This window comes from Heteronotia binoei, chromosome 12, assembly GCF_032191835.1.
Source record: "Heteronotia binoei isolate CCM8104 ecotype False Entrance Well chromosome 12, APGP_CSIRO_Hbin_v1, whole genome shotgun sequence".
NCBI classification, from domain to species: domain Eukaryota; kingdom Metazoa; phylum Chordata; class Lepidosauria; order Squamata; family Gekkonidae; genus Heteronotia; species Heteronotia binoei.
Window position 1 is genome coordinate 7756826 of NC_083234.1, and position 61308 is coordinate 7818133.

Consider the following 61308-nt stretch of genomic DNA (forward strand, 5'->3'; position numbering starts at 1 on the left):
TTTCCTATGCCGGTTAGTTATAAGCCAGCCAGAAGAGGGTTGTCTTACAGGCCCTGCGGAACTGAGCAAGGTCCCGCAGGGCCCTCACCTCCTCCGGCAGCTGGTTCCACCAGGAAGGGGCCATTACAGAGAAAGCCCTGTCCCTGGTAGATTTCAGGCGGGCTTCCTTTGGCCCGGGGACAACGAGAAGATTTTGGGTTCCCTATCTCAGTACTCTTTGGGGAACATGTGGGGAGAGACGGTCCCTCAGGTCAGCAGGTCCTAGGCCATATAGGGCTTTAAAGGTAATGACCAGCACCTTGTACCGAACTCAGTATATTATTGGCAGCCAGTGCAGAACCCGGAGCCCCAGCCGAATGTGCTCCCATCTTGGGAACCCCAATAACAGCCGGGCAGCGGCATTCTGGAGAAACGTCGACTGCGGGCTGACAAACTCTCACTAGTTTCTAAGAGAGGTTTACAAGATAATGCATGGGATGAGAAGGTAGAAAAAGAAGTCCTTTTCTCCCGTTCTCACAATACAAGAACTCGTGGGCATTCGATGAAATTGCTGAGCAGTCGGGTTAGAACGGATAAAAGGAGGCACTTCTTCACCCAAAGGGTGATTAACATGTGGAATTCACTGCCACAGGAGGTGGTGGCGGCTACAGGCATAGCCAGCTTCAAGAGGGGGTTAGATAAAAATATGGAGCAGAGGTCCATCAGTGGCTATTAGCCACAGTGTGTATATATATATATGTGTGTGTGTGTGTGTGTGTATAAATTATTGGCCACTGTGTGATACAGAGTGTTGGACTGGATGGGCCGTTGGCCTGATCCAACATGGCTTTTCTTATGTTCTTATGTGACACAGAGTGTTGGATTGGATGGGCCATTGGCCTGATCCAACATGGCTTCTCTTATGTTCTTATGTGACACAGAGTGTTGGACTGGATGGGCCATTGGCCTGATCTAACATGGCTTCTCTTATGTTCTTATGTGACACAGAGTGTTGGACTGGAGGGGCCATTGGCCTGATCCAACAGGGCTTCTCTTATGTTCTTATGTGACACAGAGTGTTGGACTGGATGGGCCATTGGCCTGATCCAACATGGCTTCTCTTATGTTCTTCTGTGACACAGAGTGTTGGACTGGATGGGCCATTGGCCTGATCCAACATGGCTTCTCTCATGTTCTTATGTGACACAGAGTGTTGGACTGGATGGGTCATTAGCCTGATCCAACAGGGCTTCTCTTATGTTCTTATGTGACACAGAGTGTTGGACTGGAGGGGCCACTGGCCTGATCCAACATGGCTTCTCTTATGTTCTTCTGTGACACAGAGTGTTGGACTGGATGGGCCATTGGCCTGATCCAACAGGGCTTCTCTTATGTTCTTATGTGACACAGAGTGTTGGACTGGATGGGCCATTGGCCTGATCCAACAGGGCTTCTCTTATGTTCTTATGTGGCACAGAGTGTTGGACTGGATGGGCCATTGGCCTGATCCAACATGGCTTCTCTTATGTTCTTCTGTGACACAGAGTGTTGGACTGGATGGGCCATTGGCCTGATCCAACATGGCTTCTCTCATGTTCTTATGTGACACAGAGTGTTGGACTGGATGGGTCATTAGCCTGATCCAACAGGGCTTCTCTTATGTTCTTATGTGACACAGAGTGTTGGACTGGAGGGGCCACTGGCCTGATCCAACATGGCTTCTCTTATGTTCTTCTGTGACACAGAGTGTTGGACTGGATGGGCCATTGGCCTGATCCAACAGGGCTTCTCTTATGTTCTTATGTGACACAGAGTGTTGGACTGGATGGGCCATTGGCCTGATCCAACATGGCTTCTCTTATGTTCTTCTGTGACACAGAGTGTTGGACTGGATGGGCCATTGGCCTGATCCAACATGGCTTCTCTCATGTTCTTATGTGACACAGAGTGTTGGACTGGATGGGTCATTAGCCTGATCCAACAGGGCTTCTCTTATGTTCTTATGTGACACAGAGTGTTGGACTGGAGGGGCCACTGGCCTGATCCAACATGGCTTCTCTTATGTAACAGAACGCTTGCTGTTCAAGCAATTGTCTCAAAAGAAATCATCCCAAGACTAAAAGTGAAGCTTTCTGAATCAGAGCATAGACAGACCCACACAAGAATCTGCAGGAATTTGGCTCACTAGTTTGTAAGAGAACTCCAGAGCCCTCTCCTAGGGTACATAACCAATACATTTGTGTGCCAGACAAATCCAGGCCTTTTCGCTCCCATCCACAGAGTTCTTTCTCAAATGCTCCAGATCCCATGAAACGGAGCCAGGCCCAGCCATGGACGAGTCCGAGCTAATTCCGCATTTGTGAGCGGTGGCCGTAGCCACGCGAGCGAGAGGGAAGCAAGCTGCATTAGAGAAAGTAGGTCAGCGTCACGCCGTCCAAAGAGCGCAGGGCTAGGAAATCAGGTTTTTAAAGGGAGGCTTTAAGCCCTGCACCCAATGGCCTGTGTGACGGTTTATCATATGATGATGGCTTGCGGGTGTATTTATTCCGGCCCCCGGGGAGAGCTCCTGGCTTTCGGCTCTCACTGCAGCTCAGCTCCCAAGGGGGTCTTTTAGCAATGCAGAGCATCGCAGAACACGGCAGGCTGAATGCCACGGGCAAAATGACCTTCCTTTCCCGAATGGAAACCTTTGCAGCCGCCCACAGGCTGAGCAGGTAATGGTGTGGGGGGAGAGGGACGGGCGGTGAGGAGTGGGGAGGAGAGGCTGTTTGGTTTCTTCAACAGCCAAGCAGCTGGTCTGGTATTGGGTGTCGGAGCATTTTAAGGGACATTTGTGTGGAGGTCTCACTCCCCGTGGCGCAGGGTGTTAAAGCTGCAGTCCTGCCATCCTAAGCTCTGCTCACGACCTGAGTTCGATCCCCGGCAGAAGCTGGGGTTTCAGGTAGCCGGCTCGAGGTTGACTCTGCCTTCCGAGGTCGGTCCAATGAGTCCCCAGCTTGCTGGGGGGAAAGCGTAGATGACTGGGGAAGACAATGGCAAACCACCCCGTCAAAAGTCTGCCGTGAAAAAGTCTGTTGTGAAAGCAACGTCACCCCAGAGTCGGAAATGACTGGTGCTTGCAGAGGGGACCTTTCCTTTGCCTCACTCCCCATACCTGACAGATTACCCACAATGCTGTGGATTCTGAGAACCCAGGGAGCTCAGATGCTGTTCACCGCACCATCTAGGGCAGGGGTGGCCAAACTTGCTTAACGTAAGAGCCACATAGAGTAAATGTCAGATGTATGAGAGGTGCAAAACATGAATGTCAGATGTTTAAGAGCAGGCAGGCAGGAAAGAAGGAAATAGAGGGAGAGGTGGAAAGAAAGCAACTTTAACTTTACGAGCTTTTTTTTTCCCAAACCATTGGCTGGCTTGACTTGGAGAAGTGCTTTAAAGAGACCAATGCCTTCTCCAAGCCAGCCAATAGAGCGATGGGGGCTTGGAGAGCCACACAATATGCGTGAAAGAACCACAATTTGGCCACCCCGGATCTAGAAGAAGATGAAGATATTGGATTTATATCCCGCCCTCCACTTCAAAGAGTCTCAGAGCGGCTCCCAATTTCCTTTCCCTTCCTCCCCCACAACAGACACCCTGTGAGGTAGACGAAGATATTGGATTTATATCCCACCCTCCACTCTGAAGAGTCTCAGAGCGGCTCACCATCTCCTTTCCCTTCCTCCCCCACAACGGACACACTGTGAGGTAGACGAAGATATTGGATTTATATCCCGCCCTCCACTCTGAAGAGTCTCAGAGCGGCTCACAATCTCCTTTCCCTTCCTCCCCCACAACAGACACCCTGTGAGGTAGATGAAGATATTGGATTTATATCCCGCCCTCCACTCCGAAGAGTCTCAGAGCGGCTCACCATCTCCTTTCCCTTCCTCCCCCACAACAGACACCCTGTGAGGTAGATGAAGATATTGGATTTATATCCCGCCCTCCACTCCGAAGAGTCTCAGAGCGGCTCACAATCTCCTTTACCTTCCTCCCCCACAACAGTCACCCTGTGAGGTGGGTGGGGCTGGAGAGGGCTCTCACAGCAGCTGCCCTTTCAAGGACAACCTCTGCCAGAGCTATGGCTGACCCAAGGCCATTCCAGCAGGTGCAAGTGGAGGAGTGGGGAATCAAACCCCGTTCTCCCAGATAAGAGAGCTCTGGCTGACCTAAGGCCATTCCAGCAGGTGCAAGTGGAGGAGTGGGGAATCAAACCCGGTTCTCCCAGATAAGAGCCCGCACACTTCACCACTACACCAAACTGGCTCTCCTGTCCCCAAAGAGAAGCCAATACAAGCCGGGGTCTGGCTGAAGAGCAAGGCTATGGAGGGCTTGCTGTTTCACAGTCTCTCCCAGGGTTGCCAGCTCTGGGTTAGGAAATTCCTGGAGATTTGAGGGCCGGAGCTTTGGGAAGGTGGGGTTTGGGAGCCTACGCCACAGAGTCTACCTTCCAAAGCAGCCACTGTCTCGAGGTGAGCAATATAAGATAACCACCAGAAGCAATAAAACTTTCATGTCAAGCGTGTAAATAGGCGTTTTTAGTGAAGCTAAACGAAAACAGAACCAAGGAACGCTGCACATTCCTGAAATTTTCCCCACAAAGTCTCTCAACAGTCACAAAGAATGTTAGCCTCTTCCAATAGGACTTAATGAAGACCTGAGTGAAGTCTTTAAATTCTCAGTGTTCCACTTGTGATGGTGCGGAGAGAATAAGGGCCCGCTTTAAAAGGACTCCTCACGGTTCCAATAGAAACCATGTAGAACCACTAGCAGCAAATTAGAGCATGTGTGGATCCAACGTTGTAAAGCATACAGCTGTGGCTCCACGTAATGTCGGGAGAAAGAGGCTGAGGAAGAACTAACTATTGAAACCGTGAGGAGTCCTTTTAAAAGCAGTTCCTTATTCTCTCTGCACAGTTAAAGTGACCACGCTCCTTTTAAATGCCTTCCCTCCATTTGAAGATAGTGGCACCATGAAAGATAGTGGCACCTTTTTGGGGGGCTCATAGAATTGGACCCTGTCCAATCTTTTTGAAGCTTGGGGGGGGGGTTGAGAAGAGGCACCAGATGCTATGCTGAAAATTTAGTGCCTCTACCTCAAAAAACAGCCACTCCAGATACTTGCAGATCAATTCCTCATTACTCCCTATGGGAATTGGTCTCCATAGGGAATAATGGAGTGCCCAGCAGACATTTCCCTCCCCCCACCGCTTTCTGATGACCTTGAAGAGGGGGGAAGGCCTCCAAATGGGGGGATGCCCTGTCCCCACCTGGGGATTGGCAACCCTACTCTATCCACTTTCTGCACCCCATGCCCAATTTTCATAAGGATACTTTCACCCACTTTTCCTCCACTCAGTAGTGAACTTAAATCAGTTTATAGTATTAAGCCCAAATACACAGAGGCCAACTGGATAGAAATCAGCTTTGCTGCTGATTCGTTACACCGTGTGCTAGTGGGAGACGTTGGTGAGCGCCAGAGACGGTTATGTGCAGTTTGATTTTCATTTTAATCTACTATTAACACTGCAGTACTGCAGTTCGAACTCTCCGCTCACTACCTGAGTTTGATCCCGGCGGAAGCTGAGATCAGGTAGCCAACTCAAGGTTGACTCAACCGTCCATCCTTCTGCATTATTGTTGTTGTTCCCTCACCGTGAGTGGCCCTGAGCCCACTCGCAGGGAGAGTAGGATATAAATCCAAAGATAAATGTAAATAAATAAATGCTTTTTAAATGCAAGTTGGCAATGGAGCTTACATCCACAAACTAACGTACGAGGAAGAGAGGAGGCAGTGCCAGTGGTGGGCATCTGCCCTTGAGGGCAACAGGCAGGTATTCATGGGTTTCCCTTGGGTAGACATTCTAAGGGCAAGACATCCCTATGCGTGCCCGTACAACTTGCCAGTGCTTAAATTCAAAATTACTGTGGGCACTCATCACTTGACTAATGCACAACTGGTTTTCACCAGCCCATAGAAGACATAATCCCTGCAGTATTACAGAATTCCTGATACAATTTTCACTAGGAAAAGAAAAATAAGAAAATATTGGATTTATAACCCACCCTATACTCTGTGGCGCAGAGTGGGAAAGCGGAAGCTGGGTTCAGGTAGCCGGCCCAAGGTTGACTCAGCCTTCCATCCTTCCGAGGTCGGTCAAAGGAGTCCCCAGCTTGCTGGGGGGAAAGTGTAGATGACTGGGGAAGGCAAGGGCAAACCACCCCATAAAAAGTCTGCCGTGAAAACGCTGTGAAAGCAACGTCACCCCAGAGTCGGAAACGACCGGTGCTTGCACAGGGGACCTTTCCTTTCCTATACTCTGAATCTGCGTGAATCTGAGATGTGTTTTGCTTCTACGTGGGGGGAATGTCTCAAAAAACTTGATGCGGCACAATCAAGAAAGGGGATCTGTCTCTTTTATTTCAACTTGGCCATTTTTAAGTGGATTTTTCTGAAATCAGACCAGACGATGGCCCCTCACTCTGCGAGGACTCTCCAGACCAAATTTCGGATCAATGGGACAAGTTCCCTTCATTTGATGAAGAGTAGAATGTAAAAGCATTTAACCAACCTGATGGAACGTTGGGAGTTACTCCCACGACTCTCTAATACGAACACAAAAATAGTTGCGCTGGATTGGGTCCGGTTTCTGTCCTTCATGCTACTCATCCAGACACCTCTGGCAGATTCAAAGCAAGCTGCAAAGGAGACATCCGCTCCCTGTTCTTGCTCTGGTATACTACTCCTGAATATGGAAGTTCCATTTGAAGAAGAAGAAGAAGAATTACAGATTTATACCCCGCCCTTCTCTCTGAATCAGAGACTCAGAGCGGCTTACAATCTCCTGTATCTTCTCCCTCCCACAACAGACACTCTATAAGGTGGGTGGGGCTGGGAGGGCTCTCACAGCAGCTGCCCTTTCAAGGACCACCTCTGCCAGAGCTATGGCTGACCCAAGGCCGTTCCAGCAGGTGCAAGTGGAAGAGTGGGGAATCAAACCCGGTTCTCCCAGATAAGAGTCCGCGCACTTAACCACTACACCACACTGGCTCTCTAGATTTTAGCAATCTAGTTAAAAGCAGATAATAACAGAGTTTTCTTCCATGACCAAGAGATCTGCAGTACAATCAGTAGCATTACGTCCTCCAAATGGAGTCTCATTTAGCTCAGCTGAATCACACACACTAAATAATGGGGAGGGACGGTGGCTCAGTGGTAGAGCATCTGCTTGGGAAGCAGAGGGTCCCAGGTTCAATCCCTGGCATCTCCAACTAAAAAGGGTCCAGGCAAATAGGTGTGAAAAACCTCCGCTTGAGACCCTGGAGAGCCGCTGCCAGTCTGAGAAGACAATACTGACTTTGATGGACCAAGGGTCTGATTCAGTATAAGGCAGCTTCATATGTCCATATGTCCAATGCACTTTCAAATCCACTTTCCAACTGGATTTTACTGTGGGAACTAGCAAAATCCCGTTGGAAAGTAGATTGAAAGTGCATTATTTAGTCTGTGCGATCACAGCCTGAATCTCAGTCCGTGGGAAGCAAACTTAGAACAGTGTTAATGCCTTATAGATTGTACATTGGCTTGCCAACTCAATCCTGGGAAGTTCCTGGAGATTTGGAGCCAGTGCCTGCACAGAGGAGAACTTGGGGAGGGATTTCACCTAGAATCTATGGTATACCATAGAGTTTGCCTTCTGAAGCTCAGGGAACTGATCTCTGTAGTCTGTCGAACAGTTGTAATTCTGGGAGAAGTGCAGACCCCACCCAGAGATTAGCAGTCCTGCAGTTTCTGCTCCAGAATTGCTTATCCTGCTACACGACACATGAAAGGAAATGGGGAGGTGCCCATTTTAACAACTGGCTTATTAACATCTCTCCCCCAACCCCACTCCCTTTGATCTTCCAGCAAATTGCTGAATGATGAAGAAAACCGGAAGTTCTTTGGGAAATGCAACCATAGCCACGGCCACAATTATAAAGGCAAGTGGCTCTCTCTGTCATGCATGCTTTGCCAGCCGTCTCTGGCTGCAGATGGGAGCAAATAAACTACTCAGTGGGTGCCCGGGGGAGGAGGCAGCCAGGATGCAAACGCGCGCCTTGGCCCATCCGGGGGAAACGGCTCCCCTCTTTCCCTCTGCGGTGAACGTTTCAGTCCCTTGTGAGACCCGGAGATGCACTTCCCCAGCTCTTTGCTGCCCTCTCCTGGTAATGAGATGGAACTGCTGCTAATGAAAAGCCGACTCTTCCTGTTGAAAAGAGCAAAAGTCCAAGGACACCAGAAAGACTACCAAGATTTGTGGAGGGCTGCCAAGTCCAATTCAAGAAATATCTGGGGATTTTGGGGGTGGAGCCAGGAGATTTTGGGGGGTGGAGCCAGAAGACATTGGGGTAGAGCCAGGAGTAAGGCTGTGAGGAGCATAATTGAACTCCAAATGGAGTTCTGGCCATCACATTGAAAGGGACCGCACACCTTTTAAATGCCTTCCCTCCATTGGAAATAATGAAGGATAGGGGCACCTTCTTTGGGGGCTCATAGAATTAGACCCCTGATCCAATCTTCTTGAAACTTGGAGGGTATTTTGGAGAGAGGCACTGGATGCTATGCTGAATACTTGGTGCTTCTACCTCAAAAAACAGGGCCCCTGAGTCCCAGATAACCACAGGTCAATTCTCTATTATACCCTATGGGAATAAGTCTCCATATGGAATAATAGAGATCCCAGCAGACATTTCCCCCCCACCCCGCTTTCTGATGACCCTGAAGTGGGGGGGTCCTCCACACCGGGGGATCCCTTGCCCCCACTGGGGATTGGCAACCCTAGATTTGTAGCAGAGAAGGAGCTTTCTGAAGAAGTGATCTGTGACTCACAAAAGCTCCTCCCCTGCCACAAATCTTGTTAGACTTCCAGGTGCTCCTGTTTTGCTCCTTTCTGCTGCTACAGACGGACTAACTTGGCTCCCCGCCTTGATCTGATATCTCCTCCTTGCTTTTCAGTGGTGGTGACTGTACGTGGAGAGGTAAGCATTCCCGCTCATTTCTCCTTTTGCAAAGAACACACAAACACAACCTTAGGTACAAATTGGAGATTCACAGCTTCCTTGAGGCTTGAGCCAGCCGCCTGTTTCAGTGCTTGGCAGGGAGATCTGAGAGCCAGTGTGGTGTGGTGGCTGGAGCATAGACAGCTTCAAGAGGGGATTTGATAAGCATATGGGGCACGTAACATAAGAACATCAGAGCATAAGAACATAAGAGAAGCCATGTTGGATCAGGCCAATGGCCCCTTCAGTCCAACACTCTGTGTCACATAAGAACATAAGAGAAGCCCTGCTGGATCAGGCCAATGGCCCATCCAGTCCAACACTCTGTGTCACATAAGAACATAAGAGAAGCCCTGCTGGATCAGGCCAATGGCCCATCCAGTCCAACACTCTGTCACATAAGAACATAAGAGAAGCCCTGCTGGATCAGGCCAATGGCCCATCCAGTCCAACACTCTGTGTCACATAAGAACATAAGAGAAGCCCTGCTGGATCAGGCCAATGGCCCATCCAGTCCAACACTCTGTCACATAAGAACATAAGAGAAGCCATGTTGGATCAGGCCAATGGCCCATCCAGTCCAACGCTCTGTGTCACACTGTGGCAAAAAAAAAAAAAAAACAGATGCCATCAGGAGGTCCATCAGTGGGGCCAGGACACTAGAAGCACTTCCACTGTGGCCCCCCAAGCATCAAGAATGAAGAGCATCTCTGCCCCAGACATTGTGTTCCATCTACACCTTGTGGCCACTCATGGGTCTCTTCTCCATATGTATATCCAATCTATGCTATTGTAAGGTGCCTTGGGGTCACTTAGTTATGCCCAAAAAACAAGTGTAAAGGTGTTTCAATAAAGACTTTGATTTTAAAATGTAAAAGAAAAATACTTGTCTTACAGATGAATCCCATCAGTGGCATGTTTATGAACATTTACCAGCTTCAGGAATATATGCAGGTAATTCCAGGTTTCTGACTAAAACCTATTGTGTCTGTTAAAATGGCTCTCTGCTGAAACTATACTCTGGAGAGAACAGAATTCAGCAGAAACCTCCACCGTCAGGGAAACAGCAGCAGAATCCCTGTAAACACGCCTGACCTAGAAAGTACTTTTCTATGAACGTATGAAGCTGCCTTCGACTGAATCAGACCCTCCTGTGTCCATCAAAGTCAGTCTTGTCTACTCAGACTGGCAGCAGCTCTCCAGGGTCTCCAGCAGAGGTTTTTCATGCCTATTTGCCTGGACCCTTTTGAGTTGGAGATGCTGGGGATTGAACCTGGGACCTCTTGCTTACCAAGCAGATGCTCTACCACTGAGCCACAGCCCCTCCCTGAACATATGAAGTTGCCTTCCACTGAATCAGACCCTCGGTCCATCAAAGTCAGTATTGTCTACTCAGACTGGCAGCAGCTCTCCAGGTCTAGCTGAAGTTTTTCATGCCTATTTGTCTGGACTCTTTTTAGTTGGAGATGCTGGGGATTGAACCTGGGACCTCCTGCTTACCAAGCAGACGCTCTACCACTGAGCCACTGTCCCTCCCTAAAGTCAGTCTTGTCTACTCACACTGGCAGCGGCTCTTTCTCCAGGGTCTCCAGCTGAGGTTTTTCCCGCCTATTTGCCTGGACCCTTTTTAGTTGGAGATGCTGGGGATTGAACCTGGGACCTTCTGCTTACCAAACAGATGCTCTACCACTGAGCCACCATCCCTCCCCAAGATGAACATATATATATGGACATATGAAGCTGCCTTCTACTGAATCAGACCCTCAGTCCATCAAAGTCAGCATTGTCTACTCAGACTGGCAACAGCTCTTTCTCCAGGGTCTCAAGCTGAGGTTTTTCACGCCTACTTGCCTGGACCCTTTTAAGTTGGAGATGCCGGGGATTGAACCTGGGGCCTTCTGCTTACCAAGCAGATGCTCTACCACTGAGCCACCGTCCCTCCCCAACTTAGTGCTCCAGGTGAGGCAGGAAACATCACCAGACGGGGTTCTGCCCACAGAAAGGCCATCTTCCCTGAAGTCCCCGCCTATAAAAGGCCTCAAACACCATTCTCTTCTTAGGAGAGGTGAATAACTTAGCGCTGGGAGGCCCTGGAGTTGGCAGCCCCACCAAACCCTGAGAAATGAATTCATGTCTTTGTGTTCGGGCCAGGGGAACTGATTTTCTAGGGCCCCTCCACCTGTTTTAAGCTCCAGCAGGGAAACAACAGGTACAATCTTGGGCTTACTGCAGTTGCGAGGGGCCATCTCTCCGGGGGAGGGTTGCCAAGTCCAATTCAAGAAATATCTGGGGACTTTGGGGGTGGAGCCAGAAGACTTTGGGGGTGGAGCCAGAAGGCTTTGGGGGTGGAGCCAGGAGCAAGGGTGTGACAAGCGTAATTGAACTCCAAAGGGAGTTCTGGCCATCACATTTGAAGGGACTGCACACCTTCTATAAATGCCTTCCCTCCAGTGGAAACAACGAAGGATAGGGGCACCTTCTTTGGGGGCTCATAGAATGGGTCCAATCCTTTTGAAACTCGGAGGGTGCTTTGAGGAGACGCATCAGATGCTGCAAATCTGGTGCATCTACCTGAAAAAAACAGCTCTTCTAGAGCCCCAGATACTCGTGGATCAATTTTCCATTATACCCTATTGGAATATTATACCAATTCCATTATACTCTATAGGGAATAGTGGAGTTCCCAGCTGACATTTCCCTCCCCTCCCCTTGCTTTCTGATGACCCTGAAGCGGGGGGAGGGCCTCCAAACTGGGGGATCCCCTGCCCCACCTGGGGGACTGGGGCACCATAGCCGCAATCCCGATTTCCCACCCGCCCCCCTTTTGCAGGTAACTTCCTGTCTAGCAATTCAGACACTGATTCTCAGCATCACAATTGGCCCTCCAGTGCCAAGGTAGGGGCCTCGCATTTCTTTTTGGCAACCCTGACTCACCTCTGTCTTTGTTGTCTTCAGGAAGCTATTCTGGAGCCTCTGGACCACAAGAACCTGGACCAGGACGTGGATTTTTTTGCTGATGTTGTAAGGTGAGGTTGAGGAGACCGGGGGGGGGGGCAGTGATAAAGTTGCTCCCCCACCCCCCGCACTCTTCAGAACTTGGCTCTTTTGTGCAAGGGAATTCTTTATGTTCTGTATTCAGAAAAGAAATCTAGCTAATACTTATGAAACGTTTCAGTCTGCAATGGCGGCCATGCCTTGCTTTGCTCTACAGCTGGGAAACCGGCAATTAATCTGTTTACTTCATTTTTACCCTGACCCAAACCAGCTGACTTCAGCCCTCCATTTTATCCTCCCAATGACCCTGTGAGGTAGGCCAGGATGAGAACAGGTGACTGGCCCAGTGAACTGGCAGGGCAAAGAGGAAGAGACAAGCTGACATGCCCGAGGCTAATGGGTAGATTTGTGGCAGTGATGAAATTTGAACTCGGGTCTCTTGAGTCTAATTTTTATATCCATACAAGCTCCGGTTTCAGATATTGGAAAAATGCCACTAACTGGATTCCAAACCTCATAGATGACTTTTTTATTTATTTGGTGCAGAATTTAAAGACTTATTTGGGTGGCAGAGGCTAAAGAATGGGTTAGTGGGAAGGCAGCTGGAATGTACAGCTGGAAAAAGTGACACATTTGGCGCCAGTCTGTGACCACCCTGCAGTCACCTCTTTCCCTCCTGATGGCTCTCTAAGAGATCAGCAGGAATTTGTGCTTCAGACAGCCTGTCCTTGAAACTGTTGCTGGTGCTACAGTGAGGTCAAGGGCTTTTTGGTGGTGGGCCCATTCTTTTCAACAGCCCACCAGACTGGGTGGGGAAGGCCCAGTCCAAAGGTCCAAAGGGTGATTAACATGTGGAATTCACTGCCACAGGAGGTGGTGGCGGCCACAAGCATAGCCACCTTCAAGAGGGGTTTAGATAAAAATATGGAGCAGAGGTCTATCAGTGGCTATTAGCCACAGTGTGTGTATTTATATATATATATAAAAAAATTTTGGCCACTGTGTAACACAGAGGGTTGGACTGGATGGGCCGTTGGCCTGATACAACATGGCTTCTCTTATGTTCTTAAGGCCCTTCCTGTCTGCTTTTTCTTGCACGCTCCTCCATTTGCAATTTGGGTATCTGCATTTTAAATGGGTTCATTTGGACCACTGTGATTTGTGTCCTTGGACCCGGTTGCTGCTCCCTTAAGCTGCTTTGAGTCTAAGAAGGTGAGACAGAAATGTTTCAGATAAATACATTTTAAATAAATGCATTCCATCATTATGCACAAGTGACACAGAAGCTGAAAAATCCCACATCCTGAGGACTCTTCTGTTTTTACAAAATAGTAATGACTCTAGTAGCGCCTTTAAGTCGAACATATTTTGTAGCTTATGCTACAACAAAATTTGTTAGTCTTAAAGGTGATAATGATGATGATGATGATGATGATATTGGATTTATATCCCGCCCTCCACTCCGAAGAGTCTCAGAGCGGCTCACAATCTCCTTTCCCTTCCTCCCCCACAACAGACACCCTGTGAGGTGGGTGGGGCTGGAGAGGGCTCCCACAGCAGCTGCCCTTTCAAGGACAACTTCTGCCAGGGCTATGGCTGACCCAAGGCCATTCCAGCAGGTGCAAGTGGAGAAATGGGGAATCAAACCCGGTTCTCCCAGATAAGAGTCCGCACACTTAACCACTACACCATACTGGCTCTCTACACCAAACTGGCTCTATCATCTATGCTACTGGACTCTACTATTTTGCAGCAACAGACTAACACAGCTAACTCCTTTGTACTTTTACGGGGTTTCTAGTCCTCAAGGATACAAAGATGTGCTTGAAAAGGCATGGCAACATCTCAGAAGTTAGGCTGGGGGTGGTGTGTGCTAAGAAAGACCCACTGACCAGAAGTGCCTCATTTGACACCTTAATTCTCTCCAGAAAAATGTGTGGGACAAAGTCTGAAGCTCTGGAAGGGGGCCAGTATTTCAGGGGCTTTAAGACCCTGTGCTAATGTCTCTGTCCCCTAAGTAGCAGAATAAAACTACTTAAAATCAGCAGCGCAAATATATCCGTATTTTATAGAAGGTTGAGAATCCCTAGGCGAAGCTTGTAAAGCCAGCATGGACAATCACTAAAGCCGACTCTACCTCTAGAAGAAAGTGGCTCACTGAGAAATCTATTCAGAAAGCTGCTGTTTTATAGGACCAGCTGAAACCCCATTGGATGGACTGAATCACCTGACTGCTGCTGACCCAGGAATTTGTACTGCCACCTTCTGGCCAGCCGCCGTAGGTGTTGCATGAGCAGAGCAGAGAGAGACTAGGTGTTCCCCTCTTCCAGCAAACCACCTTGGTGGTGAGGAGTCCCACCTTTTACACGTGTGTAACTGTTCATGAAGTGTTGCGGGGAAACCCTATTCATACATTACCAATTTCTGCCGGATCAATAACGGAGGCTGCGGAAACGAGGAATCAGGAAAACAGCTTCTTTATTTAACGTGCATAAGCGCTCTACACACGGGCTCCAGACCCGAGGGTCTGAGCAAATGCCTGCAGCTACGTGCCCTCTTTTATAGGGCGTCTCCACCTCAACTCCTGGGAGGACGCCTACGTACTTCACCCATATTTCGGGTTGTTTTTCAGCTCTCTGGGCCCCTCTTGGAGCCCCTCTTGTGCCAGTTTACCAGCTCCCTGGCCCTTTGTTAGGGCTCCTATTTGTCCCTTGTTCCCTTTTCTAGAAATATTTCACCCACACCCATACATCTTCTTGCTCCATTTCCAGCACCTGCCGTGGTTCCTTTTAGGCTTCTTTCTACCGCTTTCACCCTGTGGTTTAGAAAGGTCAATGACCCTTCACAGTTCCCTTTTTCTCTGCAAGCTAGCACTCCTTGCTACAGACTGCTTATAGAAGATTATTTCTCGCAAGCACTTTTATATATTTCTAGCATTGCTAAAGCCATATATATTGATTACGTATTTGGTATTGATTCTTGTTCTTATCGATCCACCGCTATAGAAGCAGTACAAATCTGTGCCTCAAAAGGTCACAACATTCTGGATTTCTTCCACCAGACGCAGTTCTGTTGGAGCAGAGGACAGACTTGAGTTGAGAGTTAAAGGAGTAACTAACACGAATTTGAGCAGACTGCGGAGGATGGTGGAAGACAGGAGGGCCTGGCATGACTTGGTCCACGGGGTTGCAAAGAGTTGGACTCGACTGTGTAACTGAACAACAAAAACCTTTATACCGGGGTGGCCAAACTAGCTTAACGCAAGAGCCACATAGAATAAATGTCAGATGTTTGAGAGCTTCAAGGCATGAATGTTTGAGAGCCACAAGATGGATGGCTGGATGGCGGATAGAAGATGGATGGATGGATGGATGGATGGATGGATGGATGGATGGATGGATGATGGATGGATGGATAGAGGATGGATGGATGGATGGATGGATGGATGGATGGATAGAGGATGGATGGATAGAGGATGGATGGATGGATGGATGGATGGATGGAAGATAGAAGGTGGATGATGGATAGATAGATGATGGATGGATAGATGTTGGATGGATGGATGGATAGATGAAAGATGAAAGATGGAATGAAAGATGAAAGATGAAATGATAGACGATAGACGGACAGACAGACAGACAGACAGACAGAGGCAGAAATAAAGCAACTTTAACTTTAAATGCATTCTCCAAGCTGCTGGCTAGCTTGGCTTGGAGAAGTGATTTAAAAAGACAAATGCCTTCTCCAAGCCAGCTGATGGGGTACTGGAGGCTTCAAGAGCCACACAATATCTATGAAAGAGCCACATGCGGCTTCCGAGCCACAGTTTGGGCACCCCTGCTTTGTACAATGCCATGCATCACCTGCGTTTTCCTTTCCCTCATCATTCTCTCTGTGCTTTTTTTGCAGCACGACGGAGAACTTAGCCATATACATCTGGAACAACCTGGAAAAAATCCTCCCGGCAGGATGCCTGCACAAAGTCAAGCTCTACGAATCTGACAAAAACTTCATTGTTTACAAGGGAGAATAAAAAAATGTAGACAACGCAAGACGGGGGCTCTGGCTGGGAGCGCCTTCCCCCATGTGTCATGTTAACACTCAGTCTGGATTCAGTCTGACAGTCTTTCGTAAGAACATGTGCGAGCGTTTCCAAGCCTGGAATGTGAGCGGGGGAGACGGTCATGGTCTTTAACCATAGACTTTTCTCTTAGTCTGGTGGTCGGACTTGGGAAAATGTTCTTCCTGCAGCTAAGGGCAATTTCTTTGGGGCTAAACTGTCTCGCACTAGGGTTGCCATGGCCAATTCAAGAAATATCCGGGGACTTTGGGGGTGGAGCCAGGAGACGTTGGGGGTGGAGCCAGGAGACATTGGGGGTGGAGCCAGGAGACTCTGGGGTGGAGCCAGGAGACTTTGGAGGTGGAGCCAGGAGACTTTGGAGGTGGAGCCAGGAGACATGGGGGTGGAGCCAGGGGACTTTGGGGTGGAGCCAGAAGACATTGGGGATGGAACCAGGAGATTTTGGGGTGGAGCCAGGAGACATTGGGGTGGAGCCAGGAGACATTGGGGGTGGAGCCAGGAGCGAGGTTGCAACGAGCATAATTGAACTCCGAAGGGAGTTCTGGCCATCCCATTTCAAGGAACCGCACACCTTTTCAATGCCTTCATTGAAAATAATGAAGGATTGGGGCACCTTCTTTTCAGGAGCGTCGAATTCAACCCCCTGGTGCAATCTTTTTGAAACTTGGAGGGTGTTTTGAGGAAAGGCACCGGATGCTATGCTGCAAATCTGGTGGTCAAATGTAACAGCCAGTTGAAATCAGGAGCCATAGGGAATGACCCTTAAAGGAAAACATGTCTGAACCTGGCTTGGTTGTGGATTGTAAATGCTTTGTGCTCCTCCTCCTGCCATTTGTATTTGAACAATTCATGCTAGTTACCCATGAAGCACACAGGTTAGTCAGTGTTAGTCAGTCTGCCCCCAGTACACTCTGCCCCACGGTGCAGAGTGGTAAAGCTGCAGTACCACAGTCCGAGCTCTCTGCCCACAACCTGAGTTTGATCCCGGCGGAAGCTGGGTTCAGGTAGCCGGCTCAAGGTTGACTCAGCCTTCCATCCTTCTGAAGCCAGTAAAGTGAGTCCCCAGCTTGCAGAGGAGAAGGTGTAGAGGACTGGGGAAGGCCATGGCAAACCACCCCGTAAAAAAAAGTCTGCCATGAAAATGTCACGATGCATCATCACCCCAGAGTCAGAAACGACTGGTGCTTGCACAGGGGACTACCTTTACCTTTTTTAGTACCCATGAGTATGGATTAAATCCTGGCACAGTGTCCCCTTGGTTGGGGACTAACTCTGGTTAATTTGTACACTTTCCTTCGTACATCATAAGCAAAAGAAAGTTAAACCTTGATTTGCAGCACGAGAAAAGAGAGGAGGCATGAGATGTGCAAAAAAAAAACCCTATTTTTTTGTGAATCCTCAGTTCATAAGTGATGTCTGAATACAAGCTCACGTGGTTGCATGAATTATCCGGGGAGATTCTCAACATCCTGCCCTCTCTCCCTCGGCACACAACTTGGGAATTCAACATTTCCACTTTCGAGGCAAATCAGAGGTTGTCAGTGTCCAAATCTGAAACAACCTGCTCTCTTCTACAACCAGCGTTAAACCAGAGTCTGGAATCCTTCTTTAGAGGGAAAAAGGAACAAACTGAAGATTATTTGTGACAAAAAATGAATGTTTTCATTTGCAAGAGCTGAGCTCAAGGTCAAGAGAGCCCTGGAACATGAACACACACGCGCAAGCACAGAGCTCATTCACATGACAAACCATTACTTCTCATTATGCCTGAACTTTGCCACTGCGTTCATGATATGAGATCGCCTCTAGGGCACTGAGCCAGTGGGCACAATGGCGAGCCATCACGCATGGCTGTAGCTGTCAAAGCATCCACTGGCATGGCTCAAATCCCCCTCCCCCTTTGTGGTGTGCTGTGTCATCATAAGAAGAAGAAGATGAAGAAGATATTGGATTTATATCCCGCCCTCCACTCCGAAGAGTCTCAGAGCGGCTCACAATCTCCTTTCCCTTCCTCCCCCACAACAGACACCCTGTGAGGTGGGTGGGGCTCAGAGGGCTTTCCCAGCAGCTGCCCTTTCAAGGACAGAGTCTCAGAGCAACTCACAATCTCCTTTACCTTCCTCCCCCAAAACAGACACCCTGTGAGGTAGATGAAGATATTGGATTTATATCCCACCCTCCACTCCAAAGAGTCTCAGAGCGGCTTACAATCTCCTTTACCTTCCTCCCCCAAAACAGACACCCTGTAAGGTAGATGAAGATATTAGATTTATATCCCGCCCTCCACTCGGAAGAGTCTCAGAGCGGCTCACAATCTCCTTTACCTTCCTCCCCCACAACAGACACTCTGTGAGGTAGATGAAGATATTGGATTTATATCCTGCCCTCCACTCTGAAGAGTCTCAGAGCAGCTCACAATCTCCTTTACCTTCCTCCCCCACAACAGACACTCTGTGAGGTAGATGAAGATATTGGATTTATATCCCGCCCTCCACTCCGAAGAGTCTCAGAGCGGCTCACAATCTCCTTTACCTTCCTCCCCCACAACAGACACCCTGTGAGGCGGGTGGGGCTGGAGAGGGCTCTCACAGCAGCTGCCCTTTCAAGGACAACCTCTGCCAGAGCTATGGCTGACCCAAGGCCATGCTAGCAGGTGCAAGTGGAGGAGTGGGGAATCAAACCCGGTTCTCCCAGATAAGAGTCCGCACACTTAACCACTACGCCAAACTGGCTCTCATAAAAGGTGCAAAGAATCTGACAGCAGATCTTAGCTGACTGAGACGCTTCAGTGGGCAGCTAATTGGGCAGCCCACGACACCAGGATGGCTAGCTGGTTTGCACAGTGCAAGATGTTTCATTTTGGTTTTATTTAATAAACAAAAACCTGGATGGAGGCCATTTTCAGGGCTATTAACTTTATGAATGCTGAAGCCCCTGATCCGCTAGGAAATGCTACGCTGTATTAATGCTGAGAAGGTATTTCCCACCGTCGTTTCTGCTCGTTAATGAGCGACATGCATTATTTCACCAGTTAACATCGCAGCCAGAGGTTAAATACTGGTTTGTATTAAATGACCTGGGAGTTTTTTTGGTTTTTTTTGGGGGGAGGGGGGGGAAGCAAAGCTGTGGCTCTCAAATAAGGTAGGTGTCCACCTCCCAGTCTAGACATGCCCTGCTGCTCCATCGCCTCTGTTTGTGTCCATGCATACTGCAAGTGTGCTTCAGAGAAACAAAGGACGTATTTCTTGCAAAGAACTCAAATATAATAAAATTGCTTGGAAGACTGAATTTAGGAAATTTCCTCTGCCCTCAGTATAGCCAAATGGCAATTATGACATTGCCAAGACTAATTTCTGCACCCTTTCCTTTGAATGACTTGCTCCAAACCAACCGGTAAGATCACGGCAGAGCTGGGACTTGAACCCGGGTCCAACCGCCAATATGTTGGAACTGTCTGGGGCAGTGATGCTCTGTATTCTTGGTGCTGGGGGGGCACGGTGGGAGGGCTTCCAGTGTTCTGGCCCCACTGATGGACCACCTAATGGCACTTGGGGGTTTTGGCCACTGTGTGACCCAGAGTGTTGGACTGGAGGGGCCATTGGCCTGATCCAACATGGCTTCTCTTATGTTCTTATGTGACACAGAGTGTTGGACTGGATGGGCCATTGGCCTGATCCATCATGGCTTCTCTTATGTTCTTATGTGACACAGAGTGTTGGACTGGAGGGGCCATTGGCCTGATCCAACATGGCTTCTCTGATGTTCTTATGTGACACAGAGTGTTGGACTGGAGGGGCCATTGGCCTGATCCAACATGGCTTCTCTTATGTTCTTATGTGACACAGAGTGTTGGACTGGAGGGGCCGTTGGCCTGATCCAACATGGCTTCTCTTATGTTCTTATGTGACACAGAGTGTTGGACTGGATGGGTAATTGGCCTGATCCAACATGGCTTCTCTTATGTTCTTACGTGACACGGAGTGTTGGACTGGAGGGGCCACTGGCCTGATCCAACATGGCTTCTCATATGTTCTTATGTGACACAAAATGTTGGACTGGATGGGCTATTGGCCTGATCCAACATGGCTTCTCTTATGTTCTTATGTGACACAGAGTATTGGACTGGATGGCCCACATTTAATTGTAGCATAAGCTTTTATGAAACACAGCTCTCTTCGTCAGATGCATCCGAAGGAGAGCTGTGTTTCTCAAAAGCTTATGTTACAATTAAATGTGTTAGCCTTAAAGGTGCTACTGGACTTTTTACTATTTTTAAGCAAATGAGTCCCCTTAACCTTGCAAATGTAGAAACCACCTGCCACCACGTACCTTCATTAGTCGTCTATGGTACATCAGCAGTAGCAAGGAAACAACCACCAGCACCCTTCCAGTTTGCTAACACAGCCTTGCTTGGTCACCTGGAGGCAAATCCTGCTCACCAGAGGTGACCAGAATGTCTCTTTACCTTATAAATCAAACCACAACCTAATCAAGCCAGGTCTCAGGCAAACCATGCTACAGACACGGCGTGATACTTAGAAGGCACGCAGAATACCACAATCTCCCTAAGAAGACCAGCTGTCTGGAGAGGAGGTTGTGAACTCACAAACATCACTGTTTATCTTATATCCTGTTCACATCACTTCATGCGTCTGTTGCTTATAAAAATCTGCCTCCAGCAACCAAGAAGAAGACTGCAGGTTTATACCCCGCCCTTCTGTCTGAATCAGAGTCTCAGAGCGGCTTACAGTCTCCTTTACCTTCTTCCCCCACAACAGACACCCTGTGATGTGGGTGGGGCTGAGAGGGCTCTCACAGCAGCTGCCCTTTCAAGGACAACCTCTGCCAGAGCTATGGCTGACCCAAGGCCATCCCAGCAGATGCAAGTGGAGATGTGGGGAATCAAACACGGTTCTCCCAGATAAGAGTCTGGGCACTTAACCACCACATCGAACTAGCTCTAGAGAGTACTAGAGTTCACTGGGAGCTGGTCCTGTCCATACTAAGCTGGGGTCAGCAAGCTCTTTATAGCAGGGTCTGCAACACACAGGAAAGTTCAGCGGGCACAGCCTTTTCTTATCTCTCATCCCTCATCCTTTCCATACTGTGCGAAAAGAAGCTGTACCTGGAGAGCTTCTTGTATGTGCAGCATAATGCCCCTGTATAAATCGATGGTGCGGTCTCATTTGGAATACTGTGTACTATTCTGGTCACCGCACCTCAAAAAGGATATTATAGCATTGGAAAAAGTGCAGAAAAAGGCAACTAGAATGATTCAAGGGTTGGAACTTTCCCTATCAAGAAAGGTTCAAACGCTTGGGGCTCTTTAGCTTGGAGAAATGTCGACTGCAGGGTGACATGATAGAGGTTTACAAGATTATGCCTGGGATGAGAAAGTAAAGAAAGAAGTCCTTTTCTCCCTTTCTCACAATACAAGAACTCGTGAGCATTCGATGAAATTGCTGAGCAGTCAGGTTAGAACGGATAAAAGGAAGAACTTCTTCACTCAAAGGGTGATTAACATGTGGAATTCACTGCCACAGGAGGTGGTGGCAGCTACAAGCACAGCCAACTTTAAGAGGGAATTGGATAAAAATATGGAGCAGAGGTCCATCAGTGGCTATTAGCCACAGTATATATGTGTGGGTGGGTGTGTATACACACACACACATATATTGGCCACTGTGTGACACAGAGTGTTGGACTGGATAGGCCATTGGCCTGATCCAACATGGCTTCTCTTATGTTCTTATACCAGCAGGGTGTGGCTGCAACAGCTCCTCATCTCCTGCTGGTTCACAGAATCCGATAGGCCAAGGTATACGTCCTCTGAATATGGAGGTTCCATCTAGCTGTCACGGCCTTTCTTTGACCTACCCTCCATCACTCTGTATCACCCCCTTTTCAAAAAGCTCTCCATGTTAGTGGCTGCCTCTCATTCGTTTTATATTCTCCCCACTCTATTGAAAACAGTAAAACTCTGGTAAACAAAAAAAAAAGGCATTTAATTATGATCAGGCAGGAAACTCAGACTTCAGTGAAAAAAATCTGCCACAATGATATTCCTATTCTACCTTTATACAGCACTTGAGACCGTTCAGATCTTTTTGTATGAATTACCTCTCCGAAGTCCTTACGACAGTCCTGTTAGGTAGGACAATATTATCTCCATGTTGTAGATCCAGGGCCGGGGAACTGTCAGAGAGCGGCTGACTGCACGCTGCTTGCTGAAATCACTGAAGGGGCAAGATTTGAACCAGAGACACTATACTTGGCCTGCATCTTGACAAGGAATTAAAACCCTGGTCTCCCCTTCTCCCGCCCTCAACAGAACAGATATAAAATGGTGGAGAATCTGCAGCTTCGAGAAATGGAATGTTTTGGCGAAGAAGCATCGAGAGAGCACAAAATCCCAAAAACACAAAGCTGCGTAAGAGAGCCACATCTAGCCGGAATACTATAATTCCCTTAAATTATATTTTGGAAAAATATGCGCACGACGCCTACGCTCATCCGATAATGTTCATCAATCCACTGATTAGGTTCGCTCTCCAATGACAGATTAAGGGCCTGAGACACGTACGGCGTCAATTCTTCGGAGCAGCCTCCTCTCCCTTGTACACGACGATGTTCTTGTCTGTTTCGTACACTTTGACTTTATAAAGAGTCCCCTTCGGGAGATGCTTCTGGAGGTTTTCCCAGATGAACACCGCAACGTTCTCAGTGGTGCTAGGAGCAAAATCGCAAAAGTTAGTTTTCCAGTCGCATTTCTGAGTTTTACACGCAGTACAGAGGATAAGCTTGACAGGCTAGAAAACTGGGCTAATTTCAACAGAGAGAAATGTAAAGAAGACGACTGCAGATTTATACCCCACCCTTCTCTCTGAATCAGAAACTCAGAGCAGTTTACAATCTCCTATATCTTCTCCCCCCACAACAGACACCCTGTGAGGTGGGTGGGGCTGAGAGGGCTCTCCCAGCAACTGCCCTTTCAAGGACAACTCTGCGAGAGCCATGGCTGACCCAAGGCCATTCCAGCAGCTGCAAGTGGAGGAGTAGAGAATCAAACCCGGTTCTCCCAGATAAGAGAGCTCTGGCTGACCCCAGGCCATTCCAGCAGCTGCAAGTGGAGCAGTGGAGAATCAAACCCGGTTCTCCCAGATAAGAGAGCTATGGCTGACCCAAGGCCATTCCAGCAGCTGAAAGTGGAGGAGTGGGGAATCAAACCCGGTTCTCCCAGATAAGAGAGCTATGGCTGACCCAAGGCCATTCCAGCAGCTGAAAGTGGAGGAGTGGAGAATCAAGCCCGGTTCTCCCTGATAAGAGAGCTCTGGCTGACCCAAGGCCATTCCAGCAGCTGCAAGTGGAGGAGTGGGGAATCAAGCCCGGTTCTCCCTGATATGAGAGCTCTGGCTGACCCAAGGCCATTCCAGCAGCTGCAAGTGGAGGAGTGGGGAATCAAGCCCGGTTCTCCCTGATAAGAGAGCTCTGGCTGACCCAAGGCCATTCCAGCAGCTGCAAATGGAGTGGGGAATCAAACCCGGTTCTCCCAGATAAGAGAGCTCTGGCTGTCCCAAGGCCATTCCAGCAGCTGCAAGTGGAGGAGTAGAGAATCAAACCCGGTTCTCCCAGATAAGAGAGCTCTGGCTGACCCCAGGCCATTCCAGCAGCTGCAAGTGGAGGAGTGGAGAATCAAACCCGGTTCTCCCAGATAAGAGAGCTATGGCTGACCCAAGGCCATTCCAGCAGCTGAAAGTGGAGGAGTGGGGAATCAAACCCGTTCTCCCAGATAAGAGAGCTATGGCTGACCCAAGGCCATTCCAGCAGCTGCAAGTGCAGGAGTGGGGAATCAAACCCGGTTCTCCCAGATAAGAGAGCTCTGGCTGACCCAAGGCCATTCCAGCGGCTGCAAGTGGAGGAGTGGGGAAGCAAACCCGTTCTCCCAGATAAGAGTCCGCGCACTTAACCATGACACCAAAGTGGTTGTCAAGGCCCGATATTCCAAATAATGAATGCCTTTGTTATTTCAAACAGAACCATTTATTCGAACTCGAGGTGCTCCCCTGAACACAGTCAGTGCAAAAACTGAGGTGCAAAAGGCTGCAGGCGTACTATAAAGGGCATCATAAACAGTTACCAAATGGAGACTTTTTTCTTCTAAACGTTAACAGGTTAAAGCAACAAATTAATGGCTTTTCTACAAAGGCTTTCTCACAGGACTGTGAGAAGAAGTTTGCGAATTAGGGAGTATAGCTCTTCCCATATCATAACACACAGCAGACCCACTGAGTGCCATAAACAAACTCTTGCCAGACGGCGGTAAATAATGGCGAGCGAGGGAGGATCTTGAGGTGCCAGCTGTTACTAGGTACAGAATAATAAGGGGCTCAACACTGGCTCTGCATTTAGGCAGGGGGAAAATCCAGTGCATCATTACAGGATGGGGGAGACTTGTCTTGGCAGTGGTACATGAAAAAAGGACATGCATACCTACGAAGCTGCCTGACCCTGAACCGTCAGTCTTGTCTCCTCAGAACAGCAGCAGCTTTTCGGGGTCTCCGATAAAGATTTTTCACATGGGGGGGGGGGGTAGTTGAGAATTTCCTGCATTGTGCAGAGAATTTCCTGCATTGTGCAGACGCAGCTGCGCTGGGCAGGGCATATTTCTAGCATGGAAAACCACCGCCTTCCCAAGATTGCTCTGTATGGCGAGCTTTCCACCGGCCATCGGAATAGAGGGGCACCAAAGAAGAGGTACAAGGACTCCTTGAAGAAATCCCTTGGTACCTGTTGCATTAACCATCACCAGTGGTCTGACCTAGCCTCAGATCGCAAAGCATGGAGGCACACCATCCACCAGGCTGTCTCTTCCTTTGAGAACGCACGCATAGCTGGTCTTGAGGACAAAAGGAGATCGAGGAAGAATCGCACTGCTACAGCACCAACCCCAAATCAGACTTTTCCCTGCAGCCACTGTGGCCGGACCTGCCTGTCCCGCATTGGTCTTGTCAGCCACCAGCGAGCCTGCAGCAGACGTGGACTACTGCACCCTTCTTAAATCTTCGTTCGCGAAGTCAAGCCGAGAGAGAGAGCAGGGGGTTGGACCAGATGGCCCCTGAGGTTTATGTTTCTATGTGCCTACACCAAAGAGAAAAGCTGCTCTTTTTGCCTGCAGTTTTGGTGGCCCAACGGTTTGGTCCAACGGTGTTCCCTTCACCACTGCCACCAACCTTCTTTGGATCTATATTTTGGTTTCCTTCAAATTTTAGGGTTCTTCTACAAAATGCCTTCTACAAAAGTAGGTATAGAACATGGAGGCTGTGCTATACACACTAACAAAATCACAGCTCTGACTTTTTAAAAAAAAATGCAAGATTTCCAGCTCACTGCGAAAGTAAATGCCACAAACATACAGGGAGTACACAATAAATCTCAAGAAATCAGAGGAGCAGTTCTGTGGTTGTGAGGGGACTTGCACAGAAGGGGAAAAAAAAGTTAAATTCTTTTTTGCACAAAAAAGAACGTAAGAAATGCAGGTTCGCACAAGAGGAACTCTAAAGCCCCATCTCTCATGATTGCGGATAGCGCCTCAAGATTCACCTACCTCACGACACCGGCAAAGTAGGGGACGTCCTTATCCAGATTCTTGTGGTCTAGAGGTTCCATAATGGCTTCCTGAGAACAGAGAGATGGGACGTCAGCTGGACATATTCAGGAGATGGCAAAGTGTGCCAATTCCATCCCTCAGGTTCAAAAACTCCCACATCCTCGAAGAGGTGTCAGTGCTGCACCCTCCAGCCAGCACCTTTCCCACAAATGTACCTCAAACTCTGCCAGAAAACTTCCTTCCAACCTAAAATCCTGTCAGCAAGCCCACGCTCTCAGCCTCGGCCTCCAGTTCTGAAGACTGAGGCATCGCCTGCCATCTTGGCTTCACTTACGCATTGGAAGAAGCAGCAGCCCTCAGACAATGAGGGCAATTTCACCTCAGAGCGCTCCATCATCTGCGTCTTCTCTCATGCAGTCTGGACCCCACAAAGCACTGTTCTTTGGGCCCAAGAGACAACAGCAGGCAACAAGTATGAATACGGTGCTATTACCTCCATATAGTCTTTTAAATCTGTGAGGTTGATCACCATCCCTGTAGCTGGGTCGATCTGCAAGGCAAAGAAGACCTATTTTGAAGTGAGGGCCCTTGGCTACAATCGGAGGGCAGAAAGGCTCAAGGGGCACCCTCTGAGATCTGTGGAGCTGCCTTCTGAGGCCAGCAAGGCTGTTCAGCAAATGATTTTATTCTAAGGCCATTTGAAAACGGGGGAGTGGATGGCAGGGCAGAATCTCACTGGAGTTTAGTCCTACCATCATCTTGCCATTTGACCTTCAGACGATCCATTCTCCACAAGAGTGCCATAAAACAATTCTGGCCAGAAATGGATACAAAACATGGAGACTGTGTTACACACCAAAAAAGTCACAGCTCTGATAGGGGTTTTTTTAATGCAAAATCCTAGCTCATTGCTGAAGGAGATGTCACAAATCACAAATATGTAAGGGGAACATAATAAAATGTGAAGAAATACCGGCCTCCCCCCCTTCATTCCATCCCAGTGCTATAAGATCTGCTGGACTTGGACAGTAGGCCATGGCTGGGAGGCAGAACCTGCCATTTCAGTCTCTATTGTCACTCTGTAGTTTTAGATTTTATATATTTTAAATTGGTCTTTTATTGGTTTTACTGTTGTTTTTATGATGCAACCCGCCCTGAGCCTGTCCTACGGGAAGGGCAGGCTAAAAATCGAATAAAATAGATAGATGGTAGACAGATGACGGACAGACAGACACATGATAGATAGATAGATAGATAGATAGATAGATAGATAGATAGATAGATAGATAGATAGATAGATAGATAGATAGATAGATAGATAGATAGATAGATAGACGGACGGATGACAGGCAGACAGACAGACAGACAGATAGATGACAGGCAGATAGGTAGATGACAGATAGACAGACAAATAGACAGACAGATGACAGAAAGACAGACAGACAGACAGATAGACACACAAATAGACAGACAGACAGACAGAAAGATATATGGATGACAAACAGATAGACAGATAGGCAGATGGATGACAGATAGATAGACAGACAGACAGATGACAGACAGATGGGTAGATGACAGACAGATAGATAGACAAATAGACAGACAGACAGACAGACAGATAGATGGATGACAGACAGACAGACAGACAGATAGATGACAGGCAGATAGGTAGATGACAGATAGACAGACAAATAGACAGACAGATGACAGAAAGACAGACAGACACACAAATAGACAGATAGACAGACAGAAAGATATATGGATGACAAACAGATAGACAGATGGATGACAGATAGATAGACAGACAGATGACAGACAGATGGGTAGATGACAGACAGATAGATAGACAAATAGACAGACAGACAGACAGACAGACAGACAGACAGACAGACAGACAGACAGATAGATAGATAGATAGACAGACAGACAGACAGACAGACAGATAGATGACAGGCAGACAGACAGAAGAATTGAGGCAGTAGAGAAATACACTTGTTTGTGACCTTCTATAACATCCTGGTCTAGAGAGATGTCTTATCCTGAAATCAGATGCTGCCTCTCTACCGTTTGGAGGGTTCTTGTTCCCAAAAGAGCCCCATGGAAGGCCTCCCTGGCCTCTGAAGGTGGGGATTTCCAGAGACAGTGCCTTGCCCAGTAGAGCAGCTGACAATTTACCTGATGGGGCAGGGAAGCCAGAACACAAGGACGGGAACACGAAGGGGACACTGCGGCTTACCACAATGGGTCGGAAATGAAAAGAGTCATGACACTCTCAGAGATGGGCCAAAAGGCCAAGGGGCAGCGGAGGGGGAGCTCAGAGAGGAGGCAAACCTGTGCCTCCGTCTGCAAAATAAATAAACTGGTCTAGGAATACTGCCTGTCACTCAATGCTGCTATACATTTACTAACAGTGATTTTAAAGAAAAAACGTTTGGCACTAAGTGAACATGCACATATATGAACATATGAAGCCGCCTTATACTGAATCAGACCCTCCTGGGTCCATCAAAGTCAGTCTTGTCTACTCAGACTGGCAGCAGCTCTCCAGGGTCTCAAGCTGAGGTTTTTCACACCTACTTGCCTGGACCCTTTTTAGTTGGAGATGCCAGGAATTGAACCTGGGACCTTCTGCTTATCAAGCAGATGCTCTAGAAATTGAGCCACCCTCCATGTGAGGATATCAAGGGGTAAGCTACTTCAGAAGTTGGTCCTTTAGAAGCGGGTTCCGCTTCAAAAAGTTTTGAGAGCTGCTGGTTTGTGAGATGGAAAAACCATCGTCGGACTTCTTTTCTTACAGCAAGAGAAATGGCCTATAACATGTAGGGTATTTGGACGCTGAACGCCATGTTTCCATAAGAGCATAAGAATAAATGGGATCTTGTGTTGGACCAGACCAATGGCCTATCCAGTCCAACACTCTGAAGTATCACACAGTGGCCAAAACCCAGAGGCCATCAGGAAGTCCACCAGCGAAGAGCACCGTACCATGCAAAGAGGGGCAAAACAGCTTGGATGCACCCCCAGGTGTGTGTGTGTCTTGGAAGAAGAAAGATGATGATATTAGATTTATATCCTGCCCTTCACTCTGAATCTGAGTGGTGACAATCTGCTTTACCTTCCCCACCCCCACCCACCCCACACACACAACAAACACCCTGTGAGGTTGGTGGGGCTGAGAAAGCTCTCACAGAAGCCGCTCTTTCAAGGAAAACTCCTGTGAGAGCTACGGCTGACCCAAGGCCATTCCAGCAGCTGCAAGTGGAGGAGTGGGGAATCAAACCCAGTTCTCCCAGATAAGAGAGCTATGGCTGACCCAAGGCCATTCCAGCAGCTACAAGTGGAGGAATGGGGAATCAAACCTGGTTCTCCCAGATAAGAGAGCTATGGCTGACCCAAGGCCATTCCAGCAAGTAGAGGAGTGGGGAATCAAACCTGGTTCTCCCAGATAAGAGTCCGCACACTTCACCATTACACCAAACTGGCTCTCACAAGGACAGCTCTGCCAGAACTATGGCTGACCCAAGGCCATTCCAGCAGCTGCAAGTGGAGGAGTGGGGAATCAAACCCAGTCCTCCCAGATAAGAGAGCTCTGGCTGACCCAAGGCTGCAAGTGGAGGAGTGGGGAATCAAACCTGGTTCTCCCAGATAAGAGTCCGCACACTTAACCGCTACACCAAACTGGCTCGAAGGATTGAAGATCCAGAATCATGAGTGATCAGTCATGAATTGAAGCTCCACATTTTTGACCCACAACTCAAATATGCCTCCAAAGGGAATTTTGGATTGCAAAACAAGGCAGCGGTTATCTGGAACGTGGCACTGTGATGCTGGGGTCGAAGAACGCAGAACATTCTAAGCCTCCAAAGAAAAGACACTTACCTTTCCCTGCACAGTTACTTCCACTAGAAATAAAGAAAAGAAAACACCAAGTCACAGGTGGGACGGTGCAAAGACGAAATTAAAAGCAAAGCGAAGAAACGCCAAGTCAAGCCAGCAAGGATCTGCAGGCACATAAAATGATTTGCTTCAGCAAGAGTTTAGAAAAACAAATGCAGGATTCGGCTTCCCGTATTTGCTCTAATAAAAAAAGTTAAACAAAATAAAATGCAAATGGCTGCCAGTCAAGGAGAGAAAGAGGCGCCTATGATTTACTCTCACGCTGAGAGAAGAAGGGCTCTGGTAGTGGGGAGTAAGGCATTTTGTAGCAACACGTCTCCTATCTTGCGTTTAACAACTCTGCAGACAATCTGGAGGGCCTGGACCCCACAGAGAAAGAGAAAAATATTATTGCTCTTCATCAGGAGGAGTGGGAGAAATATAGCTCTTCCAGCCCCAAGTGTCCCACATTGCTGTCTTCGTTCAGATAATCAGTAGCTTGCCTCCTCTGCAGGAAAACACAGGATACCTCGAGCTACCTTCAGTCTTACAGATTTACACCCCTCTGGAACGCAAGGCGCCTCCCACTGATGTAACAGGCTCTGCCTTCCGCCAGAGGAAAGTGACATACCGCTGTCAGCAAAACAGGTCTGCAGAATCCAAGCTAGGATCTAAAGTCTACATACCTGCAACAACGGATAGTGGGGAGCAGGGCACCAAGAAGCATCAGGGTGGCTGGTAAATCATGATGGGAGTCGTTTTTTAAAATCTGAGAACCAATATGGAGTAGAAGACTGCAATCCTGGGAGACCAAGGTTCAAATCCTCATTCATATTTATTTATATCCTGCCTTTCTTATCAGTGGAGACCCAAACTGAGAGCCAGTTTGGCATAGTGGTTAAGCGTGCGGACTCTTATCTGGGAGAACTGGGTTTCATTCCCCACTCCTCCACTTGCAGCCGCTGCAATGGGTCAGCCAGAGCTCTGGCAGAGTTGTCCTTCAAAGGGCAACTTCTGGGAGAGCTCTCTCAGCCCCACCCACCTCCCGGGGTGTCTGTTGTGAGGGAAGGAGATAAAAGGAGATTGTAAGCTGCTCCGAATCTCTGATTCAGAAAGAAGTGCGGAGTATAAATCTGCAGTCTTCTTCAAAGTAGTTAACCTAAATCTCCTCTCCTCCCCTTTATCCTCACAACAACCCCGCGAGGTAGGTTAGGCTGAGAGGGCACGACTGGCTCAAGGTTACCCAGCGAGCTTCCACGGCCATGGGCGAAGACGCTTCAAGCTTTCCGGTGAAGGTAGCAGCCAGGGCCAGCTGGAACATCCCCCCTCCCCCCCAGAGATGCAAAGTCCAGTCTTATGGAGGGGGGAACAGCGCAGGTCCCCGCAACAATGTGGAGCTAAGACCTTCCTCTTGACCCCACGAATGAAGAGCAAAGGAGTTCAATGAAGCTGTTCCCCAAAGAAGATGCCTCAACCATGAAGTGGAGAGGAGAGGCAGAGACAGCTTTAAAAGGGGGCTAGACACATTCAAGGAGGAAAGGTTTATCATTGGTTTCAAGACACGGTGCCTCAGGCACTTGTTGTCGCACTTTAACACAGCAGCTAGGATTCTTTTGGCACAAAGATGGAAATTGCAGGAAATCCCCACGAAAATGGACTCGGTGGGAGAAATTCTGGAAACAGCAGAGCTGGACTTCCTGTCCCAGCTGTTGGCTGGGAAATCTAAAGCAGCAGCAAGAAAATATCGGATGAAATTTTATGCCTGGTTAGGTAATCAAGACTCTTAAGATTCTCCGGTGTGAACTTATTTTTTTCCTGTATTTTATACTATAAAATTTACCTTTCTTGGAATTGTCAAAATTATTAGATGACTTTAACAAAAGGTGTATTTGAAAATGGATTATGCACAGTTGAGACAAAATAATAGGGGACAATTTATGTAAAGAAAAATGGCAGAATTAAGCTTTTTGAAAGTCTTTTATGCAAAATAATACCGGAATGTATTGTGCTTTCTTCTTTCCTATTCCCCATCCCTATCTTTTTTCTGAAACTAATAAAACTTTTTGAAAACCCAAGACACGGTGCCTCATCAGAGGCAGTCAACCTCTGAATCCCAGTGCCAGGAGACTCACTGCCTGGCGCCCCCCCCACCAAAAGCACCCCCCGCGCCTCCCCCCCCCCCGCGGTTCTGTGCCTTCTTCTCCTCCTCCCCCTCCCTCCCTTCCCCACCCCATGTTGATTTCAATGCTGGAACCGGCTGTAGCGCCACATTCCAGCTATCTAAAGCCCACCACCCCCCCCCGCTGATCACTTGCTCGGCAGGTAAAACCGCGCTGCGGGGCCTCACTCGCAGTCTGTCACGTGGCCCCGCTGCTGCTGACTTCTCTCCCATACAGGAAGTGGGGTGGGGAGGAGTCAGCGGAAGCGGGGCCGCCCTTTCAGGACATGGGTCCTGAGAAACTGTGAGGCCCCGCGGCGCGGTTTTACCTGCCAAGCAAGTGATCAGTGACGGGGGGGGGGGGCTTTAGATAGCCGGAATGCGGCGCTAGAGCCGGTTCCGGCATTGAAATTGACATGGGGTGGGGAAGGGAGGAAGGGGGAGGAGGCGCGGCAGGGAGGGGGGAGGCGTGGGGGGCGCGGAGCTGCAGGAACCGAGGGGCGGGCGGCAGCAGCAGTGGTGGCAGGCAGCGGGCCAAGGAGGCAGGCAAACTAAGTGCTTGCCTGGGGCACCAGGAGCGGGTGGGGAGCCCAATTTGGCGCCCCCACCCTCCCGGTGCCCTAGACAACTGCCTAGTTTGCCTAGTGGGTGAGCCAGCCCTGGCCAGGAGGCAACATCAGGAAAAGGCCTCAGCCTCTATGCCTTGTTTGTTTGACCTCCAGAGGAACTGGTTGGCCTCTGTATGAGACAGGATGCTGGATCTAGATGGGCCATTGGTCTGATCCAGCAGGGCTCTTCTGCTCACACCATCTAGCGATTACAAGAAACAACCACAAGCAAGACACGTCAGCAGAGCTTTCTCTCCTCCCGGTTGCTGAAATAAAACACTGTTTCGCATACAGAAGGGGCTGGGTTCAAATCCTCACATTTCCCATAACTGGGGTTGGGAAAGGCCACTTTCGGAGACCCTGGACAGCCACGGAAATTTAGAATAGACAATTCAGATCTAGATGGATCAAAGGTCTGGCCCAGGATAAGGATTTCCAATTGTGGTGCACAGTTTCTCCCTGATACTCCCGCACAGAAGACACTCTTTCTTTTGGACCTTAGTAATTGCATGGCAATGGCAAACCACCCCATAAAAAGTTTGCCATGAAAACATCGTGATGCGACGTCACCCCAGAGTCGGAAACAACTGGTGCTTGCACAGGGGACTTTTAATTTACCTTTTTAATTGCACGTAAAAGGTTAAGATACCACATAGAGAAAGAAGAACAAGTTTGCAAACCGGGTCGTGAAGCATAAAATCTGACTGACCCCCACACTGCTAGAATCTCGAATCAGCAGAGCTCGGACCAAGTTATCTCCCTCGGGGTTTTTAAAACTATGGAAGTCACACACATCCCTGCGTCAGGAAACTAATGAGCCAGATAGTTAGTCCTCACCTTTATAATTATGGCCATGCCCGTTGGGATTGTTGCACTTTCCAAAAAGTTTCTGGTTTTCTTCATTGCTCAATGACTTACTGCAGGGCAAGAAAAAATAATTCGAATACCAGTTACATGCACCAGATTTTTACTGGAAATGTGTCTCTGCTTCACACACACTAACATGAACAATTCTCTGTAAATCCTCTGATTTCACTGGCTGTAGACTGGAATAATTCTGTTTAGGACTGCCCTGTTAATCTCTACTGCAGTTTAACCAAGGCTTAAATGCTGTGTGTTATGTATTCATTTATTTAATTCATTTATACCCTGCCTTTCTCCCAAATAGCGGCCCTGTGGTGCAGTGATAAAGCAGTAGTACTGCAGTACTGTGGTCTGAACTCTCTGCTCACGGCCTGAATTCGAAACAGGCGGAAGCTGGATTCAGGTAGCCGGCCCAAGGTCGACTCAGCCTTCCATCCTCCCGAGGTCGGTAAAATGAGGACCCAGCTTGCTGGGGGGAAAGTGTAAAAGACTGGGGAAGGCAATGGCAAACCACCCCGTAAAAAGTCTGCCGTGAAAACATTGCAAAAGCAATGTCACCCCAGAGTCGGAAACGACAGGTGCTTGTACAGGGGACCTTTCCTTTCCCTTCTCCCAAATGGGGACCCAAAGCAGTTTACATCCTTCTCCTCTCCTCCATTTTATCTTCACAACAACCCTGTGAGGTAGGTTAAGCTGAAAGAGTGACAGGACTAAGGTCCCCCAGCAAGCTCTCACGGCACAAGAGGGGATTTGTCTCCCAGATCCTAGTCTGACTATCTTAACAGCTACACAATACTGGCAATCTGTGTCTAACAACTGTGCAGTTGTGCAGCACATAGCCATTGTATAGTGGTTAGAGAGTCAAAGCCTTGGGTTCAAATCCCCCCTTAGCCAGAAAGCTTGCCAGAGGACATTGGCACACTCAGTCTCTCTCTCTCTCTCTCTCAGCCTGAACTATCTCACAGGGTTGTTGTAGGGGAAAGTGCCTTCAACAGTACTCCTTCGTTTGTGTTATTTCCAGTTCGCCTTCTTGCAAAGACGCAAGGCAGATTACAGAACATGAATCAATGCAACCAGCGGGGGGGGGCGGTAGCAATGCCCTGTTGCTCAGGAAGGCAGGAGGTTTGGAACACTTTCCCTATGAAGAAAGGTTAAAACACTTGGGGCTCTTTAGCTTGGAGAAATGTCGACAGAGGGGTGACATGATAGAGGTTTATGCATGGGATAGAGAAGGTAGAGAAAGAACTTTTCTCCCTTTCTCACATTATGAGAACTCATGGGCACTCAGTGAAATTGCTGAGGAGTCGGGTTAGAACAGATAAAAGGAAGGATTTCTTCACTCAACAGGTGATTAACACATAGAATTCATTGCCACGGGAGGCGGTGGCAGCTACAAGCATAGATGGATTAAAGAGGGGACTGGATAAGTATATGGAGCAGAGCTCCAACAGCAGCCATTAGCCACGGCATATTACTGGAACTTTCTGTCTGGGGCAGTGATGCTCTGTATTCCTGGCGCTTGGGGGGGCACAGCGGGAGGGCTTCTAGTGTCCTGGCCCCACTGGTGGACCTCCTGATAGCACTTGGGTTTTTTGGCCACTGTATGACAGAGCGTTGGACTGGATGGGCCATTGGCCTGATCCAACATGGCTTCTCTTATGTTCTTAAGTTAGCACTCTGCACACACTCAGAGGCACTTCACCTTGTGTTCTGATGCTGCCAGGCACAGTTTGGACACCAATTCTGTGGCTGAGCCCTCAGTACCAGTAAAGCCCCAAACATCTGTCCTTTCCTCTCCGATGACTTGTTGGTACTGAAAAAAGCTGCTACAGCAGCATCCTAGCCAGGAATCAGGAAGCCCCAGGTTCGATCCCTGCCCGAAACCCACTCTGGCAGCCTCCGTCCTTCCCTTATTAACATGCCCTATGAAAACAGCACTTGCCTACCTTACAGGGCTGTTGTATGGAATGCAATACAACGCATACGAAGCGTTTGCAACATGCTGGTGATAGAGCACCTGTTCTAGGGTTGCCAAGTCCAATTCAAGAAATATCTGGGGACTTTGGGGGTGGAGCCAGGAGACTTGGGGGGTGGAGCCAGGAGACTTTGGGGGGTGGAGCCAGGAGCAAGGTTGTGTGACAAGCATCATTGAACTCCAAAGGGAGTTCTGGCCATCACATTTAAAGGGACCGCACACCTTTTAAATGCCTTTCCTCCAATGGAAATTAGCACACCTTCTTTGGGGGCTCATAGGATTGGACTCCCTGGTCCAATCCTTTTGAAACTTGGAGGGTATTTTGAGGAAAGGCATCGGGTATTATGCTGCAAATTTGGTTACTCTACTTCAAGAAACAGCCCCTCTAGAGCCCCAGATACCCACAGATCAATTCTCCATTATGCCCTATGGGAATGGGTCTCCATAGGGAATAATGGGGAGGGCCTCCAAACCGGGGTATCCCCTGCCCCCACCTGGGAATTGGCATCCCTAGCCTGTTCTGGGCGCGCTCCCGATTAACCCCTTCGCTCCCGCACGCACGCACGCGCATGCCCGGAAGCTCGACTCGCCCGCGCGCTTGTCTTAGGGGAGCCCACCGGGATGGGGGGCGCTTCCCGCCTTCCGCCCCTCCCGTCACCTGTGCAGCCGGTGGGAGGCGCTGAAGCAGAGGCAGCGGGATACCCGGGCCAGGCGGCTAGGCCCAGCGGGGTGCTCGGGCGGCGCCATGGCAACGCGGAGCCGGAGTATTACCGAGCACTACTGAGCATGCGCGAAGCGAGATGGAGCATGCTCCGTGGCGGCCACTGAAGCCTTTGCCCTTTAGACTTTGGCGTCCCAGTGGCCATGTGGACGAAGGGAAATGCGCAGGCGCAGAAAGCGCTTCAATTGACTCTGGCGTTAGTCGTACCTGCAAACTTGCCCCCAATCCTTCTTATTTGGGTAACGAACAAGACCTTTGAAGCAGCTGCCATTTTCTTCCAGCAAAACGTTTTCATGAATGAGAGCCCCCTTGTTCAGAGTTCAGATGCAGCGAGGGAATCTTCAGTGTGTAGATCTAAGGGGGCAGCCCTATTGGGCTGAAGCCATAACAGGGGTGTCAAACATGCAGTTCGGGGGCCGAATCAGGCCCCCGGAGGGTTCCTATCAGGCCCCCAAGCAACCGGATGTCATCTGCTTTCTTCTCTTTATGTCTTGCTACCTTCTGCAGCTCAGCTTGCTTTGCAAGGCTTGCTCAATTGCACAGGATCCACAGAGCAAAGTCTCTATTTTCTCCATTGGCTGAGGCTCCTCCCTTGGGGAAGAAGGAGGGAGGAATAGCTTGCTTTGCCAGGCTCTCTCAATCTCACAGCAGAGCTACTGAGCCGAGCCAGAGCTTCCTTTGCCAATTTCCCAGGATCCCATGGGAGAAATACAAAGAAAGCATCTTTAAGCCTAATGAGTGCTAATGTTTTAAAAAAATGTGTTTGTCTGTGTTCCTTATAAAGTGTGTATCTCTGCTACCTAATCTTAAATAGGTACACACATGACCCAACGGGACATGGCCTGGACCAACAGGGTCTCATTTTTGTCACATCCGGCCCTCACAACAAATGAGTTTGACACCCCTGCCAACAGGGGCGTAGACTTTTCAATTTCCCGGACGTTTGATCTAGTGACATCATAGGGAGGAGCCAGTGTCATCACAGGGAGGGGCCTCCATTATCACTACCTATGAATTTATGGAGAAGCTCCCTCCCCATGAATTTAGGGAGCATCCCCCCCCCAACAATACCCATGGACCGAGCCAAACCCAGAAAAAGCTGGGAGTTGGCCAGTGCTTATAGTGGTATCTCAGAGGTCTCTTGCTGTATCTTGTTTTTGAAATTCACTTTTAGAATAGTCACATTAAGATCTGCAAATATACATATGTGCATAGGACAAACTAGTGGTCACAAATTTGGCAGTGAAAGGCAATAAAGAAAAGCTTTAGGGGAACATTTCCCTTCCCCCCATTGTTTTCTGATGACCCTGAAGCACAATCTCCTTTACCTCCCCCCCCCCCCACAACAGACACCCTGTGAGGTAGGTTGGGCTAAGAGAGCTCTTACAGCGGCTGCCCTTTCAAGGACAACTCCTACAAAAGTGATGATTGACCCAAGGCCATTCCAGCAGCTGCAAGTGGAGTGGGGAATCAAACCCAGTTCTCCCAGATAAGAGTCCGCGCACTTAACTACTGCACCAAACTGGCTGTTACCAACTATATGTTGGGTTCAGTATATGCTACAGTTTACAGCTGCTGCTGATACCGGAGCTTGACACCTAACCTAAATCGTTCAGTTTTCACTTATACTCAGAAATCAAACTTTCATTTCATTTCATGTATTCAACATATCCTGCCCTAACCACAAAATGGGCTCAGGATGGCTCACAACATAAAACCAACAGCAGCAAAACAATAAATAAGATCAATGATTAATAGCAAAAAAAAAGGCTCATGTCAGATAAAATAAGGGTGTGTTCAGAGGTACCATTAGTGGCGACACAGCTCCGTCTCGCTGACAGATTAAATATGTTCGTCCAGACATCCACATCTGGCAATTGAGCGTCATCCGGGTTCATCCCGGCTTGCTGAGGATCAATGCCGCGTTAATTTGATAGTGCAGAAAGTCTGGCCGTTTTTCACAGAAGCGGCACACGATCAGTTTTTTCCTGTTTAGACAGCTCACGCATGATACTGCCCCTTGGAAAGTTTACCGCCCCTCCCACCTTTAAAAAAAAAAAAACAGCAGACTTGCGCATTGCCAGATCATCCGGGAATCTGATGTGACGCTTCTGCTTCTCCAATCAACACAGGATTGGAGGAGGGGTGGAACGTCATCCCACTTTTCAGAACAGGAAAAAAAACCTTTTTTTTCAATGTGGAGGATTTCCAGATATCATTGTCACTGCCAATTTCTAGGAAAGTAGTTCCCCTGGTTTGAATCGGCAACGTTAATTCCGGAAACTTTCCCCCCTTCCCCCACCCACCTCTGAAGCAACATTTGATTTCCCACCTCCAAACAGTTGGGCGCATGTTCAATGGACCCCCCACCCTCCCAGGAATCACCATCTGATCACGCATGCGCCAAGAAAAGAGCGTGATAGTATGGGATGTCTGATCGCTCGACAACAGGATGAGTCGCATTCTTGGATGCTCGTCTGATCGGCCCTGCATCGAATCAATATTCAGCGGTTCAAATTTGAGCGCTACATACCCGCTTTTAATGTGACGTGTGACCGCACTCTAAGTGTGTGTGCAGTCAAAATGAAACAGTGTACATGCACACAAAAGCTGATGCCCACATTAAAACTTGGTTGGTTCTTAAAGGTGCTGCTGGCCTCAAATTTTGTTCTTAAAGGCCTCTAATCTTCATGGCCGCCCTCAATCTCACTTTCCCCCAAAATGTAAATTGGAACCAAGCAAGTATGTTGAATCCACCACCAAAGAGAGCCTGAAGTCTGACTGTTGGTGCATTAAAAGTGGAGGGGGAAGGAGTGTCACTATTATCTTGACAATTGCTGCCCTATCCAAGGCTGATTGGTTCATTGTCTTTTCCACCTCATGAGACTTTCAAGGCAAGAGACAAGCAGAAGTGGTTTGCCACTGTCTTCCTCTGCGCAGCAGCCTCAGCTAATTTGGGATATGAGGACTGTGACTTGAAGGACGTCGGTGTATTGAAGGACGTCTGTAGCTAAAGATTGACAGGAAGCTCAATTAGCATTTCTAAGGAGCTGAGCTTTGGTTGTAAAGTCATTAAGTCATTCATAAAGTCAATCACTGACTTTGAAGCTCAGAGGAAAAATCCCACACAGCCTTTGAAGCCCCAAGTCCTGTGTTGATTGCCCCGTGGGGGCTTAGCAACGGGTGGGAAAACCCTGGGGGGGGGGGCTGGAGCCCCCCATCCCCTGCGTACTTTATGCCTATGCCTGCCATAGAACAAAGTTAGGGTCCAGTAGCAGCTTTAAGACCAACAAAATTTGATTCAGAAGGTAAACTTTCATGTGCAAAAAGCACAGTGTCAGATGAAATGGGGTGCTGTGAGCAAAATTACATATAGCTGATGGGCAGTTTACTGATACTATAGAATTCAGCGACGGACAGTGGCCCAAGCAGCCGTTGAGCGCAGAGGGGCACTGACAACGGCACAGGCCAAGCAGCTGGAGAGAAAGCTTGACGAAATAATTTAGTACCGAGGTCTGAAGAGACAGGTGATCCGTGCACTGACAACAGAGGAGGAGGAGAAAGAGGAGGCAGCCAAGGGGACCTGACGAGCGCCCAGAAGAGATGAGCGTTCGTTCCCCATTACAGGACAACCACTGTGGTCCCGAAATATAAGTGGCAACACTGCCAGAGCCCTTGTGACCAGACACAACCTCCAGATGGGCCTGCACGCCGGGGCACTCGGCTTCAGGCAACGGAGGAGGATGCTGTGGCAGGAGCAGGTTGACGCACCGTGTCCACCAGTGCCCGGACACGGGAGCCACCATCCGAGGACATCTCAGAGATTCCTCCGCGTCACCTTCCCCCGGAAGTGCAGTTCTGGCCCGGCTGCAAACACAGTCCCGTGGAAGCAGAGGCGCCGCTAAAGAGGAGATTAAACACTAAACAGGAGAGCATTAGCCTACTAGATATTCTTGTGGAGATCTAGTGTCACAGGAGAGATTGTTAAGTGTCATGGCTGGGGCCGGGTCAGGCAAAGTCCAGGGGCAGTCCGAGGTCTGCAGCCAGTAAGCAGGAGGGTCCGAGGCGCAAAATCCAAATCGCTGTGCAAGTATCGCAGGTCCGAGGTCCAGAAGCCGAGGTCAGGGAGTCCAGAAGTCCAAAGCCAAAGTCAGGGAGTCAGGAACCAAAGTCAAGCCGGAGTGGATGCTAGAACATCAGGGAGATGACTAGTTGCTTCCACAAAGCCTCCTCCCAAAGCCCACAGCTATATAGCCCTCTGCTGGCTGTTGCCCGTTTGGGCTAATTGCTGGCTCAGAGAGGCAGCCAGGATCCTGTTGCAACTCAAGCATCCTTGCTCTTAGGAGGGCCAGAATCCTCTCAAAACTCAGGGCTCAGGGAGCGTCTTGCTTGTGAGCGTGCCGCCCTCCTCCGATCCCTGAGGTCCTGATGGAGGCGGTCACGCACACGCGCCACCCGAGAGGGCGAGGCAGAGGGGCTGGGATCTTCTCCAGCAGGAGGCAGGGGCACTGGTGCAGGTGGCAGGGGCACAGTTCCTTCTGCAGGCTCTGCAGGCTCGGCTTCCTCTGCAGGGTCCCCAGCACCCATGACAGTTAAGTGTCTGTCTCTTTCCGAGTTAGTTTTCAATAATCCCGTGCCTAAAGAAGGAATCCTGAAGCAGGCGAAGGAAGCTAGCAGCCCTGTTGCACTTCTATGGGATTAAAGGAATACACATCTTCATATCTCTATTGGATATCATCGTGGAAGTTACCAGCGCAAGTGCTGTTTGCCGAGGATTTCGGAACTTATTCTGCACCTGTTTGGGGTTGCATTGATATGAACTATTTTTCTATTCCTGCTTGGCGGCTATTATAATTAAATTTGCATCCTCTGTGAATTATCCAGAGTAATTTAGTCACAGTGTCTTTTGGTTGATTTCCCACCTGATCGCTGGCAACCCACTCTGATGTTACATTTTTCATGTGACTGCCGACTAAGGAGCCATGCAGTGGATCGGAAGAAGAGGGCTCTGGCCCACAAAAGCGTACGCTGAAATTAAATTTTAATGGCTTTATAGTAAAGTTGCCCAGCTTTGAGATGGGAAATACCTGGAGATTTAGGGTGTGGAATGGGGCGGGGAGGTGGGATTTGTGGAAGGGAGATGTCTCACTGCTTTCTTCAGAGGAGTAGCCATGCTAGCCCATTGCAAAAAAATAGACAGGAGTCTTAATTCGCTAGGACCTACACATTCTTATTCCTGCAATGGCTTCAGTGGAGGGGCTGTGGCTCATGGGCAGAGCGTCTGCTTGGCATGCAGAAGATCCAGGTCCAATTTCCTGACGTCTCCAGTTTAAAAAGACCAGAGATAGGTGATGTGAAACAGTCTAGGGCTTTTTTCGTAGCAGGAACTCCGTTGCATATTAGGCCACACGCCCCTGATGTAGCCGATCCTCCTGGAGCTCACAGCAGGCCCTGGACGAAGAGCCCTGGAAGCTCTTGGAGGATTGGCTGCATCGGGAGGGTGTGGCCTAATATGCAAAGGAATTCCTGCTGCAAAAAAAAAAAAACCCTGTGCAAGACCTCTGCTGGAGACCTCGGAGACCCACTGCCAGTCTGACTAGACAATACTGCTTTGATGGACCGAGGGTCTGATTCAGTAGAAGGCAGCTTCATGTGACTAGAACCCAATTTGTCAGTCATATGCATGACCAAAACCTGAAACTGGGACTTCCTTGACGCATCTCCTGAGAGCCTTTGAACTAGAGATTCTGTTTAGCTGTGTTCCTTCCGGGCCAATCAATTGGTTCCTCCAGCTGTCCCATGGTTCCTGTCTTCCCTTGCCAGCCTGCTCCCATGATCAGCAACTGGCCTTTATATTGGGGCATCTCCGTCCTTTGGCTCTTTCCCTGTCCTCCTGAGACTCAGCTCAACTCCAGCGATGATGCAGACTTCTGCTCCGGCAATGAAACCAGCCAGGACCGTGACGTTCTCTAGGGTGGAGACCTTCTGTGCTTCCCACAGGCTAGCCTGGTAACATTCTTCTTCCCTTTTGACAGTGGAGGGATACAGATAGCAGGCCTGAAGCCAGGATTTTTAAAAGTTGGTGGGGGGGGTGTAAAAAAGTCAGGGGGCACTTAGGGGCTCCCCTCCCCTGGCTTCCACCGCCATGACGCAGGGTGCCTGACCTTCACTCTCACCCACCCACCCACTTGAGGGGCTGCAGGGGTGAAAGCTGAGAGGCTGGGGACTGCCCCCTCCCTCCCCTGTGAATTAAATGGCATGGCTGGGGGTCCCAGGAGCAGCCAACGGTAGAGGGAGGAGCAGCGGCTGCTCATGGGTACCCCCTCCCATGCAATTTAAGTCATAGGGGGAGGGGGGCAGCCCCCAATCTCTCCGCTTTCACCTCCACTGCGGGGGCAGGGGGAGGGGAGGGCAGCCCCCCCCCCAGCAGGAAGTCAGGGGGCAGGGCCCCCACAAGCCCCCCTGTAGCTACAGGTCTGCAGCTAGATGCCCAGTTGCTGGATGGAACCAGACGCTGGAATTGTTACTTTATCGTTTTAGAATGTGATCGTAAATGTTTTTAATTGACCGTTAGCCGCTCTGAGTCCACTTGCGGAGATTGTGGGATAGAAGACGAAAGATAACAACAATGACAATGACTACAATGACAACGGCAACGACAACAACAACGATAACAATCATAATAATAACTCAGTACCCAGAAAGCTGCTTGGGGGATTTTGAATATTTGCCCACAGGATTTATTTAAAAAATGGATGCTGGTGCTGATGTTTCTTATTCACCCTGGGTTGGGATGACAAGAGATTGTTTTAGGTAAAATGCTTTCTTGAAATGTTCGGGTTGCCAAATCCAGGTTGGGAAATTTCTGGAGGTTGGGGAGGGGTGGAGCCCGGGGACATAGGGTTATAAGGTGTGTGTTGGAAAATACCCAGAGACTTTGGGGTAGATCCGGGAATGGACGGGGTTTGGGGAGGGGAGGGGCCTCAGCATGGTACAATGCCACAAAGCCCACCCTTCGAAGCAGTCATTTCCTCCAGGGAAGTTTATCTCTGCCAGCTGGAGATCAGCTGTTAAACTGGCAGATCTCCAGGCCCCACCTAGAGGTTGGAAACCTAGGGAAAACCATGCAGACTAAAGTATATACAGTGCGCCAACGACTGGGTAATGCTAACTGTAATAGATTGCTTAATGATAAGTTTTATAAAGAACTATTTAATAAATCAATTACATACATACATATATATATAGAATTAGTTTTTGAAAACATAGTATATTGATACATACCAAGAGCACAACCACTGGCATGGATATAGAATCCACCAACAGACAAATGATTATATACAGTACACTTAATACTGGAAGGATGCTGGCATTCCTCTCCAGAAGGTGAAAAAACGAAAGTGACACGCTTCCAGTAGAGGGTGTGTTTCAGTGGCGTCCTTCGCCCGACAATTATTCAATTATTCTGGAACCAGCGCTCATTCGACGTGCATACGAACACAACGATCAATTTCATAGGACACAGTTGGTTCTCCCAACTGTGCCCTTTGACATTGACCGTTGTGTTTGCATGCACGTATCCTGGAGGAGAATGCCAGCATCCTTCGAGTATTTAGTGTGTATCTGAGAAAAAGTCAATAAACTGTTCCAAATCCTAACAGATTGGGTAACAGTGCTGCCTGCCTCTCCTTCTGTGCCCACTCACCGATACAGGGGAATTTTTCTTTCCAGCGAAAGACTGAGTGAAGCTGAGAACCAGAAGTTGTTTGGGAAGTGCAGCAGGAGGCATGGCCACAATTACAAAGGTGAGGAACTTGGGATCTCTTCATGATCAAGAACTGAGAATCTGCCCCCCCCCCCCTTGGTTTCTTTGCCCAGTGGGGCAAATAGTGGCTCTGAACAGGAAGTTCCATTTGGCTGCTAGGACATTGTATGCGCAGCTTTGGAAACAAGGAACAATACCAGAGAAATGGGATTGGATTGTGAAAGTTTTATAGTGGAGTGAGATGGACAAATTAACTAAAACTTTAAAAGACTATGACTTAGACTTATTCAAAAAGGAGTGGAAGAAATTCAAAGGATATATGGAGAAAGAGTGGAACGTAAAAAGACATTGGACAATTTTTTAGTATTAATCAAAAGTATTATATTTTGATAGATTACTGGTAGCTTTAGAATTAAATTTAAATTTATAACTTCGGGGAAGTCAATATTGGAAGGAGGTGGGGTGAAATATCATATGGTTTAGTATAGGAAGTTCCATTTTGCTATCACTGCCAACAGAGGTTAGCAAGTGTCCTTCAGCAAAATCAGCTTAATTTCCTTAATTTTCACTGCCCCCTTTTTTGCAAATTTACTTTCCAAAAGGCCAAAAACCATGTCCTAGTGGGATAACGGCGAACATGTCAAGATTACCTGTAGTCTTTTCAAACTTGGGGACATTATGTGACACGTCTTTTTCTTCCTTCTTCTTAGTTGTGGTGACGGTCCGTGGAGAAGTAAGTGAAGCAAGGAAGGGTGGGTGAGTCTGGGACAGGCTATGGGGTTATTTGGGGGCAGTTTGTGTATTGGAAATGCGGACAACTTGTGTGCGACTGACGATCACATCAGAACTGCAGTCACCGCCACGAAAAATGCAGGTGCAAGATTGTATTGGCTGACCGCACAGACCTTCTGTAAACCAAACAGGGTTGCCAGCTTCCCGTTGGCGGCTGGAGATCTCCTGGGATTACCGCTGATCTCCGGGCAACAGAAATCAGTTCCCCTGGAGAAAATTGGGAGCTTGGTGGGGGGTGGGGAAACAACCGCTGGCAACGTAGAGGCTCTCCTGCAGAAGCCCCACTGAATGGGGTGTTCCTACTCCTATAAATGGGGCTTGCACACGAGAACTTCCTGGTGGATCGTGCCCAAGGAATGACGAGGATGTAATTTCTCAGGCTTCCTTATCTCCTGATCCTAAAAAGCAGCTGAGCTCTCACCCTGTTGACTTGTCAAGATTCTAAACGGAGAGTACAGGCCAAGGGAGTCAAACTCATGACACAAATGAGACCTTGTCAAACCGAGCCATGTCGGGTTGGGCCGGGCCATGTGTGTACCTATTTATTATGAGGTAGCAGAGATATAAAAAGGACATGGACAAGCACAAAGACCCTTAAAACATCCTTAAAACATTAGCACTCAGTCTTAAAGGTGCTTTCTTTGTATTTCTCCCATGGGATCCAGAGAACTGGGCAAAGGAAGCTCTGGCTTTTTCCTTCCTTCCTCAGGGGACCAGGAGGGGGGGGGAAGCCTCAGCCAATAGAAGGAAAAGAGGCTTGGCTCAGCAGCTCTGCTGTGCAATTGAGAGAGCCTGGCAAGGCAAGCTATCCCTCCCCCCTTCCCTCCCCAATGGAGGAGACTCAGCCAATGGAGAAAATAGAGGTTGTAGCTCCTGTGCGATTGAGCACACCTGGCAAAGCAAGCTGTGATGCAGAAGGAAGCACGAGAGAAAGAGAGAAGGAAGCAGATGACAGCCAGTTGCTCGGGGGCCTGATAGGAGCCCTCTGAGGCCTGATTTGGCCCCCCAGGCTGCATGTTTGACACCCCTGTTATAAGCCATGTAAGTGCTCACGGGTTGCCCACCTGTGTAATGAGGTGGACTTGCCACTTTAGAAACACAGAGCTGGAAGGGACCCCAAGAGTCACCTAATCCAACTCCTTGCACAATGCAGGAAATTCACAGCTACCTTCTTCCCACCCACCCACCCCGCCCCCCCATGGCTCCAGCGACCCGTTTTATGCCCAGAGGAAGGCAAAAAAGCTCTCCAGGACCCCTAGGCCAATCTGGCCTGGAGGAAAATTCTTTCCTGACCCCAAAATGTCAATCAGCATTATCCTGGGCATACAAGAGAGGGCCACAAGACCTGAGCATTGGCTTATTATCCCTCCCTGCCTTCTCTCTTACGACCTTGTGTCAAGATAGATCCAGGCGGGCAGCCATCTTGGTCTGAAGCAACGGAACAAAGCGGGAGTCCTATATAGGGTTGCCAAGTCCAATTCAAGAGATATCTGGGGACTTTGGGGGTGGAGCCAGGAGACTTTGGGGGCGGAGCCAGGAGACATTGGGGGCAGAGCCAGGAGCAAGGGTGTGATAAGCAAAATTGAACTCCAACGGAGTTCTGGCCATCACATTTAAAGGGACAGCGCACCTTTTAAAATGCCTTCCTTCCATAGAAAATAATGAAAGATAGGGGCACCTTCTTTTGGGGCTCGTAGAATTGGACCCCCTGGTCCAATCTTTTTGAAACTTGGGGGGTATTTTGGGGAGAGGCACTAGATGCTATACTAAAAATTTGGCGCCTCTACTTCAAAAAACAGCCCCCCCCAGAGCCCCCGATACCCGTGGAACAATTCCCCATCATTCCCTATGGGAATTGTTCATGGAGGTGCATGATGGCTGTGGGGGTGGGGCTTCCCCCGCTGGCCAGCTGGCTGGGGGAGAGGGGAAGCCTGTAAAACCAGGGGATCTCCCGCTGGGACCTGGGGATTGGGAAGCCTAGTCCTATAGCACCTTTAGCACAGTTTTATTCAGAACGTAAGCTTCTGTGTGCATGCACACTTCATTAGATGATGAAAAGCACACGAAAACTCGCATCCGGAATGAAACTTTGTCGGTCTTAAAGTTGCTGCCGGGCTCCAACTTGGACCTTGTATCAAGTCCGAGGTCCCCAAGGAAGGCCTTTGAACTAACTGCTGAAGCTGTGTCAACAGGCCTCCTCACATCAAGGGCTTTTTAAAAAAAACAGGAATGCGCGGGAACGCAGTTCCGGATGGCTTGGTATCAGGGGGCGTGGCCTAATATGCAAATGTGTCCCTGCTCCAAAAAAAAAAGCCCTGCTCATGCCCACTCGACCCAACAGCATGGCATACCTAGCCTCTGGACCCTTCCCACTCAATGTGGTCATGGTGTTTGCCAGCTCCCAGCTTTTTTCTCCCTTCGATTTATGGAGCCTCAGATCCCAAGTACAGCTTGTTGCCCCAAAACAGATTGCTGACTAGGGTTGCCAATCCCCAGGTGGGGGCAGGGGATCCCCGGTTTGGAGGCCCTCCCCCCGCTTCAGGGTCGTCAGAAAGCGGGGGGAGGGGAATGTCTGCTGGGAACTCTGTTATTCCCTATGGAGATTTATTCCCATAAAAAATCATGGAGAATTTATTTTTTTTTTTTTGAATAAACAATTTTATTAGTAACATATGGTAGTAGAACTATAACTACAACTTATAAAAAGCTTAATATATATTAAGAAAAAGACCATCATTCTACCCCACATCTTACTTTCTCCCACCCCTCCCCCAATTACTTGACCTCCGCCAGTGTTATTTTCTTTAAAAAAACAGATATTAAAGGTACCCTTAACTATCAAGAAAAAAAACGAAACAAAAAAGAAACATAGGGAAGAAGAACCCCCTTCAAGAGTTATATTGTTATCTTAAAAATCTTAATCCTCAAAAATTGTCCAATGTCCTTTTATTTTCCACTCTTTCTCTACATATCTTCTGAATTTCTTCCACTCTTGGTTAAAAAGTTCTAAATCACAGTCTCTTAATTTTCTTGTTAATTTGTCCATTTCACTCCATGACATAACTTTCATAATCCAGTCCCATTTTTCTGGTATTTTTTCTTGCTTCCACAACTGCGCATACAATGTCCTAGCAGCTGAGAGCAAGTACCATATTAATGTTCTATCTTCTTTTGGAAATTTTTCCATTTGTAATCCCAGCAGAAAAGTCTCTGCCTCTTTATTGAATTCATATCCCAGGATCTTAGATATCTCTTGTTGAATCATTTGCCAAAACATTTTAGCTCTTTCACAAGTCCACCACATATGGTAGAAAGAACCTTCATGCTTTTTACATTTCCAGCACCTATCTGGCATCTTATTGTTCATCTTTGCTAATTTTTTTGGAGTCATATACCATCTATACATCATCTTAAAACAGTTCTCTTTAATACTATGACATGTTGCGAGTTTCATGGAATTTTTCCACAGATATTCCCAAGATTCCATCTTTATTTCTTTATTTACATTAATTGCCCATTTTATCATTTGAGATTTCACTACTTCATCTTCTGTAGCCCATTGTAAAAGTAATTTGTACACTTTTGAAATTAATTTCTCATTATCTCCAAGCAGAACTCTTTCCATTTCTGTTTGTTCTTTCCTTATTCCTTCAGCTTTGATATCATTCTCCATCAAACTTTTTATTTGTTGCATTTGAAACCAATCATATTTATAGTTTAGTTCTTCTGCAGTTTTCAATTCTATTTTCCCGCTTTGTATTTTTAGTAACTGGTTGTATGATAGTTGTTTTTCCTTGACTGTTTTGGCCGTTAACTTTATCACTTCAGCCAGCACTATCCATAAAGGTCTCCTCTCATCACCATATTTCTTGTACTTTATCCACACATTTAATAAGCTACTCCTTATATAATGGTGAGAGAAAAGACCGTCCATCTTCTTTTTTCCATAGTACAAATATGCATGCCAGCCGAATTTTTTTCCATGGCCTTCTAACATTAGAAGTTTTTTATTTAATAACGTTATCCATTCTTTTAACCATACTAAACAAATTGCTTCATGATACAGTTTCAAATCTGGTAATTGGAATCCACCTCTCTCTTTCGCATCTATCAGGACTTTCATTTTAATTCTAGGTTTCCTCCCGGCCCACACGAATTCCGAAATTTTTCTTTGCCATTTATCAAATTGCTTAGCATCTTTCACAATGGGGATGGTTTGAAACAGATACATAATCCTTGGTAAAATATTCATTTTTACTGCAGCTATTCTACCCAACAGTGACAAATTGAGCTTGTTCCACTTTAGCATATCTTCTTCTATTTTACGCCATAGCTTTTCATAATTGTTCTTAAACAAATCAATATTTTTCATTGTTATCTCTACCCCTAGGTATTTTACCTTAGAGGTAACTTCACAACCCGTTAGTCTTTGTAGTTCTTGTTGTCTATTTTTCTGCATATTCTTACATAAGATTTTTGATTTTTCTTTGTTTATATAAAGTCCCGCCAACTCCCCAAACTCTTGTATTCTCATTAACAACAAAGGTGTAACTTGTAAAGGATCTTCATTTATAAACATTATATCATCTGCAAATGCTCTGTATTTATAGGTAAATCCTTTTATTTGTAGTCCTTCTAAATCTTTTTCTTCTTGAATCTGCATTAGTAAAATTTCAAGAGTCATTATAAACAGCAATGGCGAAAGCGGGCAGCCTTGTCTGGTACCTTTACTAATTTTCATTTCATCTGTAAGATCTGCGTTGATGCACAGCCTTGCACTTTGTTCAGAATATATTGCCTTTATCATTCTTATAAAACTTTCTCCAAGCTCCATTTTTTCCATCACTGCAAACATAAAGTCCCAATTTAAATTGTCAAATGCTTTTTCTGCATCCGCAAAGAATAGCGCTACTTCCTTTTCTGGATGTCTTTCATAATATTCTACAATATTTACAACAGTTCTAATATTGTCTCTTATTTGTCTTTTGGGAAGAAAACCGGCTTGGTCCTCTTTTATAAAATTTATCAAATATTGCTTAAGACGTTCTGCCAGAATTCTTGTAAATATTTTATAATCATTGTTCAAAAGTGAAATTGGTCTGTAATTTTTCACATTTGTAACATCTCTTTCTTCTTTAGGTATCAAAGAAATAACAGCTTCTTTCCATGTATTTGGTACCTTCCCTTTGACTCTTATTGCATTCATCAGCTTCTGTAATTTTGGTATTAATTCATCTTTAAACATTTTAAAATACTTGGCTGTATAACCGTCTGGCCCGGGAGCTTTATCATTTTTCATCACGTTGATTGCTGCCTCAATTTCTATTTTTTCAATTGGGTCATTCAAAATTTTTCTCATATTCTCAGTTAATGGCTCAATTTTTATTTTCTGTAGATATTCATCTATCTTTTTTCTCTTTACTTCAGCACCTTTAAACAGCTTGGCATAATACTTAAAAAATTCTCTTTTTATTCCCTCTTGAGTAACTACGTCTCTTTCATCTATCACAATTCTATTAATTATTTTATTTTCCCTCTTTTTTTTCAGCTGCCACGCCAAGTATTTCCCCGTCTTATTTGCTCCTTCAAACGATTTTTGCTGGAGCCTTTTCAAATTCCATTCTACTTCTTTGTTTAATAAATGTCTTAGTTGAGTTTGCAATATTGAAATTTCCCTTAGAATTTTCTTTTTCCCTGGTCTTTTCCTCAGCTCTCTTTCTTTTTTCTTTATTTCATTTTGAATATCCAGTAGTTGTTTTTCTTTTTCCCTTTTATCTTTATTGTTCAAAGTAATCAGCAACCCTCTCATTACTGCTTTATAAGCATCCCAGACCGTCTGAAAATTGATATCTTCTTTATCATTCACTTGGAAAAATTCTTTAGTTTCTTTTCCTAGGAAAGTCACTGTTTCTTTGTTCTGTAGCAAGTCTTCATTCAATCTCCATCTTCTCAATCTTTTGGACAGTTTTGTAATCCACATTATTGGGTTATGGTCAGTGCCAATTTTAGGCAAAATCTCTATCTTTCTTGTTATGAGGCCTAAATCTCTGGTTCCCCATAGCATGTCAATTCTAGAAAATGTCTTATGTCTTGCAGAAAAAAAAGTATAGTCCCGCACTTCAGGGTTAAACTTTCTCCATATGTCCTCCAAATTTTCCTGTTTTACTAATTCAAAAAAAGACTTTGGCAATTTTCCTTCTTTTCCACTATTTTTTTTCCCTCCGGATCTATCCAATGAGTTCTCAACTGTTCCATTAAAATCTCCCATTAAGAGTATTTGATCGTAGGTCAACTCATCTAGTTGTTGTGTAATGTCTTTAAAAAAAACATCTTTTGCACCATTAGGTGCATATAGTCCCAATAACAGCGTTTTTTTCCCATTTGATGTTATTTCCACTGCTACAAATCTTCCATCCTTATCTTTAAATACCAATTTTGGCTCCAGGTCTTGTTTAATATAAAAAACTACTCCCCTTTTTTTCTGGTCAGCTAACGAAAAAAATTCCCTTCCCAATTGTTTGTTCCATAAAAATTTATAATCCTTTTGTTTAATGTGGACTTCTTGCAAACAAATTATATTACAATTTTGCTTTTTAATCCAATGAAAAGTTGCCCTTCTTTTTTGTGGTGAATTTAGTCCATTAACATTCCAAGACAATAGTTTGTAATCCATCATGGTGCAAATTCTTTATTTTCTTCAAAAAATCTCCTCAGTTCTCGGGCATTTGTGATCGTGACTCTCTTCCCCTGAAGTTCAAAGCTCACACCCTCGGGGATTATCCATCTATACCTTGTGCCATTGTCTTTCAATTTTTCTGTCAACTTTTTATATGTTCTCCTGTCATTTATCACTTCTTTCGGTAGCTCCTTCATAATTCTCACTCTGCTACCTCTTACTATCAATGATTGTTCAAAGTTTCTCTTCATAATCCTTCCCACCATTTCCTTTGTCATGAATCTTACAACCACATCTCTTGGTAAGTTATTTTTTTTGGCATATAACGAGTTGACTCTATACATGTGATCATACATGCTTTTAGTCTTATCAGGGTCTTCTTCTAAGAATTCTGCGATTATGTTTGTTATATATCCTTTCAAATCATCATTCTCTTCCTCAGGTACTCCTCTCAAACGTAGCTGATTTTCCATTAATTTGCAGTCGTGAATCGTCACTTTTTCTTGTACTTTCAGCAAGGTGGTATCATGTGTTTTAACTTTCTCCTCCACCTCCTGTACTTTCTTGTCTATTTTCCCAATTTGGTTTTTGAGGTCATCCACTTCTTTTTTAATCACTGTAGTAAGTTCTTCCTTCAACTCTTCCATCATTTTCTTAACTCCTTTCATAATCCTGGCTTCCATAGCCTCCATTTGGTCTTGCATTTTTTCTAATGAAAGGGCTCTTGTTCGGGGCTGCCTGGGCTCTGACATTTAAGCAAAGAGCAAGGGGGATGCAATTAAAATACCAAAAATTTCCGTCGCACAATTTGCAAGTTTGACTACCAAGTTCAGAAGGTCTAAATTTTCTCTCTCAATTAAACTTTGTTCTGTTTTCTTCTGAGCTTCCCAGGCCCAGATATAAATTTTTGAAGAATTTTTCCCCTTTAAAAAAATGACGAAATTTTTGACCTCACCAATTTAAAATCTGACAGTCAGGTTCAATAGAGCAGGGCTTGCCCTTTCCAGCAAGCCCAATTTCGCTGGTTTCTGAGCCCCCAAAGCAAAGATATTTAACAAAAAAGTCTTTAAAAAATCCAAAATGGCGGCCGCGATTTTTTCTCCTTTTAAAGATTTTTTTTCCCCTTTTAAAATCACCCCAGGAGCCCACCAATAATGTAGTCAATAGTTCTTATCTTCTTACCCTTTTCCCTGTCGTTTCTGTCACTTTTTAAAGTCCCAAATCTTTTTAAAACGATGTTTTAAATTGGACCTCCCAGCAATGGCTGCCGATGTTTCTCTATGATGTAGAGTAGGCTTTTTTCTTTACTGCTTCCTGTCTCTGTCACCTTCAACCTTATAGATTGCTTGACGCACTTCCTGTCTTGCTCAGTAGAGTTAGAGGACTGTTCCAGTATATTCCTGCGCAGTATGGTTGTTTACATTCCACAAATCGTAAGTAGACACAACAATGATTTCTCTTCAATTTTTAGCAGTTTTTAACACTGTCTTTTATGTCAAAATAGTCCAAACTTCACCCTTCCCTTCTTCTACTTGCAAGTTTTATATTTTCCCCTTATTTCCACCTTTAAAACGTCTCTTTAGTCTGTAAATAGCTCCGGAGTGAAAGAAGAGTTTCTGTACCTTTTTTCCTCTGTTTATCCAAGTTCCACTGGTCTTCCAAGACTTTAGTTGTTTAAAAATGTCCCACCTTTCTCAGTGAGAGAAAGGTCCAAGACTTGCACTAAAAACTTTAGAAGAGATTTACCTTGGCTGAAAAGGAGCTTTGGAGAAGGGTCCTTTGAGGCTTTGAGGAGTCTCAGAAGTTTGCAAAATTATCGTCTGCAAGATCTCTCAGAGCCATCGATTTGGCATAAGCTCGTCACGAAAAATCATGGAGAATTGATCTGCGGGTATCTGGGGCTCTGGGGAGGGCTGTTTTTTGAGGTAGAGGCACCAAATATTCAATACAGCATCTAGTGCCTCTCCCCAAAATATCCCCCAAGTTTCAAAGCGATTGAACCAGGGGGTCCAATTCTATGAGCCTCAAAAGAAGGTGCCCCTATCCTTCATGATTTCCTATGGAAGGAAGGCATTGAAAAGGTGTGCCGTCCCTTTAAATGTGATGGCCAGAACTCCCTTTGGAGTTCAATGATGCTTGTCACAGCCTTGATCTTGGCTCCACCCCCAATGTCTCCTGGCTCCACCCCCAAAGTCTCCCGGCGCCACCCCCAAAGCCCCCAGATATTTCTTAAATTGGACTTGGCGACCCTGTTGCTGACATGCTCGTTCGTCTTCTTTCTAGATCAATCCCACTTCAGGGATGGTTGTAGACCTGGCAGATTTGAAAGCGTACATGAAGGTAAAGGCACTAGTTCTGCAGCAACGGTACACGGGAGGGTGGTGGCGTGAAGATGGAAACGCACTGGTGAGATAGTTCGTTGCCCAGTTTGGGAATCTTTGCTGCCCCGTGGCAGCTCCAGCATCCTGCCCTACTGACGGTGCTTCTCTGCTCCTTCCCAGGAGGCGATCACAGAGCGCCTTGACAGAAAAGACCTAGATCAAGACATCCCCTGTTTTGCCAACGTCGTAAGGTAAGTAGACAGGACTCTTGGCTGGCAGAAATTCAACCACAGGGCCCCTTGTTTGTACGTACTGCAGCCCAGTTTTGTTAGCTGCTTGCTCAGGGCTAGCAATGTCTTTATACTTATCTGGAAGGCAGGGTGATTGTGGAGCTACCCAGAACTCAGGTCAAATCCTCCTAAGCTGGGGGTGGGTGGGTGAGCAACCGCTCATTAACAGAGGATGCCTGCTCAGCCGTGGCCTACAGCCATCCAGGGCCTCCCACTACTTACTGGCCATTTTAAGGTGACAGCAGTTGTATTCCGCTTAGGATGTGAACTGCTCTACCCAGTGTGTGTGTGTATATAGTGGAATTAGACCAGGGGTGTCAAACATGCAGTTCAGGGGCTGAATCAGGCCCCTGGAGGGCTCCTATCAGGCCCCTGCGCAACTGGCTGTCATCTGTTTCTTTCTCCCTCTCTCTTGCTTCCTTCTGCATAACAGATTGCTTTGCAAGGTTTGCACAGGAGCTATAGAGCAAAGCCTCTATTTTCTCCATTGGTTGAGGGTCCTCTCTTGGGGAGAAAGGGGGGGAGGGATAGCTTGTTTTTCCAGGCTCTCTCAATCGCACAGCAGAGCTACTGAGCCAAGACTCTCTTCCTTGTATTGGCTGAGGCTCCCCGCCCCGTCCAGTCCCCTGGGGAAGGAAGGAAAGAGCCAGAGCTTCCTTTACCCAGTTCCCTGGATCCCATGGGAGAGATACAAACAAAGCATCTTTAAGGCCAACAAGTGCTAATATTTTAAGCATTTTAAAAGTTTTTAAATACAGATATATTTGTGTTCGTCTGTGTTCTTTATAACATTTATATCTCTGCTACCTAATCTTAAATAGGGACACACATGGCCCAGCCCGACAAGGTCTCATTTATGTCAGATCTGGCCCTCAGAACAAATGAGTTTGACACCCCTGAATTAGACGAAACAATTGCTCAAGTCCTGCATTAACGTTAGTATACCATGAAGCCACCTGAGAAGGGAGTCAATTCATTGATCTGTCTAGCTCACTATTGTCTACTTGGACCTCAAGTAGAGAAAAAGTGCCAAGGCTGATCCAGGGACCTTCTCCATGCACAGCAAGACCTCCCCCAGTAAGCTTCTGGCCCTTCTGCAATGAACATATGAAGCTGCCTTCTACTGAATCAGACCCTCGGTCCATCAAAGTCAGTATTGTCTACTCAGACTGGCAGCGGCTCTCCAGGGTCTCAAGTTGATGTTTTTCACGCCTAATTGCCTGGACCTTTTTGGAGATGCGGGGGATTGAACCTGGGACCTTCTGCTTATCAAGCAGATGCCCTACCACTGAGCCACCGTCCAGCCAATCCCCCAGCCTCCTCTGTGTCATGCCCACAGAAGACTCAAATTAGCCTGATGTTAACTCTTCTGCCTTTGTTTCCGTCCTTCTCCTAATCTGCAGCACGACAGAGAATCTCGCCCTGTTCATCTGGGAAAACCTCCAGAGGCACTTGCCTGCGGGGGCCCTTTACAAAATAAAACTGTATGAAACAGAGGAGAACAGCGTCATCTATAAAGGAGAGGTGCCCGCTAAAGCCACAGTCATGAGCATGTGTACAGCGCCTCCCCCCAGATGGAAAGGAGCTTTGCAATGGCCTTGAAAAGAACGTCGTACCCAGCCATAACTGGTTCTTCCCTCCTGGCAGCTCAGATTGAGCCACATTCATTTTGGAACTCATTGAGTTTGGGGGAAATTTACCATTGGACTCACATCGCTGACACTATTTACTAATTTCTCTACTCTGGTTGTTTCTACTCCATGTCCCACCTAGGGTTGCCAAGTCCAATTCAAGAAATATCTGGGGACTTTGGGGGTGGAGCCAGGAGACTTTGGGGGTGGAGCCAGGAGACATTAGGGGTGGAGCCAAGATCAAGGCTGTGACAAGCATCATTGAACTCCAAAGGGAGTTCTGGCCATCACATTTAAAGGGACAGCACACCTTTTCAATGCCTTCCTTCCATAGGAAATAATGGAAGGATAGGGGCACCTTCTTTTGAGGCTCATAGAATTGGACCCCCTGGTCCAATCTTTTTGAAACTTGGGGGTTATTTTGGGGAGAAGCACTAGATGCTGTACTGAAAATTTGGTGCCTCTACCCCAAAAAACAGTCCCCCCAGAGCCCCAGATACCCGTGGATCAATTCTCCATGATTTTCTATGGGAATAAATCTCCATAGGGAATAACAGAGTCCCCAGCAGACATTTCCCTCCCCTCCCCCCGCTTTCTTATGACCCTGAAGCAGGGGGAGGGCCTCCAAACCAGGGATTGGCAACCCTAGTTCCACACCTGGGGATTGGCAACCCTAGTCCCACCCCATTCTGCCATCATCTACCTTCCAGGTGTACCCCAACTTTGCTGTCTCCCCCCACCCCGCTTTGGTACAATCTTTCCAGAAAGACTGTACTCAAAGTGAGTTTGAGATCTGCGTGGATGGGAAGGGGCAGATTTCTTCCCAATTCCTCCACCCTCCTCCCATTTGCTTCCTACACTGGTGGGCTCTGTATTGTCTTTTTAAGCTGGCAGTAGAAACACCGCTGTATACTGTATTCATATACTGTATACATCAGTCCTGTATACTGATTCATTTTTCAAAATGGGGGGGAAATGGGCTAGTTGCTAGGTGAGGGAATCGGCTGACGTGAGGGGACAGATCAGAATATCATCATCATACAGAATCTGTATGTCTGTAAGACCGTTTACTGCGCTGCTCTGCTCCCGTTTTGTAATGTGTGTGTTTTATGATATAATTTTAACTCTGTCGTTTTATTGTCGTAAGCCCCCCTGAGCCCGCTTGCGGGATAGGGTGGGGTATAAATCTAAAACATAAAATTAAATTAAATCTTTGTCGCCGCTGCAAAGGAGAGAAGAATCCCTATCTGAAAGCAATTTCTCTCTTGCTTTTGAAACAAGAGAAAGGCGCTGGCAACGGAAGAGGGGTGGGCAATGATGCGAGTCTTTCCTGAATAAGTTGGCACAATTGATATCTTTTTTCCTACAGCTGACAGCAGCCCGTAAATAAAACTCCTCACCTGGTCATCTAAGACGAGCATAAACTGTCTTCAGGCAGGGAAATGTTAGCCAAATAGAATTGTTGTGTTGTTTCAGTGCCCCCCCCCCTTTTTTTTTCCTTTTAAGAAACAAATGACTAACCTGGGTCTATGGTAGACAGGAAAAACATTTAGGAAAATGTAGATTGTGTTTGTGAATTTAGGTACAAGATGGTGTATAATCAGCAGGGGCACAGACTTTCCAATTTCCTGGGGGTGGGGGGCTGGGCCAGAGATGTTGCTATGCTGGGCCCTTAAAAGAACCGGGGAGAACGCTATCAAACGCTGCAGGATGGAGACTGGCAGTGGCGTTCCAATAAGAGACTTCATATAAAATATCAATTTGGAAGGCCAAGATATAAAACATGGCACTACAACATAGGGTTGCCAACTGCCAAGTTCAATTCAAGAAATATCTGCGGGCTTTGGGGGTGGAGCCAGGAGACTTTGGGGCAGAGCCAGGAGCAAGGGTGGGACAAGCATCACTGAACTCCAAAGGGAGTTCTGGCCATCACATTGAAAGGTACCGCACGCCTTTTTAAACACCTTCCCTCCATTGGAAATAATGAAGGATAGGGGCACCTTCTTGGGGGGCTCTTAGAATTGGACCCCCTTGTCCAATCTTTTTGAAACTTGGAAGGCCTTTTGAGGAGAGATGCGCGATGCTACGCTGCAAATTCGGTGCCTCTATCAATTCTCCATTATATCCTATGGGAATCGGTCTCCATAGGGAAGAATGGAGTGCCCAGCAGACATTTCCCTCCCCCCCCCCGCTTTCTGATGACCTTGAAGCGGGGGGGAGGGCCTCCAAACCAGGGGATCCCCTGCCCCCACCTGGGGATTGGCAACCGTACTACAACACTACTGAACCCATAAATATAAAAGACGATCCCCTGAAGAAGGGTTTTCCCAAAACGAAATTGGACCGGTTCCTTTGTGATTCATTGGACTTTCGGTTATTTGGACAGTAGGAGTGTTGTTTAAGAAATTATAGAAGATACACATTTTACATTTTGGATTATAGTGAATACTTTTTTTCTACACGGAGTGAGAGTGTTGTTATTCTACAGTTCTGTTTACCTTCGTGGCCCCATTTTTTGCTGACGTCATCCTCCCCTATGGCAAACTTTTCAATTGTGCTCGTGTGTTGGGAGTGGGACCAATATTCCCTCTAAGCTGAGTTAGCGTGAGTCAACTCACAGATTTTTAGCCTCCAGCTCACACATTTTTGTCTTAGCTCAGGAAAGACGATCCCAGAGCATGACAATGTAAGCAGTAGCTCACAACTTTGAATGTCAGCAGCTCACAACTTTAATACCAGTTGCTCACAACGTAGAATTTTTGCTCACAAGACTGCAGCTTAGAGGGAACGTTGGTTGGGATACATCCGAGGAAACGCTATTGCATAGACTGCTGTAGATATCTATAGGACGGTGGCTCAGTGGTAGAGCATCTGCTTGGGAAGCAGAAGGTCCCAGGTTCAATCCCCGGCATCTCCAAAAAAAGGGTCCAGGCAAATAGGTGTGAAAAACCTCAGCTTGAGACCCTGGAGAGCCGCTGCCAGTCTGAGAAGACAATACTGACTTTGATGGACCAAGGGTCTGATTCAGTATAAGGCAGCTTCATATGTTCATATGTTAATAATAATTCTCCTGTGGTAGTGGACAGATCCAGCACTGCCATTGGATATCTGAGGGAACAAACTATTGGCCCATCACACATCGGTCACCATCTCTGGCTTCCCATTGGCTGACTCCCTTGCCCCCACCTACTGAAGGCCTAGGAATGTTCAACAAACTGCCCAAAGTGGTCTTACCTCAGAGACAGCCACATCTCCAACTCTTCTGTGCATCCTCTCTGTCCACCTGCCTCCGAAAGGACTGCAAAGCTCACGAAAGGCCTCCCAGTGCACGCAGCCTCCAAAGGTCACAGAAATGGCCAGGGAGGGCAGGCCCAGCTGAGAGAGTTTCGTTACAGGCCATGGTTGCTGCCTGGGAACTGCTAGCCAGAGGCTGTTGCTAGGCAACCCAGGAAGAGAAAGGCAATTGTAAGCCACTCTTCAAGTAATGAAAAGCAAGGAATAAAACCAACTCTTCTTCTTCTTCGTCTATACCTATCAACCCATTGGGGTCACATGTCCTTGTGTGCCGACTACACCATCTGTTGTAGGGGTGTTGAACTCATTTGTTATGTGGACTGAATCGGACATAAATGAGACTTCATTGGGCCGTGTCGGGCTGGGCCAGGTCATGTGTGTTCCCATTTAAGATTAGGTAGCAGAGAGACTGCGCCGTGGCACAGAGTGGTAAAGCTGCAGTACTGCAGTCGGAGCCCTCTGCTCACGACCTGAGTTCGATCCCGGCGGAAGCTGGTTCAGGTAGCCGGCTCCAGGTTGACTCAGTCGTCCATCCTTCCGAGGTCGGTAAAAGGAGTCCCCAGCTTGCTGGGGGGGAAATGTAGATGACTGGGGAAGGCAATGGCAAATCACCCCGTAAAAAGTCTGCCGTGAAAACTTTGTGAAAGCAACGTCACCCCAGAGTCGAAAGCAACTGGTGCTTGCACAGGGGACTACCTTTAGCTTTTTTTAACAGAGATATAAACTTTCTATCGGACACAAAACACCGACTAAAGATTTTTTTTTTTTTAAACCTTAAAATAAAACATGCTTAAAACATTAGCACTTGCTGGTCTTAAAGGTGCTTTCATTGTATTTCTCTCATGGGATCCAGGGAACTGGGCAAAGGAAGCTCCGCCTCTTTTCCTCCTTCCCCAGGGGACCAGGAGGGGGAGGAGCCTCAGCCAATGGAGAAAATTGAGGTTTTGCTCTGTAGCTCCTGTGCGATTGAGCAAGCCTTGCAAAGCAAGTTGAGACACAAAAGGAAGCAAGAGAGAGGGAGGAAAAAATGGACAAGAGCCAGTTGTTTGGGGACCCAACAGGAGCCCTCTAGGGGCTGATTCGGCCCCCAGGCGGCATGTTTGACACCCCTGATCTGTTGGGTATCCTACCCTACAGAGTGGCCCATCTGGCATTGCCCAGAGCCCAGGTCTTTTCCATTGTGACTCTTGCCCAGTGGAACAGGGTCCCCAAAGAGGTGCGGAGGATCTTCAGGGGGTATGGCACAACCTGTGTTTGCCAGGGCATTTGAGGGGGGGGGGGTGAATGGGAGGCAGCTTTTAAGGGAGGGATAGAGGGAGTGATTTGGGGCTTGCAATTTTATTTTGGTTTTAGCTCAGGATGTTTTTTAACTACTATTGCAAGCTGTTTTGACCAAAGAGGGAAGGCGGGATATAAATGTTTTCATACACAGACCAACTCAAGACCCTGGTGGGCAGTAGGGTTGCCAAGTCTAATTCAAGTAATATCTGGGGACTTTGGGGGTGGAGCCAGGAGACTTTGGGGGTGGAGCCAAGAGAGATTGGGGCGGAGCCAGGAACAAGGGTGTGACAAGCATAATTGAACTCCAAGGGAGTTCTGGCCATCACATTTAAAGGGACAGCACATCTTTTTAAATGTCTTCCTTCCATAGGAAATAATGAAGGATAGGGGCACCTTCTTTTGGGGCTCACAGAATTGGACCCCCTGGTCCAATCGTTTTGAAACCTGGGGGGGGGGGTACTTTGGGAAGAGGCACTAGATACTATACTGGAAATCTGGTGCCTCTATCTCAAAGAACTGCTCCCCCAGAGCCCCCGAAACCTCCAGATTAATTATACCCTTATACCCTATGAGAATCGATCTCCACATAGGGAATAATGAAGTGCTCAGCAGACGTTTCTCTCCCTCTTCCCCCCCCCCCCGTTTCTGGCGACTCTGAAGCGAGGGATTGGCCTCTCTACTCACAAGTTGCTGCCAACTTCTTTAAGGTAACACTGACACCCCATCCCAATAGGAAGCCTTTCAATCAGAGACTGAAGCCTCCGGAAGGGAAAAGGCACATGGTGGCTGTGGGGGCGGGGCTTCCCCCCACCGGCCAGCTGATTGGGGGCAGGAAGGAGCCCCGCTGGGACCTGGGGATTGGCAAGCCTAGTGAGCAGGCAGGGCTGAAAAACAGCCGTGGATGTAGGCTCCAGTTCCTGGCTGCTTCCCAATGCCCCTTCCTTACATCGATGGCAGTGCAGCCTAGAGAGGGCCTGGAAATCCCACCCCCAAAAGCAGAGAGAAAATGTCAGCAGCAGGAAGGATAGGGTAGGTGAGATCCACCAGCTGCAGCATGGCTTTGCCTACAGGCCACCGTACCCAAGGCATTCTCACGTCACCAGAGGCAAATGAGGATGGCGGGTATCCTGTGCTTTGAAAAAGCTGGGTAAAAAAAAAAAGGAGGAATGTCAGGAGTGTCTTTTATAATGCAGAGGTGAGGAAAGCAGCAGCTGTCAAAAATCCCTCTTCTACCCAGCTGTGAAAGGCAAAGGAGCCTTGCTGTTCTTCTTTGCATCTGATGACCCTGAACCGGATCTAGTGGATCCAATC

General features: G+C 47.5%; 3 protein-coding genes across 3 annotated transcripts; 2 read left to right on the top strand and 1 right to left on the bottom strand.

Annotated features, from left to right (window-relative positions):
* The first annotated feature begins 2483 nt into the window (after positions 1-2483).
* On the top strand, positions 2484-16104 carry LOC132580368 (6-pyruvoyl tetrahydrobiopterin synthase-like). Its single transcript, XM_060251120.1, has 6 exons — positions 2484-2693; positions 7931-8004; positions 9020-9042; positions 9961-10017; positions 12019-12089; positions 15967-16104. Exons 1-6 carry the CDS (start codon positions 2596-2598, stop codon positions 16088-16090), a joined length of 447 nt encoding a protein of 148 aa, XP_060107103.1. The 5' UTR covers positions 2484-2595; the 3' UTR covers positions 16091-16104.
* A 6018-nt stretch (positions 16105-22122) lies between these two features.
* Positions 22123-36295, bottom strand: LOC132580367 (6-pyruvoyl tetrahydrobiopterin synthase-like). Its single transcript, XM_060251119.1, has 6 exons — positions 35885-36295; positions 33225-33304; positions 29625-29647; positions 26239-26295; positions 25743-25813; positions 22123-22867 (listed from the first exon to the last, which is right to left on the bottom strand). Exons 1-6 carry the CDS (start codon positions 35971-35973, stop codon positions 22726-22728), a joined length of 462 nt encoding a protein of 153 aa, XP_060107102.1. The 5' UTR covers positions 35974-36295; the 3' UTR covers positions 22123-22725.
* On the top strand, positions 36027-55393 carry LOC132580680 (6-pyruvoyl tetrahydrobiopterin synthase-like). The gene is made up of 6 exons (XM_060251662.1): positions 36027-36186; positions 43609-43752; positions 44423-44445; positions 53464-53520; positions 53682-53752; positions 55195-55393. The coding sequence occupies exons 1-6, from the start codon at positions 36027-36029 to the stop codon at positions 55391-55393; spliced, it is 654 nt and encodes a 217-aa protein (XP_060107645.1).
* The last annotated feature ends 5915 nt before the right edge of the window (positions 55394-61308 follow it).

Coding starts and splice junctions, on each gene's coding strand:
- LOC132580368 (XM_060251120.1), top strand. CDS start 2,596: ATGCAGAGCATCGCAGAACACGGCAGGCTGAATGCCACGGGCAAAATG. Junction 9,043..9,960: donor TGGTGACTGTACGTGGAGAG/GTAAGCATTCCC, acceptor CTTGTCTTACAG/ATGAATCCCATCAGTGGCAT. Junction 12,090..15,966: donor TTTTTTGCTGATGTTGTAAG/GTGAGGTTGAGG, acceptor CTTTTTTTGCAG/CACGACGGAGAACTTAGCCA.
- LOC132580367 (XM_060251119.1), bottom strand. CDS start 35,973: ATGGCGCCGCCCGAGCACCCCGCTGGGCCTAGCCGCCTGGCCCGGGTA. Junction 33,305..35,884: donor GCCTCCCACCGGCTGCACAG/GTGACGGGAGGG, acceptor CTTGCCCTGCAG/TAAGTCATTGAGCAATGAAG. Junction 22,868..25,742: donor TACTTTGCCGGTGTCGTGAG/GTAGGTGAATCT, acceptor TTTTGCTCCTAG/CACCACTGAGAACGTTGCGG.
- LOC132580680 (XM_060251662.1), top strand. CDS start 36,027: ATGGAGCATGCTCCGTGGCGGCCACTGAAGCCTTTGCCCTTTAGACTT. Junction 43,753..44,422: donor GCATGGCCACAATTACAAAG/GTGAGGAACTTG, acceptor CCTTCTTCTTAG/TTGTGGTGACGGTCCGTGGA. Junction 53,753..55,194: donor TGTTTTGCCAACGTCGTAAG/GTAAGTAGACAG, acceptor CCTAATCTGCAG/CACGACAGAGAATCTCGCCC.